This window comes from Ailuropoda melanoleuca, chromosome 6, assembly GCF_002007445.2.
Source record: "Ailuropoda melanoleuca isolate Jingjing chromosome 6, ASM200744v2, whole genome shotgun sequence".
Lineage (NCBI taxonomy): Eukaryota > Metazoa > Chordata > Mammalia > Carnivora > Ursidae > Ailuropoda > Ailuropoda melanoleuca.
The window spans coordinates 96,070,434-96,142,522 of NC_048223.1; the positions used below are offsets into that span (position 1 = coordinate 96,070,434).

At 42.5% G+C, this 72,089-nt stretch overlaps 1 long non-coding RNA gene across 1 annotated transcript; it reads left to right on the plus strand.

The window, feature by feature from the left end:
* The first annotated feature begins 11,626 nt into the window (after positions 1-11,626).
* LOC109489121 lies at positions 11,627-32,611 on the plus strand. Its single transcript, XR_002142067.2, has 4 exons — positions 11,627-11,710; positions 14,470-14,675; positions 26,535-26,630; positions 31,572-32,611. It is a non-coding gene; the product is annotated as an uncharacterized LOC109489121 (long non-coding RNA).
* Positions 32,612-72,089: the final 39,478 nt, after the last annotated feature.

The window sequence follows — 72,089 nt, forward strand, 5'->3', positions numbered from 1 at the left end:
AAGTGAAAAGGAAGACCTTAGCAGGGTGTCAGAAGTTTGAGCCTAGAAAAATACATCTCATGTTTTTCAGGGGAAGTATTAAACTGGACAAGCCGAGGGCCAGAAGGATAAGGTTGGATCCAGAAGCCACTTGGCCAAGAGACAACAAGGAATTAGAAGGGAGGAGAACAAAGGCAAGAGTATCAGTGAAGTTGGGAGGTTCTTCAAGTGGACAAAAGCAGTTAGTTTCTTTTAGGATTATAGATATGGGTGTTTAATGAATCTTTGTTGCTTCTAAGGGGATTCTTGAGAAAGCAGTGTGGTGTGGGGTTTAGAACAAATAATCTTCATTTTTAACTCTTTCTCCACCATGTCCCAGCTGTATTCTTTGGATGAGTTTCTTAATCTCTCCAGACCTCAGTCTCCTAATCTGTAAAATGAGGATAATGATGCCTCACATAATGATACAGGATTATTGTGAGAATTAGAAATAGTATGTGTGTAAGCATTTAGTAAAATGCCTAGAAATAATATAGGAATTGCTATTATTCTTAACTGGTATTAAAAGTTTTTTATTTTCTCAAGGGAAGATGTATTGAAGTCTCTTGTCTTTAGAGGATTGGCATGTCATTCACTTAGGAAAAGCTATTCCTTTGCCAGTCTGAATTTCCTCAAGTGGGTGGGTCATGGTTCTCATGCTACATCTTGTCTGTAGAAGATTCTGCTAGTGGCTCTGCTCCCCACTTGGGCTGCCTGGAGTGAGGAGGCCTCTGCGTGGTGTGGCTGTGGGAGTTCTGGCCTTTGGTTTTGTGAGCGCCCAGTGTCTGCTGAGGCTGCTCCTGTTTGTGGCTTGGCCTCTCTGCTTCCCACTCCGCCTATGAGGAGCCATGCTGTCTGTCCTAGGAGCCAAGCCCGTCTGCTACTGCTGGTTCCTGGGAATCAGCCACTTCCCTCTTCTGGGGAAGCACATCATCACAGCATGGATGACCGCCACTGGGAAACTCACCCTAGCCTGAAATAAGGCAATTTCAAAGCAGCAATGTAGGAAAGCAGATTATGAGTTTAATGTACTCTGGCGTGTCTACTGAGTGTCTTCCCATCTCAGCCATGGTGTATACCCACAGGTGGGGAGAGAGAGTAAGAGGACCTCAGATCATCATGAAGTTCTTCAAAGAGCCAGCTTATGGCCAGAACTCTTGACATGGAACAAGCCGCTGTAAAAAAGAGCTGGGTGAAAAATAAAATAACAGCAGGAAACAAAAATTTCCCTCAGGTTGGAAACAGTATTTTAGCCTGTCCAGGCAGAAGATAAGATTTTGAGAGTGTGGGTTAGCAAAATTAAGGGAATAAACATGAAAATCAACTTGATTAGCATTATAAAGGAATAGGCTGGGAGAGAAAAGAATGAAGAAGAGGGGGTGGCAACTGCAAAGCAACTGGGAGAAGCAGTAGAGCAGGGTGGCAGGAGACTTTTTAAGAATAGGAATGTCTAATATTGGATTTCAGGTTTGGGTAATAGTATTTGGTCTATGGTGGTGAATGGTCCATGTGCACTTGAAAAGAATGTGTTTTCTGCAGTTGTTCAGTGCTCTGTAAATGCTAATTAGACCAAGTTGTTTAATAATGTTGAAAACTATGCACTTACATTTTTGTCTTCTTGTGCTATCAATCACAGATGGAGGAGTGTTACAGTCTCTAACCATAATAGTGGATTTATCTACTTCTCCCTTTAACCCTGTTAATTTTTGCTTTGTGTATTTTGAAGCCCCGTTATTAGGTCCATATACAGTTAGTATGGTTATATTTTCTTCATTAATCACTGTGAAAATATCCCACTTTATCTCTGGCAATTCTTTTTGTCTTGAAGTATACTTTATCTGATGTCAGCATGTCAGTGTTTATATCGTTTTCCATCCTTCTTTCAACCTGTCTGTGCCTTTATATTTAGTGTGTGTCTCTTGTAAACAGCACAAAGTTGGGTCTGACAATCTCTGACTTTTAATTGGAGTGTTTAGTCCATTTATAGTTAATGTAATTAGTGATATGTAGTGTTAAAATCTATAATCTTGCTATTTGTTTTCTATTTGTCCCCTCTATTTTTTGTTTCTTGGTTTCTAATTTTCTGCCTTTTGGGTTAACTAAAAAAGTTCTTAGTATTCCATTCTGTTTCTTATATTGAATTTTTAGTTATATCTTTTTGTTTTATTCTTTTAATGGTTGTTCTAGGGACTATAATATGCATCTTTATCTTAATCTCAATCTTCCTTAAGTTAATATTCTACCCTTTGCATATAAGAAACTTGAAACACGACTTGATTTCATTTACCTTCTCCCGCAATTATTTTTTTTTCTTCTTCTTTTTTTTTTTAACATAAGCTGTAAACTGTACTTTAAATTCTTGTTATTTTTGCTTTAAATAGTCAATTATCTTTTAGGGAACTTAAGAAAGGAAGAAAAATAGTCTTTTCTCTTTACCTATGTATTTACCATTTCCAGTGCTTTTCATTATGTTGTATAGATCCATATTTACATTTCTTATCATTTTCCACCTCAGAGAATTCCTTTAGCATTTCTTATGTGCAGTTCTGCTGGTGATGAGTTCTCTCAGCTTTCCTTTATCTGAAAATGTCTTGATGTTACCATTATTTTTAAGGGGTGGTTTCCCTAGATACAGAATTTTAGATTGACAGTTTTTTTTTCCTCTCCAACATTTTAAAATTATATTTTACTGTCTTCTGAAATCCACTGTTTCCTATGAGCGATCTGCTACCATTTGTATGGATGTCTCCTTATATGTAATACATTTTTTTCTCTGACTGCTTTGCAGATATTACCATTATCTCTGGTTTTCAGCAATTTTACTTTGCTGTGCCTAAGTGTGGCTTTCTTTGGCTTTAGTCTCTCTGGGATTTCCTTAGTATCTTAGATCTGTGACTTGATCAAATAAAGAAAAATTTTTGCCAATATTTCTTGAAGTATTTTTTCTAGTTAGTTCTCTTTCTCCTTTTTTTGGGATTTCAGTTACATATTAGGCCAGTTTCTACTTTACCAGGGGTCATTAAGTCTCAATTTTTTTTTCCCAATCTTTTTTCTGTCAGTTACTCAGTTTGTGTAATTTCTATTAACCTGTCATCAAGTTCATAAATCCTTTTTCCTATATTGCCAAACTTACTTTTAATGCTCAATGAGTTTATTTCAAGTATTGTATTTTTCAGTTCTAGGAATTCCTTTTGATTTTTTTTTTTTTAGAGTTTCCATATCTTTCCTGAAATTCTCCATTTCTTCACACATTATTTTCATCTTTTCCAATAAATTCCATTCTGTCAGTTTTATTTATTTTTATCTGTTCATATTTATCACAGTTATTTTTAAATTGTCTGCTAATTTCAACATTTGGTCATCTCTGGATTTTTCTTTTGACTGTTTTTTTTTCTTTCCCTGTCTTAATCACATTTTCCTGCTTTTTTCACATATATAGTAATTTTTGTTTGACAAAATGCAAAAACCAGAAAATACATCACAGAGATTCTGGGTGTGTTTTTGTCTTACAAAGAGTATTGAATTTTTGTCTTACAAGAGTATTGGTTCTAATGGAGAACACCTTGATCCTGTAAGGGCTTGATTTATGCTTTGTTAGAGTGGATTTATTTGGGTTTTGCCCTTAGTTTTAAAGCATAACCTTTAGTATTGGGATGTGATCCTTACCCTAAGGTGTGGCCCTTTTGGGTTTCAATGGAAGGCTCAAGGTGTTTACTAACTCCCTGTAACTTGTTGTGACTTGAACTTCAAACTCTAGATCCCCCTACTGGATAGCTACTTAGTTTTTTCAGTCCTCCAGTTGTTACTTTCCACTGGGCTCCTGTAGATTTTCCCAGGCAGGCAGGATTGGTCAAAGATTTGAGGAGAATTTATATGGAAAGTTTGAGGGCCCTGCTTTGGACTCATGGTTCCCTTCAATTTGCAGTTGCTATGATAGCCCTGAATTCCAAACTGCGACTCCTCAGCCTGACAAAACTGACACTTTCTGCTTGAGCTCCATCTATCCTGCACCATGCAGACTGAGGAGTCCCCTCAGGTGAAAACCTATATAAAAGTAGATTATGTCCATTTCAGTTCCTATCTTTTAGAGTATCCCTTCCAGTTTCTGTTGGCTTTGGTTTGGTTGCTCTCTAGTGCCTCTGAGTGTTGTTATTTCTGTTTTGCCCAGGGTTCATAATTATTGATAAGAAGGATAGTCCAATATAAGGTACTCCATCCTTACTGGAAGCCAGAAGTTTCTGAGTGATTCTTTAAAAATTTAAGTTGGACTTCCTACAATGGCTTCCTATCTTGGTTTGAGTTCTCTCAGAAGCAGATTGTAAGATAAGGATTTTTAGTGTGATTCTTAGTGATTTTAGTTTGTTTTTTTGGGAGATGATCCCAGGAAACAACCTGTAAGGGAGTGGAGATGTGAAGCATAGAAGCCAGCAAAGGATGTGTTACTAAATGATGAGCAATGGCTGAAGCTCACATCTGCTGAGGAACACTGAGAGACAGTGAGGTCATGCCTCAGTTACCTGCTCCCCCCCGGTACATGATAGGGTGTTTATCCACCAACTCCCTGTATTTATCCTGCAATGGTGGTGGCACTTATCCACCAATGCCCTGCCAGAGAGAGCGTTCCAGGGGCATCGATCCCCAGAACTTTTGGCCTGCCCTACATGCAGTCCTCAGGCAGACAGCCACAATAAGCAGTCTTTTGTGTTTAGATGAGAATGCCGAGAAGATAAGGGTGGGACACCTACATGTCTACTACTCCATCCTATGAAAAAATCAAAACTTCCTGTCTTAAAAAGTACTGCCTACCATTTCTACTTCATTCCTCACCATTCTTCCTCTCATTCACTGGGACTGAAGCACAGGACTTTGTTTTTTTCTTGAGTTCACAAGCTTATTTTTTTCTTTAAGGTCTGTGTACTTGCTGTCTCTTTGCCTTGAGTACTCTTTAGACATTGGCTCCTGTTTTACATTCAGTGTTACCTTCTCAGAGATGTCTTTCGTGAGCACCCTGTTTAAAGTAGCCCCCAACTCCCTTCTATCACATCACCCTATCTTAATTCTGTGCATATCGCTTATCATACTCACTGACTTTTTTGGTTACTTATACATTTGTTTGTCTATCATCTCCTTTCCCCACCAGTATAAAAGTTGTGTAAGAGCAAGAACCTTGTTTATCTTGATGCACCTGTAAGCTCCCGAGCTTACAATAAGAACTACAAATATTTGTTGAATGAATGAATAAATACATGGATGGATGAAGGTTCTAAAGCTTGCAAATAAAATAAATTGCAAATAAAAAAATTAAGGTGGAAGCAACCCAAGTGTTCATCAGCTGGCAAATGGATGAACAAAATGTGGTATATACAAATAAGGGAATGTTAGCCTTAGGAAGGAAGGAAATTCTGACACATGCTATACCACGGATGAACCTTGAAGACATTATACTAATAAAAATAAGCCAATAACAAGATGACAAATATTGTATGATTCCACTTACATAACATACCTAGAGTAGTCAAATTTGTAGCAACAGAAAGTAGAATGGTGGTTGCCAAGGTCTGGAGGGAGATAAGAATGGAAAGTTAGTGTTTGATGGATAGAGTTTCCATTGGAGAAGAGGAAAAGTTCTGGTGATGAATAGTGGTGATGGTTGTACAACAGTGTGAATGTACTCAGTGGCACAGAACTTTACATTTAAACTGATAAATTTTATGTTATGTATATTTAATTATAATAAAGAATTTAAAAATTTTAAAATTACTCCTCAGTCTCCAGAGAAAGATTAAGACTGGATTTGAAATCTGACTCAGTTGTTGCTGACTGTACCATCTTTTTAAAAAATTTTTATTTTAAGATTTTATTTATTTATTAGAAAGCATGAGCCAGGGGGAAGGGGAGAGAGAGAAGCAGACTCCCCACTGAGCAGGGAGTCTGATGTGGGGCTTGATCCCAGGACACTGAGATCATGACCTGAGCCAAAGGCAGATGCTTAATTGACTGAGCCACCCAGGCACCCTCTGACTATACCATCCTGAGCAAATTATAGTATGAAATTTCTATGAACCAGTCTCTTCATTTATAAAATGGGAATAATGATAATATTTACCCTATAGGTTTGTTACAGTAATGCAGTGCTTCCTGGATTTACAAATCATTTTATGAATTATTAGAACTTCAAAATAATTTTGAAGTCTGATATTAGATTGATATTCTTTTTTTGTCAATAATATATTAAAAACAGAACACACCAAAACAAAACTTTCTTTCACTTTGATCATCACTTCATTAAAGGAAAAACACTTTAATGCAAAGAGTCTAGAGAGAGGGGGGTGCCTGGGTCACTCAGTCGTTAAGCTTCTGCCTTCGGCCCAGGGCATGATCCCAGGGTCCTGGGATCGAGTCCCGCATCAGGTTCCCTGCTCTGTTGGGAGCCTGCTTCTTCCTCTCCCACTCCCCCTGCTTGTGTTCCCTCTCTTGCTGGCTGTGTCTCTCTCTGTCAAATAAATAAATAAAATCTTAAAAAAAAAAAAAAGTCTAGAGAGAGAACGATCTCAAAGTAAAGAACATTTTTTTTTAAAGATTTATTTATTTATTTATTTGACAGAGATAGACAGCCAGTGAGAGAGGGAACACAAGCAGGGGGAGTGGGAGAGGAAGAAGCAGGCTCCCAGCGGAGGAGCCCGATGTGGGACTTGATCCTGGAACTCTGGGATCATGCCCTGAGCCGAAGGCAGACGCCTAATGACTCTGCTACCCAGGCGCCCCAAAGTAAAGAACATTTTTAAAAAAAATTTGAAAGTTTCAAATATCAATAATTATAGATGAGGTAATTTAGATCAATCCTTCTGCTGAGGATAACTAAGAAAGCTAAACAAAATACATTAAAAAAAATCATTTGGAAGCATCAAAGAGACAAAGAAAGTAAAGAACTACTGGTCCAAGATCCAAGAGAAGGAAATCCAGAAAGGTGATCCTGGAACTTGAGGTGTTTGTGGAATCTGGACAAGGTGATTGAGAGGCTGATCAGCACTTTTAACAGTCTGATGGGACTAAGGGAACAAAAATTGGAATTCAGCTATAAAAACGATTGGCTGCTCCCTCTCACCACTGCCCCTTGGGGTTGAAATCTTCAAAGGTTTTACATTTGGAGAAAAAGGGAACTTTGGGCTTTTTAAATCTAGCTTTGAATGGTATCAGTCCTTGAAATTGGATTAAGGTAAGTTGGGATTGCTAGTGCCCCTATGTAACAAGTAAATACAAATCCTCTTTAGAGGAAGATAATTTATGTCCTATGTTTCAAAATAATTCTACAGATAATTTTCCAGATACAACATGTAGCACACAGTAAAAAATAACAAGCATACATGAATGATACCAAGAGAAACAACAGATAATAGAACAGACCTATATGGACTCTAGATATTGGAATTCTCAAACACAGACTTTAAAATAACTATGCTTAATATTCAAAGGAATAAAGGACAAGATTGAACATTTTTAAAAAGACTTATTTATTAGAGAGCATGAGTAGGAGGGGCAGAAGGAGAGAGAATCTCAAGGAGACTCCATGCTGAGCGCAGGGCCCAATGTGGGGCTTGATTGTATGACCCTGAGATCGTGACCTGAGCTGAAACCAAGAGTTGGATGCTCAACAGACTGCACCACCCAGGTGCCCCTAGGTTGAAAATCTTGACAGAGATCTGGAAACTATAATATAATAAAGGACATAATAAATTTGAAAAAGAATCAAATAGATAGGGGCACCTGGGTGGTGGCTTAGTTAGTTAAGCATCTGCCTTCAGCTCAGGTCGTGATCCTAGGGTCTTGGGATCGAGCTCCTTGCTCAGCAGGGATCCTGCCTCTCCCTCTCCCTCTGACTACTGCTTCCCCTGCTTGTGCTCTCTCTCTCTCACTATCTCTCTCAAATAAATAAAATATTTTTTAAAAAGAACCAAATAGAAACTTTAGAACTAAAGAATACAGCACAAATTAAGAATACAGTTGATAGGCTCTATAGAATATTAGACACAGTTGAAGAGAGAACTTATGAAATGGAAGATATGTCAGTGGAAAAGATTCAGAATGAAGCATAAAAAGACAAAGGGGGGGTAGAAAATACAGATGAGAGGGTAAGAGAGATAAGAGACATAAAGGGTCCAGAAGAAGATCTAACACTTGAATTTTTTTGGAATCCCAGAAGTACAGAGGAGAGGAAATGCAGCAGAAGTAACATATGAAGAGATAAAGTCTGAAAAGTTTCCTAACTGATAAAATCATCAGGCCCCCGTTTTAAGAGCAAACAGGTTAAATATAAAGAAACACACACCTGGATACATCAGTAACTATTGAAAACCAAAGACAAGATGAATCTTAAATGCAGCCAGAGAAAGGGTATAGATTACCTAAAGGAGCAACAATTGGACTAACATCTAACTTCTCAAAGGCAACAATGTATGACTTTGCAATAAAACAATGGAAGTCAGAAAACAGTGAAATTATATCTTTGATGTGCTGAAAGAAAAGAGCTGCCAACCTACTATTCTAAACCTCAAAACATATCCTTTAAGAATGACAGACAAAAGTTAAGAAAATATATCATCAGCAGACTGCAAAAAAGGAAATATGAAATGGCGTTCTTTAGGCAGAGAAAAAAATTATCCCAGATGGAAGCTCAGAGATGCAGGAAGACATAAGAGCAACAAAAAGGCAAATATTTGGTAAATCTAAATTAATATTGACTATATAAACCATCGTAATATATAGAGTGGTTCAAATACAGTTGACCCTTGAACAATGCGGGAGTAGAGACAGGGACCTGCCCCCCACTAATAGTTGAAAATTTGCACATAACTTTTGACTCCCCCAAAACTTTACTAATGGCCTACCGTAGACTGGAAGCCTTTCTGATAACAGAAACAGTTGGTTAACACATATTTTGTATGCTATATGTATTAGATACTGTATTCTAGTAATAATAACTAACCTTCTTAAATTTTGTTGGTCTGTTTAGGCTATGTGGTTTGTCTGAATTTTTTCAAATTGTTGCAAATCTCCAAAAATTTTTCCAATATATATACTGAAAAAATCCATGTATAAGTGGACTAGTGCAGTTCAAACCTGTGTTATATAAGGGTCATCTATATAGATAAAGTTAAAATACATAATCATGGCATAACATGGTATAGGAGGGGTTAATAGGAAAGGAGTAAAAGTATCAAATAACACTAGTACTTGATAAGTCAAGGGTACATGTTATAATCTGTAGGGTAGCCCCTAAAAATTAGTCTAAGTGTCTATATTTCCAAGCAAAATGGTAGGACTGGTGTGGTAATAGTGTGGGATTAATTCAAAAGAAGACATGAAAGGAGGCAAAAAAAAAAAAAAAAAAGGAACATGGATCAGGCAGGACAACTTAGAAAGCAAATTGTAAAATGGTAGGCTTACACCCATATAAACCAGTAATTACATTAAATATTAATGGATGAAGCATTCAATTAAAAGCCAAACTTGTTTACAAGAGGCATATGTAGAACATAAGAGAGAAAGCCTGCTGGACCCCATGTGACTGGGGTGTGGAGTGGGGGTGCCGATGTTCTTATTTTCAGAGGCGGAATAATAAAAATATAATCATACGTAATTTTGTTAAGTGTTTACTAAAGGACTAGACTAAACATTTTATGCAGCTTATCTCAATGGTCGGTGTCCAGCAGACTTTCTTGGTTACCTCGTTCAGGGTGGTGGGCATGTACCGGTAACAGGAGTTTAGCACCATGCTGCGGGAGGGCTTTCTGGGCACATCTGCTCCCACATCCAGCAGGTGATGTTTTGGTTTTAAAATAAAAACTCTGCAGGAATCAATCAGACATTTAGTCAAGCAAAACAAACCTTCTTTCCCAGCCTCAGCCTGCCAACCCTTAACTCTCAAGCTCAATCAAAATTTGGGATGTGGAAGCAAGGAAACCTGAATGACATCACATTGACTTTGCCGTCAAGAGGTAGGAGGGAGAATAAGCTTTAGAGTCAGGGATTTTATCCTCACTGCTCTTGCCAGCTGTGGGATCTTGCGAATCAACTAGCCCACCGAAACTCAGTTCTTCAGTAGAGTGGGGGTCACCCTACCTGCCTCACTGGTTGTGAGAGAGTTAAATGAACCACCGTGAACAGAAGGTTCTCTGTCTTCTACATGGAACTTGCCCTTTGCACTTGTTCTATGTGCCTAATCCAGCACCCAGAACCCCAAATCTGAGGTCACTTTGTCCAACATTTTTGTTTTGCGGACGAGAAAACTGAGGCACAGAGAGGCCACATTCTGGCTGTGTAATCTTGGGCAGATTGCTTAACCTCTCCGGTACCGGTTACCTCATCTACAAAATAGAACCCGTAGTAGCAGCCTCATTCCGTTTTTGTGACAATTGAATGAAAGAAAATACGTGTAAAGGATCTGGCACTTGGTAGACATTTGATGTGTTGTAGTGGCTACTATTTCTTGCAATGATTTAAAAATGAATATTATTATCATTTCATGTAGCATTTTGAGAAGTCATTTGCTCTGAGGTATTGAGCAGTGGCAGGCTGCAGCCACTCAGTCGCAAACCCCGGAGTTGGTGGGTTATCCTGGGGAGACCTTCCTCATGGGGTCAGGTAGAGTTCAGTGAATTTGCAAAGAAGTGTGATTTTAGACGCTCCAAGATACATCCACTCCTCTCCTCTCCACTCCCTCTGCCTGTTATTAAACTGGTAGTTTTTACAACATCAATAAAGAACTTTCCTACCCAATTACCCCAGACAATAGGCTGAAAAGCAGTTTCGACTATGAAAACTTCGTGTTGGGTTCATTTAGATTGTTTTGCTGTGTCAAATCCTCACTTGAGTTCAAAAGTTCAGCTGAACCATGAACTTTGTAATTTCACAGCAGGCAGTTCTACAAATATAGTGGAAAGTGAAAAAACATACAATATTTAAGGTGGGCTTGTCCTATTGTATGTAATCTGGTTAGGAACGGGTGTACGTGAAACAGTCCTTAATTTACAGCATACAGTAACACATCAAAAAGAAAGGGAAACAAAATTAAACCAACTGTTCTTTGAATTACCTGACCTCCGAGGCTTCCAAGGGAACATTTGTGACTAATCATTAGCGGACAAACTAAGGCCAGCTAATCTTCTTAATAAATTGTGAAGTCTTGTATACCTCTTGGTTTTAGTGGTGGCTTTTCTGCCTGTCTGGAACCGGCAGCATATCAAAACAAAAGGGTCATGACTTTATGTATTTGTTAAAGTTAGAATCCATGTTCTCATTTAACTCAGGCTTGATTTGACCTGGTTACACAAGTGTAGGTGAAGCGAAAGTTTCACAGGAATGAGAATAATGTTGTGCTTTCACTTGCCTACAAATAAACACACACACATACACACGAAGTTCAAGAACCCCTCATTTTGTAAGCCTTGTGTTTGTGCAGTTTTGCCTTCAGGGGTAAAGCAAACAAGATAACAAACTCCCTTGGGTTAGGGTGTCCTTCAGCTTGTTCCCTGCGTGTCCTCAATACCACGGGGCGTTCCTTCATGGCGCATCAGTATTTTCTTCATTTGTTACGAGGAAACATGTTTTCCGTTGTTTTTTACAGTGCAGCGTGTACACGTGAAGGGACAGCTTGAGGCAGACAGTTTGGGGCAAGGGAGCCGGTCCGAGCAAGGTGAGTTTTCATACGGCAGCTGTTTATTCCCCTTTATTTACCAAGAGGTTGGTCTGTGGGCCAGGAGAGGAAAGCTGTGCTTGGTCATTTGTGGATGCAAAGAGGAAGAGAAGGGGTGAGAAGGTCAAGTCCTGTGACAGATGGCTCCTTGTGAGCTAAATGAGACTGGCTTTTTGAAAGCAGTTTCCCTCTTTTCTGACTTTTTTCTCTTAGTTGCCAGGATTTTTGCTCTAGCCAGCTCAGGATACGTCTTAGAAAAAACCCCCCAGTAGAGACAGTCAGATAATGATATCCTATTGTCCTTACCAGTGTGCTTTTCCACACGAAAAGGTCTCGTCCAGTTCAGTCAAGAATCGGTGAAACATTGTTTTATTTTCCAGACATAAATCATCACAATAAACTCAGTGCCTCCAACTGAGAACTGCAACAATAAAGGTGGAGAGGGTAGAGTGAAGACTGAATTTGGTTGACCTAGTTAAAGGTGGTCTGTCTTCCTGGGGTGTAAGGCTGGAAGGGGAAGCAGGGATCACTGCCTTTGTGGCTGGGTGAACTGGGCTGCATGGATTTGACAGCCTGGCTTCTGGTTGACCTGCCCTTCATAGTGGGGCTATGTGTCTCCTGATGAGGCCAGTACAGGAAGGGAGTTGGTGGCATTCTTTTAAGGACTTGTAAGATAGTGGATAATGACAGGAGTTTTTGTTCATTCAGAAAGCGTTTATGGAGAATGCGCTTGAGGGGAACGATGGGCATCCGTCAGCCCGATGTTGGTTGGGGAGAGAAAGAGACTGCTGTAGGGGAGACGCTAGGGGGTGAAGGAGGCAAATGGGGGCTGTGGTCTGGTCTGTGCCTCTTGGTCATGTCTGTAGAACAGAGGAGTGGGGGTGTGGGCTCTCAAGGGATAGAAGTGTGTATGGCAGTGACTCCAGAATCAAAGAGAGATGTGTGGGAAAGCAGGAAAGAAGTAAGACTTCTGAGGGGTCTGCACAGCCTTCGGAAAGGCTGAGTTTAGGGTGTTTGAGTGGAGGGAATAGAGGTGAGGGGCAGCATTTCAGATGCAGAAAGAGTCCAACTTTCACTCATTGTGGATTTCTGCTCTGTCCCTGTGACTTACCTGCCTATATGGATTTTACTCTCTGTTAGTTTTAGGACCAATCCCCAAAAGCTGTTCAGAGGTCACCATAACTAGCAGTAACTTGTCATCTTCTTTGCATCAGTATCTTCATATATACTATTTGTAATCCTTCAACAGTCCTGCTAGGTATGTGCTAGGATCTCTAGCTTGCAATTGAGGAGACAGAGGTCCAGAGGTTAAATGATGTAACTGGGTGCACCCAGCTATGAGGTGGCAGAGATGGTCTGGGAGCCTGCTCCCTTAATGTTGGGCCTCAAGGGGAGGGGGTCTTCACTTGAGTCCTTGGGTGGTGGGGACAGAAATGGCTGCCTTTGTGGACAGCCATGGGCTACCAGGAAGATAGCTTGGGTCTGTACTTTCATGCTCTGGAATGGATTTGAGAAGTTCCAGGCTGTCCTGAGGTGACATCGTTGGCCAGGTGGGTCCCAGGAGACTTTCTGCAGCCATGAGATGGCAAGGTTTTGAACCTGGATTCCCATCCAACAGGACTTTGCAAAAAAGAATAAAGTTCTTTTTTTAATGGACTGATTAAGTTCAGGATCATTTGTGAAACCTGTCAGTGATGAGAAAAGCAAATATGAAAAACAAACTCAATTTGCTATGCACCTCTCAACTTCTATTCCATTCTCAGGGACATGAGCCTGCTTGGTGGTGCTGAAGGCAGTGGCCCATGGTATCCGTGTCTGGATCCTGCAATCCATCCTTTACACCAGAGCTGATTGGCCGTGAGGGCTGCCAAACTCTGACCCAGGTTGAAAAAATCAGCTGTGCAGTTTGGGAGGATTTGACTTTGGGAATCTAAGCAACTGAGTGTAGGGGAAGTTGAAGCTAAAAAGGCAGGATATGGAGGTGTTGAAAGGGGAAGCCATTCTAGAAAGCGGGAACAGTATGATCAAATCACACAAGTGACAGGGCCTCTCCACCAGTGCAAAACCTTGCCCAGAGTGGAAGGTCAGTGCAGGGGCTGGGAAGGAGGGTTTGGTGCTCACACCGGGAGGGCTCAGGGAGGCCCTCAGATGCCAGGCTAAGGGCTTTGGTCTGTGGATTATAGGAAGCTATTGAAAATTAAGTATGGGGGAGGAGGCTGGAAGTATATTTCCAGAATATTAACCTGTGGCACAGTGCACAATGGATTGAAGGATATGAATCTGGCAACTAACTAATGTCAGACAATAATCAAATGTCATAATCACAGTTTGGGCTGCCTCTTAAGCTAACACAAAGATGATCATTATATGAATAACTTGTGTCCCTGCTGTCTCCTCTGTTCTCAACTGATTGCTGGTTTCTATTTATTCACCACGTATTATTTACTGCTTCTGTTTTAACTGTGTGCTTGTCCCTCTGTTCAGCACCAACAGCCTTCTGCTTCATATAGTTATTTATATGTTTGTCTCCACCACTGTAGCACCTCCCTGAGGAATCCGAATTTTCAATTTGAGTCTGTTTCCTAGAGCATGCCCGGACTAAGATTACTGGAGCCGAGGAGATCTCTATCAAAGAAATAGCAACCCTGCCTCCTAGTTCCTGAACTTGGCTTCCAGCGTGGAATCTATTGTTAAATAAATAAGGTATTAACCAAATCAAACAACTTTTAATGACCCAGAAAAAATAATTCAATTCACAGAAAAAAGTCAAGAGAAGAGCAGACATCTCAGCAACACGGCTTGCAGTGGAGCTGAAGAATGCTGGTAGCGATGTGTTTTCACAGCTCACCCTGCAAGACTCCCATGCAGTTTCCTGGAGAAGATGGACTCCTGCCCTCCAGAATTTTTTTCCATGTGCTCATGGATGAGCAAAAGAACTAGAGGTCATCCTTCCTTCCTTCACTCAGTATGTATAATTGAGCCTCACTGTGTCAGGGTGTGGGGGGCAAATGTGCCAACTAATCCAGTGTGAATAGGGGTCCTGCAAAGGCTCAGTCAGAGCGGAGTGTAGGAGAGAGCTGTCAGTTCTGCCTTGGGGGAGCGCAGGGGTCCTGGAGGTCTTCCTAGAGGAGATCAGTTTTGAACTTGGCCTTTGAGGATGAGAAAGTCCAATGGCATGGAGTGAAGGGAAGAACATTTTAGGCAGGGGACACCGCAGGGACAAAGACTCAGAGGGGCTCGTTTTTTTTGTTTTTTGTTTTTTTAGCAGGGCTGCTATTGGCATTTTGGCCGGGACTGTTAGAGGACACTGTCCACTCCTCAGTTACACTGCACGGGGTTTATGTCCCTTCCCTACTTAGCACCCCATGGTGACAACCAGAGACTTCCAGACATTTCCAGCAGCCCCAGAGCGAGAGGGGCTTGAGGGGAATCAGGGCCACCCTGCATGAGAACCACTGGAGGTAGTTCTTGAAACGACTGGGAGGGAATTACTAGTGTATAGGCCCTTGTTTAAGGAAGGTAGGACTTCTTCCTTAGAGTGTGGAGAACCAGTGCAAATTCTGGACCAGGGAAAAATCTGGTCAGAGGGGATCTGGGTTTATAAAGGTCTCTCTGACCTCATGGTGAGGGGCAGATTACAGGAGGCAGAGTCTGAAAAGTATGAAGTAGATCTCACCTTCCCTTCCTCCCTTTCTTCCTCCCTTCCCGTCTGTTTCTCCCAACACACAACTAGTAAGTTAACTGTTCCCTGCTTTTCTTGGGCCATTCACTTAGGTATTTCAAAGAATGGAACACCTTTCCCATGAACTGCTGTTCCTCCTGGAAAACTGCTTTTCTGAAGTGACTGTGAATGATCTCAGCTGCCACAGTCAGATCTTGTGCTTTGTTTAATCCTCACGTTATGAGGCAAGACTATAGCACCTATTATATGGATGGGGAAATTGAGGTTCAGAGGCCTGAATATAAATCTTAGGTTTGTAACCACTCTACTATAGTGGCTGGGGAGTTTTGGTTAGCATTTCACTATTAATTTTTCTGTTTCTAATCAGCAGTGTGGTACCCAAGGAGACATCTCTGAGAGATGGGGACTGGTTCTTTTGCCTTGCTTTTCTCTTTGCCATCAGCTTTCTGGGAGAGGAGAACTGTCCCAGTAAGCCTCAGCACCGGGCCACCGTGCTATGGTTAGAGCATTTGCCTGATGGAAGAGGCCCCAGGCTTTCAGTTCCCCTTTGGGGAAAAATTATTTTACTGAAAATCACTCACTGCCCCCAACATGTTTAGCCAAGATGTTCTCATTTTCTCGGAGCCAGAATAAACTGGCAGGGTGCTAGAGTCAATGCCGGCTGGGACCCACGTGTGCTTCCGCTGGCCGGGGAGTGATAGACGAGGCAGCAGCGTCCTTCAACTCAGACTTTCTCCCGGCCTGATTTATTGCTCCCGTCTCTTGTTCTGGCTTTTTGCTAAGATTTCCTTCCAACATCTTCACTGTGGATCCAGGATTGTCCATGTGTGTTTTTGCTTTGCCACTGTTGACGGAGAGCTTTGGGTGCGTGCCCTGGCACCACCCACTCCTGCCCTATCTGCAGGAGTCATCTTTAATCTGTCAAAACCCAGATCTGTTCACATGCTGTGAAGGGTGGCTCCTGTTCAAAGCCACTTCCACCCCTTCCCTGGCTCCTGCCACATGGTGGCTGAGTCACCGGCTTCAGAGCCTCGAGGCCATAGCCCAGTCTCTTTGACTCCGGACCCAGCGTCTCCTAGTACGCTGTCTGGTCCCTTACATCAGAGATCTCTTTGTGAAGTAATGCAATAGTGTTTTTTCAAGAGAACCAGAGTAGCCATTTATTTTGGCTTCACCATATTGATTCAAGGAAATCTCTTCCCTCTTCTTTAAATTGTTCCTGGAGTCAGCAGGGTTTTTGGGCTCAACCATTTGCCCAGGGCAAAACCCCTTCCATCCAGCCCCTCTGGATTGTATTTGCCAAAGTGGGAAAATACTCAAGCAAAATATCTTCCCCAGAATTAGTGAAAGACTCCTTTTAAGATAGTTAATAAAAATCAGGCATCTCTTTTGGTGTAATTTTTCATTTCAGAAGCCAAAGTATAGCCTGGCTTTTAAGACCTGCAAGCAGCACAAGGCCTTTGCAGGGGGGGTTGGCATCTCTTTGCAGACACCTGGAGCTCTGGAGTTCCCACTTTGAGAAGAGCTTGTCTGTGTGCATGTCTGACTCTCCCTCTCTCACATAGTTTACATTTTCCTGTCATTGCAATGTCACTCCAGCTGCACTGTGCGAAACTAGTATTTTTATTTTTGACCTTTGAGATTTTTTTTTTCTCTCCTAGCGCCTAGAGACAGTAAAGCTGGACTATGAGTCTTCATGACAAAAAATCTCATGTGTTTCCCTAAATTGCAAGCCATCTGAGACTGGTCTCAGGATATTCTTGTGTAGCCACTCAGTCCCTTCCCTTTGGGCTGGTAGTGAGGGCAGGTATGTGTGGTTTGAAAGAATTCGCAAGATCATTCTGATAAACACCATCCCACACCCATTGAGACTCTCAGGTCTAAATGGAGGCACAGTTATTTGGCCCCTTGACTAAACTCCCAGGAGTCTTGGTCAGGGTTTCAACTCCAAAATCGCAGTCAAACCATTTAATAGTTCTGATATGGTCAGAATGGTTGAATTGGTCATATATGGATGTCTAAATATGGCTATATTTCAAGTTCTTCTGTCCTGAGAAATCTCTAAACTTTGCAAAATTTCTCCAGTATCTGCTCCATTGGGCGTAGATTCCTTGGGATAACTTTGGCAGTTTGTTAGCCATTTGGAGTGTCAGATTCTTCATTTGTAAAATGGAAATGTTGTGAGAATCTGCAGTGTTGTGAGGATTAGAGGCAATGTATGTGAGTTGCCGAGTATGCTGCTGGGAATGCAGAAGGGCACAGAGAAAGGACTGCTATACCCAAGATGATGATAATGATATTTACAGGTGAGATTAAAACAGCTTGATTTTTTTCTTCTCCCCAACACATTCTGATCTCTGTGGGCATGGTAACCCGAGCGTCCCAAACTTGAAAACAGTGGTGAAAATCCACTGTATTTTGAGCTTCTACTATGTGCCTTGGTGTCAGGTTAGGTGCCTTCGTGTGCTCTTTCATTAGTCCTGATCTCAGTGCTCTGAAGTGGCACTGATAATCCCATTTTATAGGTGAGCACACCAAGCGTGAAGAGTCTATTAATATATCAGTCAAGGCTCTTGGTTACAAGCAACGGATTGATTTAAGCAGAAAAGGAATTTGTGGAAATGATATCAAAGAGCTGACAGAATCACTGGGAGGGTTAGGGGACAGGCCTAGAAAACAGGGCAGGAACAGGCTTGGAACAAATGCTCTAAGGTTTGTAGCCAAACCCACACCAGAGAACTGTTCCGAGGACTACCAGCCCTGGACCCTGGGAGCTGCTGCCATCACTGCGACCATTTGGAAACTGGTTGTTCCTGCCTCTTCTGCTATTGCAGAAAGAATGCTCTCTTTATCTTGCTTCAGGAGTCAGCAGCTCCCAATCTGAGTCTGGGGTGGGCATCTGCTTACCCCAGCTTGGATTACATGTCCCTGTCCTACTGCAAGTGATGCTGGGAAACGAAGTATCTGGCTTTCAGGTGAAGAAAATGCATGTTCCAAAGCTCATTTGGTGTAGAAATTTTCAAACATAGAAAGGGAATCAGAGGTTAGGGTAGCCCAGGGTGGGGGGATGGGGTAACTGGGTGATGGACATTCAAGAGGGCACATGAGGTAACGAGCATTATATAAGATTGGGTATTATATAAGATTGATGAATCACTGACCACTACCTCTGAAACTAACAATATGTTATATGTTAATTAATTGAATTTAAATTAAAAAAAAAAAGAAGTTAGGATAGCCCAAAGTCATTAAATAGCTTCCACATTGAGAAATCTGGATTCATTACCCAATCTGGACACACCCAAATGCTGTTACTGTGTGACCTTCCATGGGAAGTGTTTTTGCCTTCTCCAAGCACCAGACCTCAAGGCCTTTCCCTTGACATTATAAATACTGCTGTAAATACTGGTGCTTATAATAAATGAAATACATATTAATAGTGCCCCCTGCCAAAAATCCCTTGGTACCTGAATGACTGAGAGGGGCGGGAGACTGAGGACTCCTGCATACACAGACTTTGACTCTTGGGTGGAAACATTCCTGAGATGGTCTAACTCACCTCTTCACCTGTAGTGGAGAAAAGTCCGTGTAGGATGCCATCAGCTACCACAGATGGATCGTATCACTCAATAGCCTTACCCTGCCCTAGAATCTTAACACATAGAACACTCTGAGGGAAGAAAGCAAACTTCCTCCAAAAATAAAATCATACCACCAGATAAAGCAAAAACTGGTACAGCCATCCTGGAGGGCAATTTAACAATATGCAAGTATCAGGAGCCTCAAAAATGTGTCTGATTCACTAATTCCTTTTTTTAGAAATCAGGCCTGGGGAAATGTAGACAGAGGTGTAGAGAAAGTTTATGTTCCAGAATATTTATTTATAACAGGGTAATTTATGCTAGAAAAATATTGGTCCTGATTTAAAAAAATACACATTGTTCCCACACATACTCCTATAAAAAATCCAATAGGAAATATACCAAAATGTCAATTTTGTAATTGTGAGATTATCTCTTGGGTGGAGGGATTGCAGTTGATTTTTAGATGTTATTTTAAAAATATTTTCTTGGGACTTCCAGAACTTTCTACAATAAGTATGTACTTCTTTTATAATTAGAAAAATAGTATGTATTACATTTTAAAAGTTCCATCAGATAATACCACCTTCAAAGAAAACAGAGAGAAAAAAGTTAAACCAATTTTCAGGGGAGAAGGATGGTTCCGTCCATCCCTAGGGCCCATCTGGGTAAAGGGCAAATTAAAACCTAAAAGTTTAAAGTCAATCAGTTTGTCTTCATCAGCCCTAGATGGGGAAAACTTCAGTCATTTTCCTTGCCTGGCACTCTTGTGGTCAGAGGATGAAATCCAATCATGGGGTCAGTTGGGTTTATACATTCCATGGCAAACCAATTTGGCCATTTCTCTGCATTTCCCAAAAGTTCTCTGACTTCCTAGACAGGAATTGTGAGCACAGGGAGACCTTTATGCTGGTTCCTGCAGCACATCTGGTTAACAGCATGTGCCAGATGGGCTCCCTTTCATCTGGGGAGAGGGGCAGTAGGGGGCACACGAGCCCCTGTAGGGCCAAGGAACTTCCCCAGTGGAGGCTCCAGTTCTTGGTGAAGTATTTCAAGTTGGGGCATAAGCGTATCATGTTGGAGTCACAACGTTTTTAACTTTAGGGGAATATGCTTTTTATTAGAGTCTGCCCACCTGACTTTTAGGTTCATTGCTTAGCCCAGAGATGTTTTAGACAAACTATTGGTTGGTTTCTGACACCATGGTGCACTACATTAGTATTCATTGAAATCTATGTGCCCTGTACTATGCTCTGCGCTGGGGAGACAGCAATGAACAAGACAGATGTGGTCCCTGGACTCAGGAAGCTCGCTTGCACTAGTAAGAAGGCACATTGCCCTGGTGTGTCTTCCTGCACTTGGGCACAGACTGCTGACTTTCTGCACTGTTTGGTCTGTACCTAGCCTCTGATCATACCAACCTCCCCATCACCTTAGTCATGCTAATTTAGAAGGAAAACTCTAGAAAATACTCAAGTCTACAAATCCAGGAATAGTGAAAAAAGAGTATTGGTGAAAGAGGGTGACTGAGTTCATCCGGCAGCTAGAAAAAAAGAATGAGATAGTTGAGTGGAGACTAGGGGAGAGGAACAAAGGGAGAGAGGGGCTGAGAGGTGTCTTTGCAGCCAGGTCAGGCTTTCGCGAAGCTGCAGCTTAGGACTTGCTCAGTCTCTACCCAGGAGCTTCTCATAGCTGTGCCTCTGCCTTCCTTGCCTGCTATGCTGTCCTAAACGTTATCCCTTCATTCTCCATTCCTTGTGGAAACTCTGGGTCAAGGAAGCCAGACCCATTCCTTCTCCCCTTTCCCTACTCATCAAACTCCTCCTTCCTCCTGCCCTGAGGCCTGAATATTCCTACTGAAACACTTTCCAGACAACTATTCCAGTTTGGCCTTATCAACCCTCGTGTCTCGTGTCTCATCGGAGGACATTTCTCTTTATCTAGAAACCAACCAACCAGAAGCCTACCCACTGAAATGCTCACAGTTCTCTGTAAGACTAAACACTATTGACAAGGACTCTGAGACTTCTCAGGAGCTTAGAATGCCTCTTCATTTATTAAAGATAGGTGGAATGGTGCTTTGAAAAGTTGTTGGCTGATATATTTTGTGCCCTTCTTCAATTAAAAAAAAAAGCCAATCTTATATGCTTTAGGTATAGGACTTCTAAGAGCGCAGGCAGGAAACAGAATTGACCCCCTGTGTTTCAAATTAGGGGACTTTTGGGAAATGACCACTTCCTAGAGGGATAATCAGGCTGAGGGAATCGACAAGGGAAATTGAGACATCTAGAGACTAGCAACAGTGGGGATCCAGTACCACCTCCTAGCCTGGAGGGGTGAGAGGAGGAGCCAGTGTTACTGGAGAGCAGGTGAAGCTGGAGCCTGAGAGGGGGCTGGTGGGAACCACAACCTTGGAGGGATGCAGCCTCCACCAGAATCTGATGCTCAAGCAGAATAGGAGCAGAAGAAATACCCTGACCTCTTTCTCCTCCCACCTGCTGATCTCACCTGCTAATCTCCGTTCGCCAAACCCCACCAGAAGCCAGATGGCCAAGGGAGATAGAGGATGCAGTCCCTAAAGGGGTCTGTATCCCAGGACACAGAACAGGGCAGAAAAAGGTAGAAAATGGATTGGGCAGGGCAAGAGTGGGTAGAATTTAGAGAATAACCAGGACAGATACTCTCTCTCAGACCCAGAATATAGAATTACTCAGAGCATTGTTTTCCATTGACTCTTACTAAATGTCATTTTATCGGTCAAACCTCCCAAGAGTTGTGGGTTGGGTTTTTTTCCTCCCACAAATGCTTTCTGAAAGTCATGGCTGGTTATCCTTGTAACATTGTCATTTTCACTTATTTAAAAATATTTATTGGGTACTTACTATGTACCAGGCACTATTGGAAAAAGTACTATTTGCCCCCCACCCATCATTCCCATTTGTAGGGATCATTTCATCTTCCATCTTTAAATAAAATACCAAATAATCCTTTCCATTTGGACCAGTATTTTTATAACCACATCTGCTTTACTTTTTTGGTACATTTCAATTCTGTTTGACTTGATAGTCTGTCCTGGGCAACTGAACCCTGAAGACTCTGAATCTAACAAAGTTTACAGTTTTTTTTTTTTCTGGGCTAGAACTCAAATTGTTGATGTCTGTGTCTGTCCGTCTGTCTGTCTGTCTCTCTCGTGTGTGTGTGTGTGTGTGTGTGTGTGTGTGTGTTTGCAGGAGCAGTACTTTCTGGTTCTGTGAACTTTCAAAATAAATTGTATTTCAATTTATTGAAATTGGGAATTGAATTGCCCAGTATTATTCAATGTAGATAATACTTTAGCAAGAAAACAGTCCTTTTGAAGAATCTGTCCGTATCAGTGGCATTCAAATTTTTTTACTGCAGCCTTCAATAAAAAAATATATTTTATGTTTGAACCCGGTTTCGTGAAACTAGACTCAAAACTGCTACCTTGTTTGATGTATTCTATTTTTTATTCTATTCTATTTCTTTAAAAAAATGCTGATAGTAACTCCCTAAATTTATTTTATACTGTATTAATGGATTGTACTCTGCAGTTTGGAAAACACTGGTCTAGACAATATCTTGATACTATTTTTAAAATGGACCCAGCACCAGAATCTATCTTTAAAATGTGGTTAAGATGACCTAAATGTTTATTTTTTAGCCATCATCAAATGTGCCAATCTCAACATTTTTCTTTCTTTTGAGAAAGCCAAACTGATCTGACCAGCAGCTTTCTCCCTGTTCTCCCCCTACTCCACAGTCTGGTGAAGGGTCCTGCATTTACTGTCAGTTTGGCTTGTGGCTGGAACTGATTGGCAATAGGGATGGGCAGCTGTGGCTTACCAAACCGTCTTTGTAAACACAAGCAGTGTTTTTTGTTTGTTTATTTTAACCTGAAGAAATCTATGTTGGACTTGCAGTTGTTGGGGGAAGGTTCACTGCAAAGATAGTACAGGGGTCTGGGGTGGGCACCTGACTCATTGTGGAGGGACTGGAAGAATTTAGATGGGAATGAAGTCCTCTCCCACCACTGAGACTACGTGGGAGGGGACCAGGTGGATGAAAATCATTCCTGCTATTCATCGCGCACTTACATTGTGTTAAGGGCATTCTATACCTCATCTCACTTAATTCTTACAACAGTCAAGTGAATAGATATTACTATCTTCATTTTAGGGCAGAGGGAAGTATTAGGAGGAAACAGAAGTTCACAGTGGTTTTATAACTTTCCAAAGCTCCCACAGGTCGTGTGAAGCCAAACTAGACATTACTTTTATCTTTTACCCACGATACTATAATGTTTCCTCTTTTGTCTCTGATCTGGAAAGAGGAGCAGAGTTAGAAAAACTTCTTTTCGCTACTGGGGCATTGGGGGTGGGGTTTGGGGGTGGAGGCCCTCTTCTAGTTTTTGGGGTTGCCTTGGGAAAGATGTCATCCCTGTGTCTGAATTTCTCAGTTAAAATTTGGAATGCCAGGTGTAACACAAAGAAATAATTGGAAATTAGGGGCACCTGGCTGGCTTAGTTGGAAGAGCGGATCTCAGGTTGTGAGTTCGAGCCCCACGCGGGGTGTAGAGATTACTTAAATAAATAACAAACTTAAATAATTGGAAATTAGACAGCAACTTATATTATCATTAAGCTTGATAATAATAGCAGTGCATTTCTAAGAGCCATTTAGACTGTATTTGTCATTCATAACATGGTCTTTGAGGGAGGAAAAGCCTATGAAGTTACAAACAACACATTTTTTTAAAAAAGATTTTATTTATTTGACAGAGAGAGACAGCCAGTGAGAGAGGGAACACAAGCAGGGGGAATGGGAGAGGAAGAAGCAGGCTCCCAGCAGAGCAGGGAGCCCAATGTGGGACTCGATCCCAGAACCCTGGGATCATGCCCTGAGCTGAAGGCAAACATTTAATGACTGAGCCACGCAGGTGCCCCCAAACAACACATTTTTGAAATACATTTAATTTGTGAACTGGTGAATGGATGTGTTTAACACATGCAGATTATGATTCCATATCTGGTTGCAGTACACATCTCTGTAGCTAGAGGAAGAGAATCAGAAACTATGGAAATAAAATAATACTGTAGGCTTCTACTACAAAAGTTAGAGAAGAGGGGTGCCTGGCTGGCTCAGTTGGTTGAGCATCTGACTCTTGATTTCAACTCTCAAGATTGTGAGATTGGACTCTGTGCTCAGCACAGAGTCTGTTTGAGATTCTCTCTCTCCCTTTGCCCCGCCCCCACTCTCTCTCGCTCTCTCTCAAATAAATAAATAAATAAATAAGATCTTAAAAAAAAAGATCATCTATTAAAAAAAAAAGTTAGAGCAGCTGCAAAAAAAGATACAAAACTTTCCACAAAAGATTGGCGTTGAGTTTTAGAAAGAAGTTAGCAGAGACTTGATGTTCTGAGAACCAAGAAAGAATCAGCACGTGCCTTAAAGTCATTGTAACTTTTAGCCATCTTATAGGGTAAATAAGGTTAATATCTCATAGGCTAAATAGTGTATTAACATGGTCTGTGAAGACCTTTTCCTTTGAAACTTTGCTTAAAAGAGCCAAAGCAACAGGTTGATAGTCAAGATCGGAGACTAAATACACCTTTTTGGTACTTAGACTTTTTCCTTTTCTTTGTGATGTTGTTATAGTTATGTTTGTAACTTAATCCACTAGAGATTTTTAGGTCTAATAGATATTTGTCTGTCCTATGTAAACATTAGTGAAGTATCTCTCTGGGTTTTAGCTTTCCAGGACTTCAATTGCCCATGAAATAACTGTTTTGCTCATTACGTTAGTCAAAAAGAAAGCAAGGCAAATCAGTTAATGGTTATAACTTGAGATGGGGGTGGGGGTAGGGCTCCTTTGGAGATATTAACAATTTAATTATGGATGATAATATTACAAAAGAAAGAAGACAAGAAAAAATCATATACAATTATAGAATGCTTATATTACTTAAGTAATACAAGTTCAAGGTTGTGGACCCACAGAAGCAACTGCTTATAGTGCCTAGGAAATAATATGCATCCTCAAAAACTCAGTGGCTCTGGAAACTTCTTTTATGTTGCTACTCAGAGAGGTGTTCAAAGGATTTGTGATCAAAACAGTTGATGCCATGGTTCTGTGCAGTTGCTGCCTCTGAAAATCATTCATAATGACTTTCTGCTTGTTTTTTAGCTTTGAAAACAAAGATGTTTCCATTAGATTTGACCCACTGAGGAGAAAGAGAGATGCTAAGCTTCCTATATAACATCCTTCCAGGGTTCAGCCATTTTGTCTTGGGGAGTGGACCATCATGGATGGCTCTTTCTGAAAGCTACTTCTTGGAAGCCAGGGACCAAAGACCCAATATTTATGTTCTCACCGAATTTAATATTAAGGATTAGGTACCAATTCCTGGGCAAGCCACACTGTCTTAAATGTGGGCTCTGGATTCTCCTGATCAGCTCCATTTTCTTCCTTGTCTTGGTGTATGTGTAAGGAAAGGGACAGAAAACTAGGTTTGGGCCAACACACAGAAATGCTATGTAGATACAAATGTAGGGGCGATTAGAAGAGCCGGCTCTCATTAAATGGGATTTGCTCTCTTCCAGCTGGACATGCACAGGAGTTGGTTTTTAAAAAAGTATTAACTTATTTTTTTTTCCCTTCAAGCTTAGCCAGAGACCTCATGGAGGTCTAGCTCCAAGCCAAGCTTGATCTGTTTTAATTCAACCACTGTTGATTTATGGCTTAGCAAAAAATGTCTGAGAATTTTTTTAAGCTAAAAAAAAATTTTTTTTACCCTAACTTGACTCTCTCACATCTCAAATACAACTGAAGGGATATTTCTCAGACTTTCAAAAGACAAAGCCATCTTTGGAATGGAAGGGAGCTCTGAAAGCTTCAAATCCCAGTGAGAAACCCTTGATAGTTTATATACAAGTAAAAACAAATATATTGGAAGGCTATGTGACACTTTAAATATGTTCATTTGATTCTCTTTGAATAGAGACTAGAGTAGAATCAACCCAAAGTCAAAAGGGAGGTGAGGTGGGGGCATTCTGAGTTTGCGCCAGAAAGGGGGACACAAAAGTCCTCTCTCTCCTTTCTTTTACTACCCATCTCCCTCTTCTTACCAACCCCCATTCCAAAAACAAAACAAAACAAAAATACCCCCAAACAAAAAAATCCCTCTCATTGTCCAGTCAGAAAACAACCTGCAGTGAATTTTCATCTCTTTCTACCTGGCTCTGGAATGTATGTTTTTATGGAATATGCGTAGGAATTGGACTAATTAGCAGTTACTAACCATGGGAAGAAAGCCAATACCAAGTCCATCATCCCTTCTAGCACTAACAATTGATGGTTCTAACCCAGCTCCCAAGGAGAAATCCTTTCTCTGCCTCCAGCTGCACTGAGCCTGGGCTGTGTATTTTAACCGTTCATTAGCTGTGTGTGCTTCTTTTGTTTTTTCCCCGTGTGAGCATCCAGTAAGATTGTAAGCTCAGTGAGGGCAGGAACTAATCATATATTTTGTCTCATTTCCCACAGCTGAGACCTCCAGCCGCTTCCGAAGCTTTCACACATTAGCCCACTGACTGTTGGAGGAAGTCCCAGGCCTCAAAAGAGTGTGCAGAAGGAAAAAAGGTAGGGCTCCTTTGGAGATATTAACAATTTAATTATGGATGATAATATTACATATTATGTACATGTATATTGCATATACAAATAATATATTTCTTCCTGATGCTGAGAAAGAACCAAGCATATAATTCCTGATAATTGCATTGTGCCGTTTTTCTCGAGGGGTCTTTGAGAAGCAGAGGGGGCATTCTCCGCCATCGTGTATTCGCGTAGTGTGTGTTTCTCTTCGAAGTGCATCTTGTCATGGAGAAACTACTGCTTATACAACAGCTCTGTTCAAAAATATTGATACATGTCCGATACTTAGACTCCCTTGGCCCAGGCCTAGAATAATTGATTTTACTTCTAATGCTTTAAATTTCTTTCATGGTTTTGGTTTTTTAATTTTACAACTATACTGAACTCCTCAGAAACTGAGGCCACATCCGTGCTGTGCAGTAGCTTTCTTGCCTTAGATGTCCTCCCGCTTGCCTATCAGGTAACGGATTAATGGTCAGGAAATAGACCTGCACCTGAAAACAAATGGAATAATGAACCAGAATTGCATTTAGCTACAAAAAACAGTTTGGTGTATACATTTTTTTGCCTGAATGTGATCCAGTGTTTATAAGTTAATTTATAAGAAAAAACGGCCGATTTTTCTCAAGCATTTACATTATTTTCATGCACTGGGTTAAAGCACTTCATAGGTATGATTTCATTTAAGCCCCACAGCAATTCTAGGAGTCGTTACCATTTACAGGTAGGTGTTACTGCTGTTGAAAGTACCACCAGTGTTCTGTAGGACTCATTTAGTCCTTGCATGGGTTTATGATGTCTTTTGTGTATTTATTTTATGTACTATGTGAAGATTTTCTAGTGTTTATTATCTATCTCATCTGTGTTCATTATATTAGTTGCTGTAAGAAAAAGGTCCATAGGACCAGTTGCTTAAAAGAACAAAAACATTTAACTCTCTCTCATGTGAAAGTCTAGGACAGGTTTCAGGTTGGCTGGTGGCTATACACCACATGGTTGTTCAGGGACCTTGGTTCCTTCCATATTTTTCTCCGTCATCTCCTAGGTATAGCCTAGTGTTAAAGCATTTAGGCTAGAAGTGGCATATATTATTTCTACTTTGGAGAAAACATAGTCACATGGCCATACCTAAGATCAAAGGAGAGTAGGAAATGTATCTGCTGGCAGCTGTGTGTCTAGCTACAGTTCCATCACTGTGTAAGAAGGGATGAATGGAATTCAGTGAGTAGTTCACAATACTCATTAGAGTCCTTAATAAATAGACTGTAAACAGTTGGAGAGCTGGGCCTGTGCCATATTCACATTTGTCCCTATCACAAGGTTGAACACATGCCACAGAAGTAACAAACACTTGACTCACACACCAGCACTCTCTGCTTTGATGTTTATGGCAGACATCGCTAATCAACCATGGCAATCTTTCCTACTGGACCTGAGTAAGACCTCAGAACTCTTTGCAACATAATGCCCCTGGAAGCTACTAGCAATATGTGAGAATTGGTACAGGATTTGAATCCTGTTGCTTTCCCTGATTATAGGTATTCAATATTGAATAAAGAGGAGTAGGAACTATAGTCTTTCCCCCCTTATTTCCATGGAAATATTTGGTGGTTCTGGTAATTTTAAGATATGTCTGCAAATTCTTTGATGTGCCTTTCTTCAAAAGGTAGAGTTTAATTCCCCTCCCCTTGAATGTGGGCTGTTGGTAACTCAATTCTAACAAATTGAATGTGGCAGAAGTAATGCTGTGTGGCTTCTGAGACTGTCAAAGATACAGCTTCTCCCTGGTACTCTCTCACCTTTGAAATGCTCACTGGGGGAGAAAGCCAGCTTCCATGTCACAAGGACGCTCAAGCAGTGCTGTAGAGAGGCCCATGTAGAGAGGAACAAAGTCTCTAACCAATAACCAGCATCAACTTGCCAATCATGAGAGCAAGCTACCTGGGAATTGGATCCTCCAGCCCTAGCTGAGCCTTCAGACAGTGCAGCCCCAGCCAATATCTGACCGCAACCTCATGAAGGACTCTAAGCCAGAATTGCCCAACTGAGCCACTCCCAAATTGCCAACCAATATAAACCATAAGAGATGATCAGTGGCTATTGCTGTTTCAAGCCACAAATTTTGGGGATGATTTATTATGCAACAAGTAATTTAGACTAAAGATAAATGAACGAATAAATGAATGAAGAAGTAAAAGAATTGCCTTCTCAGAATGGGAACTCGTGGAATTTCAGGAACACTAAGACCAAGAAGGGTGGGGCCTGAAAATTAGATCATGAGAGGGATGAAGGAGGGAGTTGGCAGAAGACCCAGTTGCTGGTACTTGACAGAAGCCAAGGCAGGAAGATAGAGCACCACCATCTACTTCTAAGTTGGAAGGCAGGGGCGTTTGGGTCATCTGACCAAGGGTAAGAGTTCATCTTCAAGGAGGCCTGGACATGGATGGGTGACAAAATATAAAGAGCTATTTAAACAGTATCCATAATATCCGATGGTGTTGAAAGGGGGAGCAGAAGGATAAAGATTTTATAATTACGTTTTGGTTGTTGGACTGTTGTTTCAGTGACAGCAACTCCTGGCTTGGGCTAGATCAGGAAGGAGCTCATCTCTATTAGGTCACACAAAGCTGACTTGATGTTTGAGGAAGAATCAAAAAGTTCACAAGAAATAGAAGCTAATAGTTATTTTGTGGTTTTCCCAGCCAGCTAGATCATGGGAGCTGCAGTAGCTCAAAATTTCTCATTTTCATCCATAAGGAGAGTTACAGACACCTCCTAAGTCATAATCCTACCCACGTTCCCACCTGGCCTTGTCACAGTCACCCTTAGGTGCCCCCCCCTCCCCAGGTATCTGGTCTCCCCAGTGCTATTCTAAGAGCCTATCCATCCACATAATGCTGATTCAAAATGTTTCCCTCCTCTCTATTCTGCATGGTTTTGTTTTCCAGTCTAATCATGTCTTATATTCCAACTGGGTAAATGGGGGTAAACCTGGTGTAATGCCTACACTGTGCCCTCCCTTGTACTCGTGCAGGAGTTCTGCACATGAGACTGTGTTACATTTGATTGTGTATTCGTTTGTGCTCTTTTGGAGGCAAGTAAGAGAAATACACTTGAACTTTAAAAGCAAAGACAGATAATTTATTATTGAGATTCAAGAATATCTTACTAAATTAAAGAGCAGAAATGTACCAAGGGTCAAGGCAGGGTGGATTTGGGAAGTGGAAAATGTGCATAAACCTAGGGAATTCTTGCTCTGCCTTAGTCTGGGCTTCTGTGACAGTTACACTGCACACCGGCTCCTTCTATATTTGGCCTGTGGGGCAGAAACAAAGTTACCCAGTGTATCAAAGTTCATATACAGCAGTTCTAGACAGTCAGAGACTGTAACTCTCCTTCCATCCCAATTCCAAATTCTTAGGGTAAGGACTTTGGTGGCTTCCAGGGCCCCATCCTAATGGGTAGATGGGAGGCAATTAAAGGGATCACTTTCGTCTCTCATGCCCATAGGCCCCCCACGTACCTGCTTTACCAGTCCCAGATAGGACCACGTCTGTATAACATGGGTGGGGGACACAGGTTGGATCCTTGCTCGGGAGCCTCTGTTTCTGGTATATATTCGTCAGGACTTGTTTGGTTGAAAGTGACAGAAATCCAACTCCAGCTCACTTTGGAAAAAATGATTCCTCATTGTCTCCCGTAAGCACATCACAGAAAGTCAGGATGGAGTTAACTCTGGCACAATCAAATTTATTTAGACTGAAATCAAAATAAGAGCAATGCTCAGAGCTACCATTATCTAGGACTTACTATGTTGCTGACTCTGTGGTAGATGCTTTATTTATACCAGTGGTTCTCAAACTTCAGTGGGCAGGAGATCACCTGGAGGGCCTTTCAGGACACTGATTGCTGGGCTAAGCCCTGGAGTTTCTGGATCAGTGGGCCTGGGCTAAGGCCTGAAAATGTGCATTTCTAACAGATCGGCAGGTGATGCTGCTGCTGCTGATCTGGGGCCCCCACTTTGAAGACCACTGACTTACATTAATTCATTTAAGACGTACTGAAACCCTCTATGATAATATATTCCTAGTTGTTTAAATGGGGAAACTGATGCTCAAGAGGTCACACAGGTAGTGTCAGAGCTATGATTTGAACCCAAGACTGTTCAAACCCAAGTTCTTGGAATGACCACTAACATACTGATTTCTTCTGAGGTTCCCACCCAACCTCAGCTTCCTGTTTCTAGTTTACAAACAACAAAACTTACACATCGAAGACCAAACCAAAGCTCTCCAGAAAATACTAAGAAAATCCTGAGCACAGGCACCTTCCGCCTGTGGTGGTCAGTGGGCACTGAACCCAGAGCAGCCGCGAGAGGGGGGCATGGCGGGAGCGGGGCTCCCAAAGACATTGCAGCCTCGTTATGGCAACCCCACACCCTCCCTGTAACTGACTTGAACTTTTCTTTCCCTTTTCCTACACTTTATTTGGCATTATCTGGGTCCTCAATCCACAGTCATTTGGGTGGGAAAAAAAAAAGGTGGAAATGAGCTTTCTGCAAGGTTGATTTTTCTTTCAAATTCATGACGATGTGGTGTCCCCAGGAATGGTTATTTTCTTCCCTTTCTCCCTAGCGTGAATTCTCAAGTAAGTAGCAAATGATTTCAAATGCATGCTGACTGCAGTGGACAGCTGCCAGGAGAGAAGTGAAAATAAACTGGTGACAGGAAGTGTCACAGTTCACAGAAAGGGCAGCGAGGATATAGTGGCGCAAGCCCATGACACTTCTGAGTCCACATGCTGAAAGACTTACCCAAACGGGCTGGGCAGCCACAAATCTAGTAATTCATTAAGTGGGGGGAAATGCTTCCAGAAACATTGCTGTCCTCTCCTAACACCCTTTGTCTTTTAATTTCCAAACTCTAGGTTCATTCCTATGTCAAGCAAGCTGGGTGAGTCTCTCCAAACAACTCCTTCATTCGTGATGGAGCACACTGCAGCCGACTAATGCTTTGACTCTAAGTGTTTTAACAGGCTGAGAAGGTTTCCAAGTTTTAGGATCACAAGGTGGATATATGATCAGTGTGAACTACAGAATAGCATCAAAAACAGCATGAAGGGTGGTGGAAACAAAAGGGAACCATGTGAAACTTCACCCAGGAAAGGGATGACAAACTTAGCAGGAAAGTTACAGGGATAAAAAATTGTATTAAAAGTTAGTCACAAGATAAAGGTGACAGAGTTGAGGTCAAACATACCAATCATATCAAAATACTTACATAAAAGAAAGATTTTCAGTTTTGCTTACAAAGCAAAATCCAACATTCTGCTGTGTGCAAGAGATACCCCTAAAACAAGAGGTCCCGAGGTTAAAAATAAAAGGATGGACAGAAATATTAAATGCAGATTAAAACCTCGAAGTAGAGTTGCAGTCTTGATATCTGACAAGGTGGAATTCAAACCACAAAGCATTATGGAGCCAAAGAAAGGTTAGAGGCAACAGTTCACAAGGAAGCCTATCAATTGTTAATATTTATGCAACTAACAATTGGAGATGCAGGGATGCAGGGGATATAGAAAGCCACTAATAGGTGATTTAAATACATATCTCTCATCCCAGCAAGATCAAGTAAACAGTAAAGATATCAGAGATTGACACTCATAACCAGTAAGGTAGCTCTTAGAGGTCTGTGTGGAAATCTAAACCTCAGTAGTAGAGAAAACAGCCTCTTCTCAAGTGACCATACCTTGGGCCACAAAGAAAACCTCAGTAAATTCCAAATAACAGAAAGAATAGTCTTTGATTAAATACAACTGAAACTAATAATTATTAGCAAATAGAAAAACAAAGACCACTTCAGCTGAAAATTAAAAACCAATCATGTTAATAAACAGCTGTTGGTCAGAGGTAGAAGGATCACATGCAATTATAGAATTTCTTGAAAATGATAATGAAAATACAAATAATCGGGTCTATGGTATTCAGCTGAAGCAATCAATAGAGGAAAAGTTTAGCATTAAATACCTCTATCAACACAAATGAAAACAAATGGATCCAGCACCCCACTCAAAAAGTTAGAAAAGAACAATGAAGTAAGCCAAATGGATGTAGAAGAAAGAAATCAAAAAAGATAAAACAGAAATTAATGAGTTAGAAAATAGAAAAAGAGTAGAACTAATAAATAAGCTCAGGGCTGAAAAAACCAATACAAAATGCATACCACCAGCTAAACTAATTTAAAAAAAGTGGTAGAAAGCATAGACATACTAAATTAGAAATGGTAGCAGTGGGTGGTTGGGGAAAACCGTCAAAGCAGAGGAAATCTAAAATGAAAACATAAGAGACTTTTTTTTCTTAAAATTCTATACAAAAATATTTGAAAATCTAGGTGAAATGGGTAATTTTCTAGAAAAACAATAACTTATGTAAAGTGATCCCAGTAGAGACAGTCTTAACAGACCAGTTACCATAGAAGAAATAGAAAAAATAGTTAAAGAGTTTGCCAGTAAAAAAGCACCAGGCGCAAATGGTTTCACAGGGAAACTCTACCAAACCTTTATAGATCAGGTAATATCAATACTACTTAAGAGCAAAGAAAAAGAAGAAAAACTTCAGATAATGTAAGCATTTGTGAGAATAATAACTGTAATGACTGAAACAATGTAAAATATGCTCATTTCCATGAGTTGATAAATAAAGATACCAACCAGTAATGACACTGAAACAAAACCACAGCAACAGAACTTGCTTGTCACCTTCGGAGGATATTAGAGATCTTTGTTTTGAAAGCTAGCCATCACAGGGAAAGAGTCAAGCATTTATCTTTCCCTTCCTACGTAGACTGTGCATTGTGATGAAGATAAGTTTCTTTTTACAAAAACATTCCAGCTGAAAAATACAAAGTAACGATGGTTTAGAATACCACTGTTTTGTAACCTCTAACAAAATTCGTGGATCTGGGCTGTGCTCATTAAAGGCTGCTCACTTCTCAAAAGGTCGGATCAAGAGACATTACGTGTTTTCCAGTGGAAGTCCACTCCACCATCCGTAACACACTCTTGGCATAAAATTAAACCCAAATTTGACCAAGCCTCTAGAACTACTAATTTACAAGGAACACACGGTCCAGAGGAACATGTGAAGTAATACCGCAGGGATACAATCAGCAAAACGCAAACTGTGGAGACTCTACAGGACAAATGACTCAATTTCCTAAACAAACAAATTGCAAGGGGAAGAAGAGACGGCAAGGAAATCTATAGATTAAAAGAAATTGAAGAAACATTAACCAATCCAACATGTGCATGTAATTTGGATCCTGATTCAAATAAACTATGTAAAATTTATGTGACAACTGGGGGAAATTTGGCCACGGACTGGTAATATGATGATATTAAATATTTATTGTTAGTTTTTTAAGGTGTGATATTGATAATACAACTTAAAAAATTCATCTATTTCAGAGATGCATTCTGAAATGTTTAAAGATGAAGTTATATCATGTGCTAGTTGCTGTAAGAGATTGAAAGTGAAAGGGGAGAAAATTAGATGAGGCTTTAAATAAAATAAGATTGGCCAGGAGCTGGTATATAAGAAAACTGGATGAATGGACACAGAGGTTCACTATACTATTCTTTATACTTTTGTGTATGTTTGAAATTTCCCAAAGTGAAAAAGGTTTTTGTTGTTGTTTTTAATTAGTCACCATTCTGGATGATTGCTATATTACCCTTACATGTTTCTCTTTTTTTCCAAAATTTTCACAATGATAGTGATTTACTTTAAGTAGTGGGAAGAATGTTTTTTGGCAAGGAATAAAACTAAAAATTTAGTCACTGAGTGATTTATTAGTAGTTCGTTGTGCATAGTTTGGTAACACCCAGTGTTTGTTGAGAGTTCATTATGTCTCATGTATAGTCCAAGTGTGTATGTGGGTTAACTTATTTATTCTTAAATACATTTTTATTTTCCTCTTAAGAGATGAGGAAATGGGAACCCAGAGGCTTTAAGTAACTTACCCAGTGTTTCTTCAATACAGCTCAGGGGTGCCTGGCTGGCTCAGTTGGAAGAGCATGTGACTCTTGATCTCTGGGTGGTGGGTTTGAGCCCCATGTTGGGTGTAGAGATTACTAAAAATAAACTTTTTAAAAAGATAATATAACTGATAAGAGCTAGATCTAGGATTTGAACTCAGGCTGTCTGACTCCAGGTCTTACTTTGTAAACCATGATTTTATCCTTGCCTTGTGACTTCATTAATTGCTTAGTAAAATGTTGGCATCTCCATCTTCCTCCTACTCCTGTAGGAACTGCCCATGTGTATTCTGTGAACTATTACACTGCCACTAAGAATCTGTCTCTTGTTCGCAGCATCGTGGGTGAGCTTGGGCACAAAGTCATTTCATTCTCTGAGCTTCCATTTTATCACCTGTAAAATGAGGGGGTTGGACTATGTGATGCTGACTACTGCTGCTTACCAGCTGTGTAGGCTTGGAGAAGTTACGTAACCTGAGCTGGGTGCCCCATTGCTGAAAAGGGGATCATTATTCCTGCCTTATATGGTGGTCAAGGGAAAGATGAGAGGCGATGTGTGAGAAGTGGGGGGCACAGTGCCTGCCACAATACTAATGATAGCGATGACTGCCATTCTACCCTTCCTAAGAGTCCTGGGTCTGGAAGGGTTGGAAAGAAGGGCTCCCTTGCCCAGGGAGATTCTGCTGGGCCTTGCAAGGACATGCTGGTGACTCTCTCTATTGAGAGGATTCCACACTAGCACAGGCAGAGAAAGAGGTGTTAAGGTCTTCAAGTTGAAAGGGAGTCTAAAAATTGTGCAAGTGCCATTTATTAAATCCCTACCATTCTCTAGATGCTTTACAAATATTCCCACATTCAGGCTTGGCTCAGCCTAGCAGGGTAAATATTAACAGTAGCCCCATGGCTAGTGAGTGAGTGGGAGTTACCGAAAACCATGCTCTTTCTCCTTTATCATCTTGCTCTGGTTATCTTAATTAGGTTTTTTGTTTTTTTTTTTTTAAATCATGTGTGCATAGGGTTTTACTATTGTATTTAACGTGAAAATGCCCAAGTCACCAAATAGGGTTTTTTTTTTTTTTCAAGTATAGAGTGAATGAATACACGCTCAGTATACCAAATACAAGAAAAATCCAGAAAAGTAGAAAGAAAAGACAATCCACTGGCAAATCTACTACCTGGCATTTAGAGACAACAATGATTAACATTTTCTTCTAGTCATTTTTTTTTCTTTGTGTGTTTTTCTTATATAACTGAGATTAGGTAAATAGGTTTTTAAAACCTAAGATCATTGAAATAATAAAATTGCCTCAGATTGCAAGGACCTAGATTATGAGGACCTTAGATTAGAGAGTATCAAGATTGGCCCATCCCAGGGAGTCTCAATTTTGGGTGATTTTGCACCCCAGGGGACATTTGGCAACATCTGGTGCTATGGTCTGAATGTTTCTTCCCTTCCTCTGCCCCTTCCTGCAATTTGTATCTCGAAATCCCAATGCCCAATGTGACGGTGTTAAAGGAGGGGCCTTAGGGACATGCTTAGGTCATGAGGGTGGAGCTCTCATGAATGGGATTAGTGCCCTTAAGAGAGGCCCCAGAGAGCTTGCTAGTGCCTTCTGCCTCGTGAGGACATAGCAAGAAGGTGCCAGCTATGAATAGGAAGAGGGCCCTCTTCGGAACGTGACCTTGTTGGTGCCTTGATCTTTGATTTCTTAGCCTCCACAACTGTGAGAAATTTCTGTATTTTATAAGGTACCTACCTAGTCTGTGGTATTTTGTCATAACAGCCTGAACAGACTAAGACATCTGGAGACATTTTTGGTTGTCACAACTTGGGGAGTGGGGCTAACGGCATTTAGTGTGGAGGCCACTCGCTGTTGAACATCCTCCATGCGTAGGACAGCCCCGCAACAAAGAAGTATCCTGCCTAGATGTCTGTCGTGCCGAGATTGAGAAACCCGGTCTATCTGATGCCGCCAGTACAGCGGCTCTGTCTCTTAGAAACAGGCAGCTTGTTCTGCTCATCTCCATGGCAATACCCCCAAGGCAGAGATCCAGCCTGATGAAGTGCTAAGGGAAGGCCAGTAGCTTTAGCTGCCTCTTGGAGGGGGTCAGGAACCTTGTCCCTGGGGTTGGCCTTCAGCACATACCTCTCAGTGATGCTTTTCCAGCCAGGCAGCGCTGCCACCACCTTCATGGCTCCTTGTCAGGGTCTGTGGTGAGCCCAGAGGACTGGGAGGGAAGCTGAGGGGACCATTCCTGCTCATCATGAGAGCCTGGGATATGACAGGGCAGAGGGCAGAGACACAGTGGAAGTCAGGAGGACATAAACAGCCAGCCAGAGGAGGATCCTGAATCTATCTGCATAGCTGCCAGGGCTGTCTTTTACCTCCCCCCCAACCCCTCCCCACAGGGGTTGGGTCAGGAACAGGTGAATAGGGAATGGGAGGTTAGGAGGAGATTTCTTCCCCATGTGTTAGTTTTCTGGGGCCGCCATAACAAAGTACCACAGATGGAGTAGCTTCAACAACACAGTTTACTGTCTCACATTCTGGAGGCTGGAAGTCTACAATCAAGGTGTCTGCAGGCTATGCTCCCTCTGAAGGTGCTAAGGGAAGAGCTGGTCCAGGCCTCTCTCCTGGCTTCTGGCCGTTCCTTGGCTTGTGGCTGCAGAGCTCTAATCTTCACATGGTGATCTCCCTGTGTGCAGTCCTGTCTCCGAATTTCCCCTTTTTATAAGGTCACCAATCTTATTGGATTAAGGACCCTCTGTACTCAGTATGACCTCAGCTGTTTATATTTGCAATGACCCTATTTCCCAGTAAGGTCACATTCTGAGATACTGGGGTTAGGACTTCAACCTGTGAATTGGGGTGGGGGACATAATTCAACCCATGACAGACCCTGTGTTTGGAAAGTGGTTTCTGTGTCCCTAGTGAAGCAGGAGGATGTGAATCATGCTGACTGCTTGTGGATGCTCACAGATGCTCATTGGCAGTGGAGTCCTTCCTGTGTAGATGTCTATCCCCTGGAGGCTCCCCTGCCCCGTTCTCCTGGAAGAGCTAGGAATGAAGTGGCCGCTCAGAAGCTCAGCTCAGTTTAACCATGGGAGACTTAGGCAAGAGGATATGTCAGGCGCATGATGGTGGGGGCTTTAGCCCGTGGTCAGGAATCCATGTGACCAAAGCGAAAATGGAGAAAGGAACAAAAAGGAAGAAAGGAGGTTGGAGATTGGGATGGGTTAAGATGTAGACAAAAAAGGACAGTTTTACCCTGGAGCACTCTGCAGTAGGAGTCCTGTGGGCTGGAGTAGACATTTTGGCACACATACTGGTCAAACAGATTGGGATTTCCCAAAGTGCATCCTCTGGAATATTGGCTCTATAGGATATAAAATAGATAGTACATGATGGGAAGTTTTCATAGCAGAATAAGTTTGGGGAGCAATATTAACCTGAATTTTATTTCCAAAAGCAAGATTTTAGAAAATTTAATATACTCATATGGACTGTGCATTGTTAGGAAGAGTAAATAGCAGTCAGCATACATCAATTTGATTGGGCCAGGGAAACTTTTTTCCTCAGGAAAATCTTGTAGAATGCATTTTGAAAAATGTTGGACCAGGGATGGATGAGCCCATTGTGAACAAAACCGTAGACTTGATGGATGCAATAGATATTGCATGGAATGTTGCTTGGAAAATTCCTAATTTACATTATTACCATTGTATATTCTTCCTTTCCTATATTTTCCCTCTGTTGCTAGTATATTGGATTTCCTTGGTTTATAAAACATTTCTTGATGCTGATACCATTTCTTGGGCATGACTGATAAAATTCTCAACATTGATTATAAAACTGTTAGCAAAATCATTTTACATGATGCCACCATCTTTTTTTTTTTTTAAGGTTTAGTTATTTATTTTAGGGAGAGAGAGTGCATGCAGGGGGAGAGGGAGAGAGACTCCTTGAGTAGACTCCCCACTGAGCACAGAGCCAGACATGGGACTGAATCCCAGGACTCCAAGATTATGACCAGAGATGAAACCAAGAGTTAGCTGCCTGACTGAGCCACCATCTTTGGACGTGTATCTCATGTCTCCCAACCCCAGTCCTTCCCACAGGGGGTCCTTTACAAAGTGTTTACGGGCCCCAGACGTCTGCTTAAATCAGTGTGGAACAGAAAGCAGTCATCTTATGATCCTTGAAAAGTCTACTGGCTGCCTGAGTGAGGCAGAGCCTACTGGAAAGACTTAGGGCCCGAGGTTCATTTTCTTTTTACACTTAACCTAAAGTAAGTCAATCACTTGGATTTTCCGTAAAACAAACCTGGAGACAGGTAGTTCCTCTGAGAGGTGACCCCAAAAACCCAAATGAAGAAGTGGGGAAAGTGAGACAGAAATGAGAAAAGTCAATAATGGGGACATTAATGAGAGGGTTCTTGTGAGAAACGGAGACTCATTCTCTCTGGGAAACCATATGGAGCACATATCAGAATTGTGCCACCAAAGTATGGGGCGGCTGGAGTATTCACTCACCTACTCACCTCCCCCATTGGTTGAAGTTTGGCCCCTGAAATGGGTTGAAGAGTGTTCCCCCCCAAAATTAATGTTCTTCCCAGATCCTCAGAATGTGACTTGATTTGGAAATAAGGTTGTTGCAGATGTCGTTAGTTAAGATGAGGTCGTATGCAGTAGTGTGAGCCTGTAATATGACTGGTGTTCTTAGAAGAAGGGGAGAAGAGCCACAAAGACACACAGGGAAGATGGCTGTGTGAGGACAGAAACAGAGATTGGAGTTATGCTGCCACAAACCAAGGAAACTCCAGGATTGCAGGCACCCACCAGAAGCTAGCAAGAGGCAAGGAAAGACCCTCCCCTTTTATTTGTAAAATGGGCATGAGATCCTCCTTCAGAGAGAAGTTGTGAATATGAGTTCACTTTTCCAAAGCATCTGTCATGGCTCCAGGCACATGACACCACTCGCTAAACGTCACCTACTATTATTAGGTATTATTAGTAGAAAGAGTGCCGGCTTTGGAGTCAAACAGACTTGAATTTGAGTTTTAGCTTTGTAGTTGCATGACCTTGGGCAAGTTATTTAACTTATTTGAGTTTCAGTTTTTCCATGAAGATAACAACACTATGTGTGAAGGCCCTGCTAAGTTAAGCTTTTCCCACAGCTCTAGGATGCATAAAAGGATCATTCTGCAAGTGTCTTTGGAGGCTTCTCCCTCAGGGCTGTGATTTTCAAGGCGGTGTCTCTGAAATCCAGAGACTTTCGCTGAATCCAGGGTAGAATGCAGAGCCTGAAGTGGTTGTGTCCTCTTGACCTTGCTTTCTGATGCTAATGCCTTACCTGCCTTCCACCCCAGGCCCCCACCATCCTGCATCTGAATTGTGCTAATAAAGGCCAAATCCCCGATGTGACACGTAGAGTCTGGGCTGCCGCCCTGGGCGGCTGCCCGGCGGGCATTCCTTTGAGTGAGGAAAGGAAGTTCAGACGCCTGCCTGTGCCTTTGCGTCTGCTGGAAATGTTGGCAACAGTTCCCTGGAAAGGAGCTGGAGACTGTTTCCGAGGGCGAGGTGGGTCAGCCCCTGTTCTGGCTTCTTGGCGTGTGCCAGCGAGGTGGTGGGGCAGGTGTTGATGGAATGACATTGGCTTGGGCTCCTTTCCATTCCCTGTTACTCTCAACTAGTAGTGTGTCCAGTGCTCCAGGGGGAGGGTGAGCAGAGATGAGTATACGCTCCACCCCCCTCACTGGGCCCCCTTGCACACCCCCATGCACTAGTCCCCATTGCCCAGCTGTGTGCTGTGGTAGCCACCAGCCAGCCGCATGCTGCCAGGTTACCCTTGAAAGGTGGCTAGTGCCACTGAAGACTGAAACCTTCCATTTCATTTACTTTTAATTAAAAAACAGATGCTTGACTCAGGTATTGGAAATATTTAAAAAATATGTTTAGAACAGCTTAGGTATTTGAATCATACCTTTTACTTTTACAACTGTACATTTTTTTGAAATCTAAAAACAGATTGTTTCCAGTGAAAATTTAGCATCTGAATGGAGATGTGCTGTGAATGTAAAATACATACCAGATTTTGGAGATTTAGCATGAAAAAAAGAATGTAAAAGAAATTAATATAATTATTTGTTGATTACTGGATAGATGTTTATCATTTGGATATTTTGGGTTAAATATAAAATACATTATGAAAATATTTTTACCTACTTTTTGGACCTTTTAAATGTGGTGACTAGGAAATTTTAAATTGTGTGTATAGCTTGCGTGACATTTCTGTTGGGCACCGATGCTCTAGAGGTGTAGAGGCATAAAACATTAAATCTGGAAGGGGCCTCAGCATGGTCTGGAGCGTTCCCTCATTTTCGAGGTGAGGAATCTGACAGTCCAGGACTTTAAATGGGCTTCCCAAGAACTGGAACCCAGACTTCTTTTTTCCTGGCCAAGAGTGCACAGAAGCTGGGACATTGCGAATAAAATAGGTTGTATAAAATGAAGTAATGGATTGGGAGCTCCATGGTTATAATAACATGACGACAATATCAATAAGGTGTTTCGCATGTGAAATGGTATTTCTTATTATTTTTGCCCTGCTCTGAGGAGCTTAATGGAACCAGGAAATATCCCTTGAGGTTACTGAGAGGCAGATTTTTTTTTTTTTTTTTTTTTTTTTTTCCANTTTTTTTTTTTTTTTGCTCCAGACATCTACCTTATTCTAGAACCTGGACACCTAAGACTGTGTCCAAGAGCCAGATGCCTGCTTTTTAAGAATGTTCTCCTCTTCGCAGGGGTGATGTAAGACTCAGGCTCAGGGCAGAGAGGCCATCCTGTTGCTTCGGTTGAGTATCTCTTCTGTTTCTTTGTCTCTCCCTTTCTTCCTTTCCAGTTATCACACACACACACACACACACACACACACTCTTTTGAGGGGCAAAGACAACTTTAATGGAGGGCAGGAATGCCTGTCACAAAGTCTAGCCCTGGTCTCCACCTGACACTCTGGAACTAGAGACAGGGATATGGTCCCTGCCAGCCAGTCTAGTCCCAGCTACTGGATTTAGCTGTAAATTTGGCCAAAGCAGAGACCATCAGTGTGGATTCTGGGTGGAAAGAGAGGGTGGCTGTGAATGTGGTTACAGAGAGGGATGGGGACATTGGTTGTCTGGTCTGAGGGTCATCCCATGTTTGACTTTGATTGCACATTGGGTTGTGTGCATGGCTGTATCCCTGGGGATGTGGTTGTGTGTTTGAAGGTGTGACTTGAGTGTGGTATGGTGGTGGCAAGTGGGGATGGTCCATCCCAGTGCCTGGGTGAGTGACAAATGGAGAAGTGATGTTGAACGAGTCCTTGTAGACCTATGGGGAATTTGGGGGGTTGAGACTATAGACTGAGGTCAGGAGTCTGCCTAGGTGGATGTGGCTTTGGGTAGTGTGGGTGTGGCTCTGTGCCTGAGGGTTGGGTGGTTCCCTAGGGTGCAGTGTTCTGTGGCCTTTTGATACCAGAACTCAGAGCATATCCTGTTGGCATCGAAGCATTATAAGCAATTGTAGTAAGGTCACTGTTTTCTAGTATCTTCCTCCTCCTCCCTCTCTTTTTCCCTCCCCCCTTCCCTTTTCTTCCTTCCCTTTCTCTCCCTCCCCCCCTTCCTTCTTTTCTTGTCTGTATTTCATTTCTATACAGAGCTCTTGCTTTGTGGCAAGTACTGTCCGGATTGTCACTTTTTTTTTTCTCCCCATCAACTAACCCCTCAAAGTGCTATGGTGACTAACCTCCTCTTCAGCAACTTCATTATGAAAGCCTCTTTGTGGCAAGGATTAGGTCTCCCTTGGCCCTTTGTCCCCCTCAGTAAGTCATTGTTGATGACGACATGCCATAGTGTCTTCCCTCCAAGAACAAGGGGAATGTGGGAAAGGGTTGGGGAGGGGTTGCTGTGACTGAGTGGCTTGTTTTTGATGGGGCAGGGCATGCAGGGGATTTGAACCTGATGACCTGTGTCTCTCCTGTTTGTTCTCCTGCAGGCCCATCACAGGCCCTGGAGATGCCGAGCCAGGTCTGCAGTGTCTCGTAACGATCCGTGCCGTGTGTAGTCCAGTTGAGCCCCAAGGCTTTGGGGCGTAACTTGGTTGTCTCCATCAGCAGCCTTTCCCTCTGGCACAGACGTGGATGGCCTGACTGCCTGCAGGCTCTCACACGGGTCTCAGGATCTACCTGCAGGGCCTGGCTCCAGAGAAAATCACAGGACCTGGCAGAGGCCCCATCCTCCCTCAGGGCCAGCAGCCATGGGACCATTTCTTCTCCCACAGGCTGGGCTGTGGTTTAGCCCATTTTCACCTGGCACTGGCTCCCTGGAAGGGGCTTCTGGGCACACATGGGTCTTAGAACTTAGTGGTGCCTGCCATATGACACACCGAACCCTGGCTATCCCTGCCCTCCAGGCTGGGCCCAGCTGGGCTCGGTGTCTCTACCCAGGAGCTGATTGGCACAGCTGCCATAGGGCTCATGAATGGGTTTGAAAAGCAAGAGGAATTGCTGTCTTCAAAAAAAAATCCTTTTGCAGGTCTAGAGCCCAGCCCCCATTCGCTTTATCTTTTTGCTTAACTCCATTCTCACACAGCAAATTGGGGAGAGGTAAGGGAATGTCATGGAATTTGAAAGGTCTAAGAGACACAGGGCACATTGGAGGACCCTGGGAAATCTGCGATGCCACCCTAACCCCAGTGTGAACTCCTTTGTGAACTGTTTCTGAACCTCTCTGGGCCTCAGGTTTCCAAATTTCTCAAATGAGAACATCCTCTTAATCGCTGTGTAGGGCTGTTCTTTGGGGGAGATGAGCTAGGCAATGCGAAAGTAGTGTGCAAAAGAACAAAAGGGAGGAAGGTGACAAATGGTTATTTGGAGCTTATTGTATACCAGGAACTTCACAAGTGCATCTCATTCTGGAGCTAGGCTCTGGAGACTGATGAGCTCCATGATTTCCATGAATGTCCTCTATGTCTCATCTTTCCTCCTCCCTGGGCTTGAGCTCAGTGATTCCCAAGGGGGTGCTCTAACCATCCAGTAAGCACTTGTGCTAAAGTACTAACAGTGTGTAGACCCCTCCTAGGGGTCAGGAGTCCTGGGCTCCAGTTCTAGCCCTGCTGCTCCCTGTGTGATTTGGGCAGGCCACCCAAGCCCTCTGGGCTTTCTGATCACAAGCATGTCCCTGGCTCTGCATGGCCTCTGAGACACCTCTCAGTGTTCTTAAAGTGAGCCTTCCTAGGAACCTCTGAGGGTTCCTAAAGTGGCTTCAGTTTATCTTTTCCATCCTTGAATTCGTCCTCCTGCCTGCCACAGATTCCCTTTGTGTTCCCAAAGCCCTGCATTTTCCCCTGCACACTCCCCCATCACCCTCTGTGCATGGAGGACGCCTGAAACGCTCCTAGCAGTGCCGGCTGCAGAGCAGGTGCTCCGAGCGGCGACTTTTATCACTTCGGTCTGGAATGCCCACTGCTCATTTTCAGTAGCACTTCATCCCATGGCATAGCCCATGCAGTGCCCAAGCCCCAAAAGTAAAGCATACTCTAACAATCAAACAAATTGGTACGGGAGGACACTGTACAAGATTTAATTGTCTTGGATTCTTCCAAGATGTCAATGACAGGACAGACAAGAAAGAAAAAGGCAGAAAACCTGGTTCTAGATGTATGGAGACACTCTAAGCTGTGCTAGACTAGACTGACCACCAAATGCAACATGTGATCCTTGAGTGGTTCCTGGATTTAAAAAAAAAAATAGATATAAAGAATATTATGGAGACAATTAGAAAAATTTGATTACGGTCTGTGTAGTAGTCCGCTAGGGCTGCCATAATAAAATACTGCGGCCTGGGTGGCTTAATGATGGACATTTATTTTCCTTAGTTCTGGAAGCTGGAAGTCCAGGATCGAAGTGTCTGCAGATTTGATTTTTTTCTTCTCCTTGGCATGCAGATGGCTTCCTTTTCACTGTGTCCTCACATGGCCTTTCCTCTGTATGCACACATCTGTGTCCTAATCTCTTCTTATAAGAACATGGTCATATTGGACTAGGGCCCATGCATGTGAACTCATTTTACCTTAAGTACCTCTCTTTAAGTTTGGCCCTGTCTCTGCATAATAGTCACATTTGAGGTCCCGGGGGGTTAGGACTTTAACGTGTGAATTTTAGGGAGATGCAGTTCAGCTCATAACAGCCTGAATATTGATGCTACTAATCTTAAAATTACTGAGTGAGACAAGACATTGTGGTTATTTAGAATATCTTTGTTCTTAGAATATATATGCTGTAATGTTTAGGGGTAAAGAGTCATGATATCTACAACTTTCTCTCAAATGGTGCAGCAAAAAAAGGTGTATGTAAAGAGAGCAAATGTTTGGACAAAATGTTAACAGTTGGTGAATCTAAATAAAGGATAAAAGGTATTCCTTGTAATATTCTTGTAAGTCTTCTATAGGTTTGAATTTTTCAAAATAAAAACTTGGGAGGAAGGCCATCCTCCAGGCCCTGGGACTCCAAAATATGATGTCTGTTTCCCCCATTATGTGTTCAGAGAGTGGCTATTCTTTTCCCTCTTAGGGCTTGTTAGGACTTTTTATTTTGTATTTGTATTTTGTTTATTTATTTGACTGTTGTCTGTCTGTCTGGGCTCCACAAAGGCAGGCATTGGCCTGCTTGGCTCATGTCTGTGCACCAACACTCCTCACAAAGCCTGGCATTCAGTAATACTGATGAGTGAATGAATGAATGAATGGATGAAAATAGATGGGGTCGAACAGACATAGACCAGAAATGTGGATGGGGAGGTGAGGAGGAGTCTGGATCCCAGACAGTGTCGTAAGGTTAATGAGCCTGAAGCCAACCTTGTTCTCCTGTCTGCTTTCCCTCTTTTTCCCCTTTATGTCTCCTCTGATTCTCCCCTCTTTCCTTCTTTCTCTCTCTCCCTTCCCTCCCACTCCCACTTTCTTTCCCTTCTGCTTGTTGCTATGGATTCCTGGGTGCCGTGCCTCCCTCCCCAGCTGTCACTGTGTGTTGGGCTTCCTGAGAATTGCAGGATCCTGGGGTGGGGTGGGGGGGGCGGGCAGCTGGGCCAGGAGTCTCGGGGCAGGCGCACAGCCAAGGGACATCTCACAGCCAGTCCTAACTTTCATTTTCTGGGAAGGAAATCTCCTCTTCAAAAGGCTACTAATTCCTCTCCTGCAAAAGTCAGAAATTCTCCTCCCGGAGGTACTTGAGCATTCCCTCCAGGCACAGACCGAAATCCTCTGTCCCATGGTGCTTCTGACCAAGCGGTGGATCAAGGACACCCAGATGGGCTGGGAGGCCAGGCTGTCCCTGGAGGCCGAGGATGGCAGTAGACTGAGGCTGACCAGGTGCGCTTGGGTTCCTGGAGCCTGGGGAGGCAAAGCAACTTAGATCTTTGCATTGCCTCTTCATTTCACAGCTATGGCCTTGGGTCAGCAGTAGACCCCTACCTGGGCCTCAGTTTTCCCATTCCTAAAAGGAAACAGTTGGATTGGATGAGGGACTGAAGCTGGCAGTGCTGCTGATGGGGGTGCTGTCACCCTTTGACAGAATGCTAAATGGTGTGTGTGTGTGTGTGTGTGTGTGTGTGTATTAGAGTACTTTTTGGTTCCAGAACATCCCTAGCTTCATTAGGATTTTCAGAGAGGTCTCTAACCACACCCTCCTCTTTCCCTTTTCCTAGCACTGTCATCCTCTCGGTCTGAAAAGTCTCTGTTTTAGCTTTTAAGGTCAGACCATTCTTGCCTGGAGGACAGAGCTGCCATAGACCATTCGGGCAGTCAGTGCACTGCCGCCTCAAAATTCACATCATCCTCACGGGCCAGACTGCCAGCCTGGTGTAGCTCTGCCTTTGCCTGGTGAAAAGGTTGCCTTTTTAAAAAGTGAACAAAGGCTCTATCTGGGTCTGCGGTTTCCTTAGGAGTCACCACCGTTCAGTCGCTGCTTATGGCTTGGTGGCCCCAGTGCTTCTAAGGCGAGATGAGGAAACTCTTCTTGAGCCCAGTTGAAGGTGGTGATGGATTCACTCCAGCTGGAAGAAACTGCAGAAGTATTTCAGGCCCCTGAATTACGTGACAAATCTATCCTCTCCTCTCCAGCCACCCTCATACTTGCCTGGATGGCAGCACCAGCCTTCATGGGGTCTCCCCACTTCACCCCTGCAGTCGTCCCACAGCAGCCGGGAAATGCTTTTAAATCCACAAAGCAGCCCAGATCACACTGCTCCCTCTTGAAACCCTCTCATGGTCCTTTACATCCCCTCTCCTCGCAGCATTTTGGATAAAACCCAGATTGCTTTTTCTCATCACTCAAACCTCCGCTCAGAAATCATCTCCTCAAAGAGGCCTTCCCTGACACATCCCATGTAATAAGTACCCCACACCGTACCTGCCACCATTTTTTATCCCAACAATTTGAATTATATATTTGCCTGCTCCCTGGTTTCTTGCCTCCCCCACTAGACTGTAAACCCCTTGAGGGCAGAGCATTTGAGAGTCTGGTTCATAGCTTAACTCCTGTGACCAGTAAGGATAAGAGGTAATCAATAAACTTCTATGATCGAATGACATGGTAGTTAAGTGTCTTGTGCCTTTCCCTGCCCTAGCAGTTTTAACAGTGAGCAAACTGGAGCCCAGGGTGAAGGGTGGGGAGGAATGAGCTGTTCACCCCACACTGTCAACCTGCACTAGAACCCCTCTACTGCCTCTCAGCCTCTGGGCTGTCCTGCCAGGGGAATTTCAGGCTCACAAGAATGCCTCATGCTTTCAGGGCGCCCTGAGCTGTGGGTGACTTTTGGATGTTCCCACCGCCTCAAGGAGACATGATCTGATGTCACATTCCAAGGCCTTGACTTCCCTCTGAACTTGAACCTTTTAGAAAAAAGAGGTAAGAGAACAAAACCACTGGATGTCAACATCTAACTTCCTGCCAAATGCCACACGGAAATCAGGTCCGATATACTTACTCTAACAAATTTAAGACGATTTTAAAGTCACTAAAAGGTTTTCAAATTAGCTTTTATCAAAATAATACTTGAACACAGTTTAAAAAGTCAAATTATGCTAACAAGCTTATAACTTAAAAAAAAACCCAACACCGTTAGTCTTGTTTAATGCTGAGCCAAGTGGTGTACTATTATGACATTTATTTTCTTGTATAAATTTTTAGTTTCCTGGGGCTAATTACTGCTCATTTCTTTTCATTGTTTAGATTTCTTTGAACCTTTGGCTCAGTCTCCACATATCCTCCAGTGCACCAACAGTGTTTCTCAGAACAGCTTTTCCCATTAGTAAACCTGTCAGCTCGTCTCCCAGTTTCACATTTTTCCAGAGATGGTGCTTCTGGAGGCTTCCTTCCTCTCATTCTTCTCGAGGACCTCTGGCTCTCTAGATCTCCTGGCCAGGGTTAAGGAAACCAGGAAAGCTCAGAGGATAGTGACAGCAGCATCTCCTCTCCACCTTAGGTCTGGGTCCATACCATGTCTGGCCATCTTCTCTTACTTATCTCCAATAAAGAACAATGCCAACGTTTCACTCTGTATCAAAGATCAAGCATAGGTTGGATGGAGGGGGTATAACACTCTACTTTGTCTGGGTCCTATCAATGCTATGATTTCATGCTGCGATTGGATGGAATATCTTAGGCAGACTTGTGTGAGATTTTCGCTGGTTGTTGCTGAAGTAAATTTTATGGGGCCCCTTGAATTTACTCAGACCCTCAAGCTTTATGGTAACTCAAAAGATTAATTATGAAGAAATAGAATTCTCCAAGTATCCCCCAAATCTTGTTTTTCCATTGAGAGGCAGCTTCGTAAGTGGTCGATGTCATGATTTGAAGGGAGACCAAGAAGCTCCTGTCCTGAATGTCCACTTTACTTGGAAAAGCCTGTCTGACTTCCCACCATTATTGCTCTAGCCTCTACTACCTAACGATCTGTTGTTGAAACTCACATTTCTCTTGGAGGAATCACATTTTAAACCACATCTGGGTTTTTACTTACCAAGGGAATATATTAACTGCTTTCCAGAGGGCAGGTAGAGTGGAGGAGCAGAGGGGAGAACTCTTCCACAGGGCTACAGCCCTCCGGCCCCGCACAATGGGCCCTCCATGCGCAGGCTGGCCAGTGGAGAGCAGGGCCAAGGAGGGTGGGGAAGCCCATATGCAGGAATGGCAGACCCTCCGCAATTCTTCATCTTCGTCCCTCACCCAGATTTCTCATTCCCAAATCAGATGTGGAATTTTCTGGCTTCCTTTTGTGCCATGACAGCATAAAGTAGACATCAGAAGGGTGGACTTAGGGGCACCTGGGTGGCTCAGTCGGTTAAGCTCAGATCTTGATCTCAGGGTCATGAGTTTAAACCCAGCATTGTGCTCCACACTTAAAAAAAAAAAAAAAAGAAAAAGAAAGAAAGGTTGGACTCAACTCTTCTCCTTCTTCCCTGACCATGGCATGGCCCCGGAAGTGAAGGTCCCTAGTTTGAGCTGACTCACACCCAGAAAACTAGGAAGACAGTCTTACAAGGACGCCAGCACCCCCCTGTGGCACCCTGATAACAGGCATCTGCCCTGCCGCCCGCAGCGGTGGCTTGAGTCTCTCTGGTTCTCTCTGGCTGGACCAGAGGCTTAGCCCACGTCTGCAGCTGTGGAGCACCAGAGCTGGCTGCAGTTCTCCCAACTTCAGATTAGCCCTGACAGGAAGGCCAGTCCTCCACCTCAAACTCACCCCCTCTGTAAAGAGGAGACTTCAGGGAAGGTTCATTCAGGTCCAGTGCAGTTTGGGCTTTGCAGGACGCTACACAGCCTTGGTTCCACGTTGGTGCCACCCTCCCTGTCTCTGTTTGCCCCTCTCTCTTCTCGGCTTTCTCTCCCCCTCTCTCTTTCAGTCCCTTCCCTGTCTCCCTTGTTTGTCTGTCTCACGTGTTCTCCATACACAGCTTTCCATTCTCCAAATCAAGGAAGCGTCAGAACTATGAGACAAACCTCAGTGCTGAAAGGTCTGTGCTGGGGAACTTGGCAGTAGCTCTGTGGATGTGTGCTTGTTCATTTGCTGATTCTTTCATGTCATGTGGAGGAGCTTCAAGAGTCCTGGTCCATTATCCTATAAGGATGTGGAGCCTGGCACCCCTCTGCCCGCCCCCCCCCCATGACTGAATGCATGAATTTTCTCTGAATTAGCTCCATGGGTCTTTGCTTTGTAGGTTCTGTCTGTGAGTATAACCTTGAGCTTTTCTTAATACTCATTAAAAGCTTAGTTGTGCCTAACTGTAAATCAAAGTGACAATATAACCATGCAGAGGAAAACAAAGAACCCGTCCAAGGAACTTGTGAATACAGTGCTCTTACTGCACACCCTTGGTGGGATGTAAGCCAAGGATTACTGAACTGCAAAAATCTTCCCCTTAACTTAGGCAGTTTGTGGTCAGTAGAGATTGTGGTGAAGTAATCCTAAGCTATTTTGAGTATATTGTAGTAAATGAGTGAATGGATTGGTATTCGGGTGAGTTAGGATTTTATTGTTGGGGAAGGAGATAGGATTATGGAATGGGGGAAGGAGAGGAAGTACCTTTGGTGTTAGATTAGAATCGGAAGTAATAGTACATTAAAAATAGTTCTAAAAATAATACAAAAATACATTAAAAGTAGTACATTAAAAATGTATTTCCTAGTTCTTTTCACTCCAAAGGCATCAAAGCAATGATGCTCCAGTTGTAATGAGTTCGAAAGCTACCAGAACTCCTTAGAGAGATGGCTAATTCCGGGGCTAGAGAAGGGAGAATATAAGGTGCGTCTGGAATGTCTTGTCATGCCAGCATGGAAGTGTTCAAAACCTTGAGGAGATGTCAAAAAAACATAGGAGCCATCTCGAAGGAGCTCATATTGGTCAAGTTTGGGTCAATTGGAGCATCAAAAAGAATAGTGAAAGACATAAATAATGACATCAAATAAAAGATGAATCCATTGAGCTACTCAAATAATAATAATAACAATAATAAAAATGTGGGGTGAGATGGGAAAGCTCTTCATAGAATAACGCCACCAAAAAAATGTAAAAGGAATAACAAAATAGGAAGTGGTCATTTCCCAATCGCCATTCAATAGCTGAAGCAATAGAGTTTCATCAGTGGGCACTCAACCACTGGATAAAACCATTAGGGCACAGGATTTTCACACGGTCTCAAAATATCACTCTGTAAATGTCTACTCATTAGAGGAAAAAAAGTACTTTTGTGTCAAATGGTCAAACTTATCATCTAAAAGGAGACAAACTGACCATGTGTGTATTCTGATATAAGGACACAAGGCCACCTCTGTAGTATTTTTGCCAAACATTTAACTTGAACCTATTCATTAAGAGACAGTCACATTTGGAAAGAAACCCAAATTTGAGGCCCATTCTGCAAAATAACTTGCCTGCATGTTTAAAAAATATCACTATCGTGGAAGACAGAAAAAGCTGTTATCACAACTAAATGCAATGTGTGATCATAGGTGGGATCATTAATATTTTTAAAAAGTTATAAAAGGCACTTGGGGGATAATTTGGGACCTCTGAATATGGACCCTAGATTAGATAACAGTACTATATTGATATGAAATTTCCTGAGTGTGATATTGTGTTTATGTAGCACAACGTTCATGTTTTTTGGAAATAAATACAAAAGTACTTGGCTATTAAGTATTGTGATGCGTGCAGCGTACTGCCAAATGATTTGGAAGGGGAGAAAAGTATGTATATGAAGAGAATGGAGGAAGAAAGAAACAGTCGGGCACGAATATGATAAAATGTTAACTGAGAAGATAAAGAATATATAGATGTGTGTTGAATTATTTTCTTCACCTTTTCTATAGACTTGAGGATTTTCAGGAAAAGAAGTTTAGGGGGGAAGCAAGCTTAGGGCTACAAACAAGCGCATGGAAACCTGTTTGACGCCGTCCACTTGATCCAGCCGAGCTCATAGTCGAGGCTTGGTCAGCATTGTTGCCTCAGACAGGCACACTTTCTGGGAACAGAAAAAGGAAAAGGATTCAAACCTTCCAGGAGATCAGTTCCCGACTGCCTCTGATGGACTCATCTCACCTGTCTGGGACCTGGTGGGGTGAGGTGTCTCACCCTGGATGACTGAGCCCCAGTCTCAGCCTTGGAATGCTATTTTTTTTAAAGATTTTTATTTATTTATTGGAGAGAGAGAGAGAGACAGAGATAGTGAGAGAGAGCAGGAGCAGGGAGGAGAGGGAGAAGCAGGCTCCCCACTAAGCAGGGAGCCCAATGTGGGACTAGATTCCAGGACCCTGATCACGACCTGAGCTGAAGGCAGGTGCTTAACCCACTGAGCCACCCAGGCGCCCTGGAATGGCTATTTCTGAGGAAATCTGAAATGTCTGAAACCTCTAAAACAAGTTCCCATAGATCAGCTCTCCAGAGCGTTGCATTTCCACAGGAATATTCCAGAATTCTAAGCTGAGATTCATGGCATTGTGTCCTAAACCCAGCTGCTTCTCATAAGCACCTGCGGGGTTGTTAAATCGCCAATTTCTGGGCTCTTCCCTCCATGTTCCTGACTCAGTCAATCTGAAGGACGCCCCAGAATCTGTATTTTTAGGAATATGCCCAGGTACCTCGAATCTGGAAATGGGGGTTGAAATCAGGACAGGTGACCTCTGAGGAACTTTCCCACTCTAGGTGTATCTCCACCTAAAAATGGAGAATGAAAGTAAAAACACACTTCAGAAATTTATCCTTGATCGATCTTGTCATCTGATGGTAAAAATCCCTACTGTCTGATTTAAAAGTCTGCAGTGTTAAGTAATGCGCCATGCATTGGAGTAGATTAAATAGTCGACCCACAGCCTGGGTCTCGAAGTTGGAAAGGTACTTTCAAATGTCACAGACGCCGAGTGTTTGGATCAGGAATGTGGTCTGGGTGACTTCCAGGCAGAGCCTGCCTCTGCCAGGCTGGCAAGTTCTCAGCAGGACCCAGCCCCTGTCTCCCCTGGCTTCTGAGAGCTTTTTCTCTGCCATGTGGGAAGGAAACTGTCTCGGTCTAGAAATACAGCAAAGTACTGAATATATCTGTGAAAGTGAGCAGTCTGGAATCAGGGACGATTAGGGCTCAAAGAAATGGGAGATTGTCCTGTTCCCTTTTCTGTCCGCTTTGGAGGTGAGAGAGCTGAGGTCCAAGCTCTTGTCACATGGCTGTTTCAGAGATGGGTCTCTAATCATGACTCAGAGTGCAGGGGACTGCAGTGTACCCCACAGTCTCTCCAGCTTATCTCGGTTTGCCCCCCCCCCATTTTTAGGCATATATGCAGATAATAAAAGTCAAGCATTGGATGAAGTGGAAAATACTGAGAGGGCCATTTAGGCCAATTTCTCTATGGGAAAAATGTGCCTAATAAGTCAGGGAATTTTCTCCCTTTATTTCTTCCTTGGAGCTTTCCCCACAAATTAACACTTTCAGTGTCTGCTTGTCTTTAAAAGACAGCAGTATTTAGGACCTTGTGATAACGGGGATGATTTCTTTTGCTATCAGGTTTTGCCTGACTTGAGCGAACTAAAAATTAAAAAAAAAAAAAACTCATCTAGAAAAATCCTTTTAAATTATTACCTTGTAACTCAATTTAAAAATGGATATTTAGGGACACGTGGGTGCTCAGTTGGCTACACATCTGCCTTTGACTGAGGTCATGATCCCAGGGTCCTGGGATCGAGTCCTACATCGGGCTCCCTGCTCAATGAGGAGCTTGCTTCACCCTCTGCCTTCTACTCACCCTGCTTGGGCTCTCTCTCTGACAAATAAGTAAAATCTTTTAAATAAAGGCTATTTAAAATTCATTCATCAATTATTTATGTGCTAGGTACTGGGAATAGGGATATAGCAGTGAACAAACATACTGAAAATCTAAAATCTAAAAATCATACGGGAAATCTGAATTTCCCTCTTGGAAATTATAATTTAGGGGATAAAATATTAAAGGCAATTCGTAGTTATTGTCTAAATAAATATAACTTTCAGTGTTTAACCATCAAACACAGTCATGTTATATGAAAATAATGTTATGTTTAATATGTTTTCTTGTTCTTTAACAAGACTGTGGAATTATAAGATACTATATAAAATCATTGTGTATATTTGCATGTCTGTGTTGCCTTTTAAAAGCTAAAAACAGAAAAAAATGAAGTCTTAAAAATGTAAGTCTTAAGTGTCCTAGCAATTTCCTTTCTCTTCACTGGGGCTTCCAGGATTTAAATGGATTAGGTGTGTTCGCTTTGGGCCAAACTGGTGGGGCAGTAGACCCTTGTCCTTAGAGTTTGGGGGATTCTACTCAGAATCCTTTTGGTTTTCAAGAACATAGACCCGCGTGAATATGTTCCAGAAAAGGGGCCTTCATTATGAGAACCCAAAAGAAAACACAATAAAATCTGTGGTAGAGAGCCCAACGCAACCACATTTCACTAGGACTAGGATGGGAAACCCCGGAGCCATTAGGAAGAAGGGCTTGTCTCTGCAAGGGTCTGTCTCTTTTCACCCTCTCTAATGGCTTCCTGGCTTTTCTCAGCACATCTACTTTCCCTTTCTTCTCTCCTTGGCTTTCCTGTGTGGTTTCAGTTTCTCCTTTCTCCCAAATCTCTCCTTGCACATAACCATAAATGGCTAGCCCTGTGTCCATTCTCCTGGCTTTTCAATGGTAGTGCCACCACTGCAGACACCTGACCATTTCCTTTGGAGGCTCTTCATTTAAATTCTCGAGAGAGGAACCTCATTCTCTTGAGCTGGGCCCTACAAGGTGTGGCTAATTTATGGACGGTTGCTGGCTGGTTTATGGACGGTCCCCTTATTGAGTCAGATGTCATTCCTGGTCCTATTTGTCATGGCCAAAGTCAGATGGCATAGAAATGACTGTTGAGGGCCATTTTGGAGTCTATGGAGGCCTGCTGGGAACAGGACTCCTAAAATGACAAAAATATTTTGAAGGCTGTGGTATAAGGCCATTTTTGCTGTCTATAATTGGCGGGGGGGGGGGCGCTCTCTGGAACCAGAGGGAGCACACGGCTCTTCTTAAAGTTGGAGGTGTTTATGCTTGAGATGAAACAGTTCTGTCGTGGCAAGAGATGTGCTTACGTGTACAAAGCAAAGAACAACACAGTGACTCCTGGTGGCAAGCCGAACAAAACCAAAGTAATCCGGGGAAAAGTAATTCGTGGTTATGGAAACAGTGGCATGGCTCATGCCAAATTCCAAAGCAACCTTCCTGCTAAAGCCATTGGCCACAGAATCCATGTGATGCCATACCTTCAAGGATTTAAACTTAGTGAAAAGTAAATAAATAAAAGTGTAGATTTGCTCTCTTGTATTTTTGTTAAAAAGAAAGAGAAATGACCATTGAGGACAGCAGCACTTGTGAATGAGGCAGATTTATCCAGAAGGCAGTGTTTGGGAACAGACGCTCTGAAACTGTTTTAGTACTATAGTAGTGTTTCTTCTCACATTGGAATTTTGGGGACACACATGGTTGTTCCTGAACCCCATGGGTGTTGTGACATGGGCAAAGTCAGGGATGGAGGTTCGAGAAGCCAGAACTGGATCCAGGAACCCAGTCTGTTTTTTTTAATGCTAGGTGTCTGTGAACACAAATGAAAGCAAAACCAAGAGGGGAGAGCTCCTCCTTTGGATTCCCTGGCATTCTTGATGCTCTGAAATCTATGTCTAACCCCAGATAACTGGGTTCAGGGTAAGCTCGGGCCAGAGTGAACCCTCGGTGGTGATTAAAAGGAAAAGTGCTCTATATGGGTAATTTTCAGGCTGAACGTCATGGTGGAACATCAGTCTCTGGGAAGACTTGTTGGTGGATTTCTGTTGAGAATGGAATCATGATCTGGATCCACGAAGAGCAGACAGATTTGGTTTAATCCTTCTAGAGAAGATGGCTGGGGTCATAGAAAAATTTAAGAGGCCCAAAATTAAGCCCAGAGTGTTCTTCTTGTCAGAGAGAGGTTAGCTGAGAATTACGTCTTAGAAGCCCAAGTGGGTTTATAAGGAGATGGAACATTTAGTATTCCAGGAAAACCAGGAAGGCCATTGAAAGCTGTTTTGCTTTTGATCAGGCGAAGTCACAGATGGCAGGTTTCATAAGGCCAGTAACTGACAAGGCCTGTGCTGGCTGTGAAGGTGGGTGAACAAGGAGTTGAGTGTGCAGATTTTGGGGTCAGACAGAAACTTCTGGAACAGACATTCAGTTTCTTCATCTGTAACATGAAGATAATATCTAGTTCTCAGGGTTGTTAGGGGGCTAATATCATGTTATCTGTAAGGTAGAAATGTTCATTATTATCATCACAGTCCTTATCAGAATATTTGTCCATGACCATTGATAAAACACTATGTGCTATGCACTATTTCACTTGGCTTTTGCCACTTGGAACTGCATTTTCTGACCACAGCAATGAGCAGAGTTAGGAGAAAAGGAAAACGCTTTCTGTACTTCCTTTGAAGTTACCTCTTCTTTTTGGAATTCACTTTAATCCAGGCTCAAAGCCTCTTTGCTGGAGTTGAGGGCTAAAACCCCTGGGGAAGACAAGACTAGAATAAAAGTTCACATTACAGCTCTGAATCTCTGATATGAAATTTTTTCTTGTGAGAAATGTTTTTGGTGGAAAGGTCGGGGGTTGGGGGGAGGAAGACAAAAGCCTAAAGGAAACAAAGTAAATAAAAAGAAGTCAAGAGAACCACAGACCCAAGTTCCCACTTTGTCTTAAGACCAGCTTGGCCTAAGCATTTCTCAGAAGGTTCTCAGTTAAATTCTAGGACCTCTCTCAGAAATTTATAATGTGAACTTGTTCTGAGAAGTCCTGCAGCCAAGAAAATGCCCTCACTGGTGTTAGCCCAGCATTTCTGAGTTCACTGTCCACCGAGCTCCTTTTTATTTTTTTAAAGATTTTATTTATTTATTTGAGAGAGGGAGAGCACGAATGGGGGTGAGGGGCAGAGGGAGAGGGAGAAGCAGACTCCCTGCTGAGCAGGGAGCCCGACCTGGGACTCAATCCCAGGATCCTGGGATCATGACCTGAGCCGAAGGCAGACGCTTAACCGACTGAGCCACCTAGGAGCCCCTCACAGAGCTCCTTTTTAGACAAAGATCCTATCAGCCTTCTAAGAAACTAGGGAATTCTGCTCCACATCTAGTCAAGGAAGGGTATATCCAATCCTAACTTCTGTTTTCTCCCCTTGACTTACCTAGATACCTTAGAGAGACTGGATTAGACAAATAAGGTAATTGTTTTCAAACGTGTAGAAGGTTGGCACTTCAGACAGTGGGATTTATATTTGCTGTGTATAGCTCCAAAGAATAGAGCAGGGGTCAGTGGCTAGATTCTAGGACAGCAGACTTGACTTCTGAATGAGAGAGGGGATTTTTAAAAATTGCCTTATTTTTTTTAAGAGATTTTATTTTTAAGTAATCTCCACACCCAATGTGGGGCCCGAATTAAAACCCCAAGATCAAGAGTTGCATGCTGTATTGACCAAGCCAGCCAGGCGCCCTGAAAAAAATTGCTTTATTTTTTGAAAAGGCATTGTAAGCACATGGTACAAAATTTAGAAGTGTTAATGCCAAATAAGGATGTGGGTCAATAGAAATGGTTACACATTGCTGGTGATATAACCTCTTGGAAAAAGTGACCATTTCTATACTCCATGACCTAGCCATCCACCTTGTAGGATTTACCCCAGAGAAATTCTTGCACACATGCACCAGGAGATGCATATAAGAACGTTCTGGGAAAGACTGTGAGAGCATCGAACTGGAAACAACCAAATGTCCACCAACAGGAGAATGGATAAATAAATTATAGCATTTCCATACAATGGAATAGCATATAGTGATGGAAGTGGAAAACCTACAGATAAATGCAACAATATGGAAAAATCTTAGAGCTTAATGTTGACATGAAAAGAATAAGTTGTAGAAGACTACATATAGCATGATGCAGTTTTTATAAACCCAAATTCAAGCCAAATGAAACAATATATTGCTTAAAGCTATATCTGTATGATAAAATTATTTTTAAAAGATAGTAAGAGCCAGCATTATTCATAATGGCCAAAAGATGGAAACAACCCAACTGTCTTTCAGCTGATAAGTGGATAAATAAAATGTGGTATATCAATACAATGGAATATTATTTGGTAATGAAAGGAAGCAAAGTACTGATACATGCAGTAACATGGATGAATTTTGAAAACATAATGCTAAGTAAAGGAAGCCAGTTGCAGTGATTCCATTTTTATGAAATTAATAAATAAGTCCAGGGAGACAGAAAGGAGACTGCTGGTTGCCTGAGGGCTGGGGTGGGGGGTTCTTGGAGGGAATAGGGAGTGACTGTCAATGGGTGTAGAGCTTTTCTGGGGAGTAATGAAAATGTTTCAAAATCGTGGTGATGGTTGAACAAGTCTAGAAATATAACAAAAACTGTCAACTTGTACACTTTAAATGGGTGAGTAATACGGTGTATGAATTATATCTCAGTAAAGTTATAAGAAGTAGCAAGAGAATAATAGACATGAAATTCAGGAAGATGTTACTTGTGAGGGAAAAGGAGGGGTACACAAGAATGGGGTAGAGGAAGAGCCCACAGGCAGCCTTTATGGCGCTGAAAATGTTCTAGTGGCGAGGTACACTCTCTGGGGGGATTTGTCTGCATTTTTTATTTTAAAAAACTGTACTACATAACCTGCATATATGTTGCACATATTCTTTTGTAGATGTCAAATGACCCATAATAAAATTTTAATCCAAGATATACAAGAAGGCATATAGTTAAAGTAGGTCTTACTTCCCTTGCTAGTTTGGAGGCAGCCACTGTCGTCTGTTTCTTCTGTCCTTCCAGAAAATAGGTGTGTATATAAACGTGACACATGTGTATGTCTCCAGAAGTGACCACAGGCTCTTCCCACTGCTCACATATGGTTTCAGGGAAAAACTTGCAGAACTTTCGAAACCTACACACAGAGTGGCCTTTGTTGTGTGACTGTCTGAGAGATGTTCAGTCCTACTGGGGAAACACTCAACATTCTGAAGTCAAACTGGCCCTGGTTAGCGTTGCAGCTCCTTTGCTGCATTCCGGTCTGTGAAACAAGAAGGCCACGTCGTCAGAGTGGCACCCTCCATCATCCTGTATCCCCTACCTTCCATTACTTTTCTTCCTAGCACAGCGTGGCATGATATGTATGCATTCGTTTTACTGTCGTTCATCTCCCCCATTAGAAACCAAGCTCTATGACAGAAGGGACTTTGTTCCAATGCCATGCGGGGTGTGTTGCATGAGGTATGCAATAAATATTTACTGTATGGTTGAATGAATGAATGAATGAATGAATGAATGTCTGGTTTGAAATTCTAGCCTCACCATGGACTAGCTATAAAATCTTAGGCAAGTTACTACACCTCACTTTGCTTTAGGTTTCTCATTAGCACAATAGTATGATAAAATTGTATTTAAAAAGATGAAATTAACTTATACATTCAAAGCACTTAGAACAAGGCCTGGCACAGAGTAACATTTGGGGTTGATCTGCCATACTTTATGTAACTGGTCTATTTAGGATGTTTCTGAATAGAGCTGCATTGCAGAACTTCATATGTAACGCCATTTTGCATCTGGGCAAGTCTAGTTGTTGGATGAATTTCTACAAGTGGAATTTCCAGCTCCCAGGGTCCATACATTTTTGACTTGGAGAGATAATGCCAACCTGAAGGCAGATGAGCAGAACTGAGGACAGTGGAAGAGGCTGTTCCCCGACACTAGTCATGCCTATTCAGTCACTAGGCTTGTGTCTGGCTGTCAGGGACGTGGCGGCTGTTCCTTCTGCAGGTGGCAGTCTGGGCTGTGTGACCCGCCAGGTCCTCGCAGATTCAGAACATAACAGTATGTGCCCTACTGATCTTGGCTAAATGCCAGACATGTTTGCAACATGAAAATGTAAACCTTAAAATGTTCCATTTTAGGCCTTTTCAATGAAGAGCCATTTAAAAAATTCACATTATAGTGTTTGGGGGAGACAGGAGGGAGGGTTCGCTTTATTTTTTGGAACTTTTTGAAGGTATGTGGTATAAAAATTTTTTAAAAATGTTCAGTTGTACCTTCATAAAAAATGTGTGGTCAATTATTCAAACTTAATCTATACAAATGAAATTTTTATATAATGATTAGGGTGTGGGGGGTGGGTCAAGAAATATTGTATAACTTATTTTTTTAAACTTTATTGGCTTCTTTTTTCCCCTTGTTGAGTCTAGTCAATAATCCACATTCTACAGCCACTCAAATGTCAAAATGTTTCAAAAACATTAAAAAAAATCAAGAAATGAATAGAAGCGTCCTTGTTCTTTAAATTATTTCTGTGTTACCCTGAACTGTAAGTGAACCCTCCTTGCTTATAAAAGAAGCAGCTGTTCATGCAATTGAAACCATGGTTCATTACCAGCTGACCTCGGATTCAGGAGTAAAACTTCCTCTATTTTACTACGACTATTCAGACAGGGACTGGAGATAAACAGTAATCAAAATCAGGATGGAACTTGACTGGGAAACCCTCTATGTTCTTTGGCAGAATTATAGCAGCTCTTGGATTGCCAGGAGTGAGGCAATGTGAAATGACCCTCAAGCATTCCCTTCTGAAATGCATTGGGTCCAGGCTGCCAGCTCCGAGCAGACAAAGGCTGATTGTAATGACTTCTTAAGCATATACTTATAGAAACATTAATTATCACCAACCCTATTTTAAACATTTATAGAAAGTCAAGATGAAAGGGCCCTTTTATATCCATTTTTATATTCCCGCTTGTGAGAAAGTATGATTACAGAGTGTTGGGGTTTTTTTTTTTCTTTCTTTCTTGGAATTCTTATTTCTAGGTCTTATTCTTAAAATACCAAGTTTGATTTGAGGCTTATGTGCTCATCAAGTTAGACAGGAGGAGATAGGAAGGAAAAGCAGTGGGTAGGTGGGTGTGATGATGGAGGGGACTTGCTGTGGGGTTGGAGGTGTGGGCCCCTGGCACGTGGGAATTACCCAGTTTTGAAAGGTGGAATGCCAATCTAGGCTGAAGTGGCTAAGGTCCAAAGCAGTGGTTCTCAAATGTTAGAGCTCATCAGAGCTGGAGTAGGGCTGCTTTGACAATGAACCTTAAGGGGTCCCACCCCCAGAGAATTTGATTCAGTGTAACACTGAGTAGAGTGTTAACCAACACTCCCGCTGATTTGGATGCAAGTGACTTGTGACCACACTTGGAGAGGAAACTGGCTTGAAGGTTAATTTTTCCCCGCATGTCCCTCAGAAGACCTTCAGTCGTGGGTCTACTCAACCTACATTTATATGCTCTCTCTCTGGAATCCAGCCCTACTGTTTTCCTCCCCTTTCCTCCCTCCATGGCATACTGCATCATATGCTAAAAAGTCGGCTCCAAAAATGGTCTGTGGCAGGCTATGTGCAAGGGGGTTCTTGGCTGAGGCCATCCATAAAGAATGCTTTGACCTCTTGAAGCCAATCGTAATTCTTTATCATCATTAAAAAAAAAAAAGAAGAAGAAGAAAGAGAAAAGGAGATTTCAGGCTTAACTATTCACTGACAGGGAGTAGATATCCTTGGCACGTGGACGGCTGAACTGAGCATGGTGGGGTAGTGGAAGGACTGGACTTGCCTGGCTGGGCTTGCAGTTCAATGGGCACAGCGTAGAGAGGGGAGCCTATATAAAGAGCCAGGTTGTTTGTTTGAAGACATCAGGAGGCTGCCCAAATTCCACTGAGCCTACAGAACGAGACTTGACTTGGCTCTGATTTCCCAGTGCCCACTCTCTCCTCTAACCCTCTTCCTCCTCTACTCCCATCACCAGGCCAGGAGAGCACACGCTATCCGTACTTCACTTTCTCATCCTCTGCTCTATGCACGTGAACACAGACAACTTGAAATCCCAAACAGGGTGTCAAGATCCCGGGAATTAGTCATCCATTGGGTCCAGCCTCTCTTCTGTTCAGTTGCATAGCATCTCAAAAGAGCCACTGGACCCAGGCCAGCAGAGACTTGCTCTTCTCCCTCTTTCTGCCTCCAGCTTCCTGCTGCTGATGGGGATGTTCCATCAGATAGGAACATGTGCTGTTCTCTCTGAAACAGAGTTCTCTCCTGAGATTGCCAAAGCCAGGGGGCTCCAGTCAAGGGTTGAGAGAGGGGACTATTGTTTATTCTGTACCTACTGTACGCCAGGCGTGTTGCATCTGTACCGCATTGACTCCTACCACTAACCCTGCAGGGTAAGCAGCATTATCTTGAGTTACAAGTGGGGACCTAGAGGCTGAGGATTCTGTGGCTTGCCCAAGATTATACACAAAGGGCTCGAATGTGTGAGGTAGAGAGAGGGCTTTATGCTCTTTCTTGTTGCTCGAATGACTTGTCTAACTCTGTAGTATTTACTGTAGCTGCATTTTGTGTCCATTTAGGAAGCAATGTAGTGGAGAGGCTAAGAACTGGGCTCTGGAGACAGGCCGCTGAGGGATCTGCCATTCATTAGCTGTGTTCTGTTTCTCTGTGTACTTGGAATAATGAGAATAATGATAATATGCTACTTACCTCTTAGAGTTTCTGACCCTCCAGTAGGGGAATCCTAATACTGCTTAGCTCACCTCATAGGGTGTGAAGTCCAGGAGTAATATCTTTGGACAAATAATTTATAAACGATGTTTCTCTATCCTCATCTATGTATCCAATATTTATTATGAGTCTGTGAGGCTGTTCAATCATTATTACCATGTCTAAGGTTCTGCGAGGGTACACACTTTTGAAATCTATGCCCTGAAGGTATTTATTGTCCAAGAATAATAAGAATAATATTACTTAATATCTGCTCTGTACCAGGCATTTTATGTTCATTATCTCACTGGATTGGTACAATAGTTGTAATGAAGTGACTATTATCAACATATTTCATATTCTTTAAATAGCTTGCTCTAAAGTAGCTTGCTCTCCATCCAGGACAGACAGCTGTGGGTCAGTGCCAAAGCCAGAGGTCACACCCAGACTCTAACGCCAAAGCCATTGCTCTTGATTGCTGGTCAAGGAGAGGAATATATTTATCTGTGAATGATCACCCACTAATTAATGGTGAATGTGGAGCCATTACTTCCGCCAGAATTGTCAAAGATGACTTCGTGGGGATGCCTGGGTGGCTCAGTCGGTGAAGCGTCTGCCTTTGGCCCAGGTCATGATCCCAGGGTCCTAGAATCGAACCCCGTGTTGTAGGGCTCCCTGCTGAGCGGGGAGCCTGCTCCTCTCTCTCCCTCTGCCCCCCGCCCCCCACCCCCGACTCGTGCTCGCTCGCACGCACTCTGTCTCTCTCTCAAATAAATAAAATCTTTTTTTTTTTAAAAAACAATGACTCTGTGGGGCAGGATGCAGGAAGGTTCTGCAGGCTGAGGGGAGGGGAAAGCAGTTCATGGTGGATGAGGGGGATCAGTGAGGAAGGTCAAGGACAAGGTAGACAGTGAAGACGGTCACAGATGCCGCCGCCTTGCCGATCTTCCCCACAGCTCCATGAAGGAGGAGAGACAAGGATGATCTTTTCCATTTGGAAACAAAGGAAGCTGAGAGAGGTTACGTGACTTGCTCACAGTTGCCCACTTACTAAGTGATAGAAATAGGTCCTCAGGCTCCTGGACTCCTTGCATTTTATAAGCAGCAGGGGAGTACCGAAGTTTTACCGGTAGAGCATGGCAGATGGGGCACAGTCCCTCTTGTATCACAGAATGCGTCATTTTCATTATTGTTTAAGAGCAGCATTCTTAATCTTTTCACATGCCACACACTCTTTTGGCAGTCTGGTGACATCTGTGGATTGCTTTACCAGCCATTTTTAAAAATGTTAATTGTGATAAATACACATAAGATAAAGGTTACCACCTTAACCATTTATAAGGGCCCAGTACAGTGGGATTTCGTGTGTTCACAGGGTTGTGCAGCTCTCCACAGAACTCTCTTTATCTTGCAAAACTGAAACTCTGTATCCATTAAACACTAACTCCCCATCCCCTCCTTTCCCAGCCCCTCCTTTCCCAGCCCCTGGTCCCACTCTGCTTTCTGTCTCCATGAATTTGTCTACTCTCGGTACCTCATATATGTGGCAACATACAGTATTTGTCCTTTTGTGACTGGTTTTTTCACTTCGCATAATGTCTCTGGGTTCATCCATGATGTAGCATGTGTCAGACATTCTTTCCTTTTCAAGGTTGAATAATATTCTGTTGTATGTATATACCATGTTGTGTTTATTCATCTGTCAGTGGACACTTGAGCTGCCTCTACCTTTTGGCTATTGCAAATAATGTGCCAAATAATGCTTTAAAATGCATAAAATTATATACATATGTGTGTGTATTAGATATGATCACAAAGGAAACCAACTGTATTGATATATGATTATCAATATATATATATATTTTAAAGATTTTATTTATTTATTTGACAGAGATAGAGACAGCCAGTGAGAGAGGGAACACAAGCAGGGGGAGTGGGAGAGGAAGAAGCAGGCTCCCAGCAGAGGAGCCTGATGTGGGGCTCGATCCCCATAACGCCGGGATCACGCCCTGAGCCGAAGGCAGACGCTTAACCGCTGTGCCACCCAGGCACCCCCAATATATATTTAAAAGCAAATTGTGACGTAGAAATACATGAGCTCCCTTACGGAGCAGGCCTGATAACTGCCTTAATTTTGAAACAGTTATGAGTGTAAACAATATTTTGATATATGTATAGTAACTAGAATATGATATGACGATATCTGTGATTTCAGTTACAAAGTCCCAGGTTCTGCTAACATTGATGGATCGAAGGAAATGCTAAATTGCAGTTAGAGATTTGTGAAAAGGAAGAAGTGATTATTTCCTGTATAGGTCCGGGACCCCTGGAGTTCTCCTCACAAGTCCTGGGAAGTGGCAGTAGCCTGGGGCCGAGAAGAGGGCACCACTTTCGGAGTTGGAGTTAAAGTTCTTTTGCCATCCTGGTCTGAAATGAGGGCTTCAACTCTAACTTCTTGGTCTGGGGCTTGGCCGAGCTGTGCGAAGTTGGGCAGGTTATTTAGCCTCTCTGAGCCTCAGTTTCCCCACTTGTGATTAGGTACCAACATGTACCCCTCAGAAATGGAGGCTTGCTTTGTGTCCTGGGGCTCCTTTAAAAAGGTGGATAGAACCGGGAGAGCATCTTGGCCCAAGTTTATCTAAATCTCAAAATCCCTTCCTCCATGCATAATGGATGGCAGGATGGCAGGCTCTTTACATCCATGTTTTCCAGAACCTCATTTTTTTCCTGCTGGCCAAGGTAAACAACACAACTAGGCCAGACCCTGACTTTTCCTACCATCCTAGCCTTTTGGGAGCCAAGATTGGCATCTGTTTTCACAGACCCTAAGTTGTCTAAAACTTTTACATACCAAGGGGTGGTCTGGGATCCTATCAGGGGTCATAAAAGACCATAGCCGACAAAGATAGGGGATCAGCAGGGCTATCCTTGAACAATTAACCAGAAAAAGGGAGCCTCAAAGGGAAGTTTATATGCAGGTGTCCAGGCATTCCAGCAATGTGCCTTAAGATAACCAAATCCCTGGGATGATGGATGGGGTTTCACTGAATTTGTGGCTTGATGCATTGGCCTGGCCTGTTTGATAGTGAACATCTCTTACTATGATACTTTTCCACAATCTATGAAATGGAATAAACTTAGCTAGTTCATAAGACTGTGGATTGATTGAGACTGTTGGTGAAAGCTGCTGTCCATGCTGAGCTGGAGCCGAGGTGTCACTGGGACGGGACGGGCTGGCCCTGCACCCCAAGGCCTACTTGATGTGCACAGCAATTTGGTTCTTGGTTGAGCGAAGAGGGTGCAGGGTTTCCTTGTCATTGTTATTTCTCTCAGTAGTGCCTGGGGGAAGGAGGAAGAACGGAGGAAGTGGTCACTGTTTTTGTGTGCCTGTCATAGAGATGGCCCTCTGCCAGAGAGATTTTTTGAGATTGTGCCCAAGAGCTGTTGGTTCAGAGCCCAAGGGACAAAACATCACACTGAGCAGGGAGAGGGCTAGTTGCCCTCTCTCCCCTTCCATTCTGCTGAGACTGAAGGATAGCTCTGCATGTCCAGGGGGACCACCGGCAGAGTCCCTGCAGAGGGCACTGGTGTGGTGGGGACAGGGGATGGTGCTTTGCAGAGGCAGAAGACCATGAGCAGAGTCCTTTGGGAATTCTGGAAAAGAAGTGTTGGGGGAGAGGGGACACGTTAAACAAGGCCTAATTTGATGAGGAGGTGAGGCTGGGAGCTGGTAAGAGTCAACTATTTACTCAAAATTACCTCATTTGCACCACTTTTTTTTTAAAATTTTATTATTATATTATGTTAGTCACCATACAGTACATCCCCGGATTCCTATGCATCATTTGCACCACTTCTGCTTGGAGCCTGGGGCATATTAAGTAAAGCCTTGGCCTCATTTAAAAAAAGAGAGAGAAATTCCTCTTCTTTTCTGAGTCTGGGACATAATGAAGTATTACACACATAACTGCTTACTAGTAGTGCTGTGATTGTTGAGGTGTTGCTCTTCCACCAACTGTGTAGGAGAAAGGTTAACAGGGCAACTGGCTGCTTGTCAAAGAGCTGAGATTCAGTCAGGTTTCTCTGGTCCCAAAGCTCATCTTCTTTATTCTAAGATAGCTTTTCCCTAGATTTGTCTTTGATAAGAAGAAAACATCTTTAATAAATTAAACAGAACTACTGTATGCCACAGAGCTTCTACTCCTGGGTATATACCAAAAAGAATCAAAGACCAATGATCAACCAAAATGTGCACACAAACGTTCATAGCAGCAGTGTTCACAATAGCCAGAATGTGGAAATAACCCAGATATCCACAGACCGATGAATGGATAAGCAAAATGTGGTCTATCCACACAATGGAATATTATTCAGTCATTAAAAGGGATGAAGTACTGATACATGGTACAACGTGGATGAACCTTGAAAATATGATGCTCAATTAAAGAAGTCTATCACAAAAGACCCCATGTTATATAATTCCAAATATATGCTATGTCCAGAATAGGGAAATCCATAGAGACAAAAAGCAGGTTAGTGGCATGATAACCCTCTATGGCCATCCATATGATCACAAATGGCACAATCTCATTCTTTTTTATGGCTGTGTAATATTCCATTGCATACATATACCACATATTCCTTTCCATTTGTCTACTGATGAACTCTTAGGTTGCTTCCATATCTTGGCTATTGGAAGTAATGCCGTAAGAAACATAGAAGTGCGTGTATCTTTTTGAATTACTGTTTTCATTTTCTTTGGGTAAATACCCTGTAGTGGAATTATGGGCTCATATGCAAACAAAAAGCAGAATCAGACCTATAAATGCATAGAACGAGCTGATGGTTTTCAGAGGGGAGGAGGGAGGATGGGCAAAATGAGTAAAGAGGAGTGGGAGACACAGGCTTCCGGTTATGGGATGAGTAAGTCATGGGAAGAAAAATAATGGCGTAAGGAATATAGTCGACGGTATTGTAGTAGCATTTGGTGACAGATAGTGAGTACGCTTGTGAGCATAGCATAATACATAGACTTGTAAAACCACTATGTCGTGTACCCAAAACTAATGTAACATTGTGCGTTAACTATAGTAAAACAAAACAAAACAAAAACCCACAAAAAAACAGATTAGTTGTTGCCAGTGGCTGGGAGGTGGCAGATGGGAAGTGACTGCTAACGGGTATGGGTTTCTTTTGGGCGTGATGAAAATAGTCCAGATTAGACAGCAGTGATAGCTGCACAGCATTGTGAGTGTACTAAATGCCATGGGATCGCATGCTTTAAAATGGTTAAAGTGCTATGTTATGTTTATTTTACCATGATTAGGAAAAAAACAATTTATATATATATATATGAAATATCCATTCTAATAGGTGTGAGGTGATGCCTCATTGTGGTTTTGACTTGCATTCCCTGGTGATTAGTGACGTTGAGCATCTTTTCACGTACCTGTTGGTCATCTGTATGTTTTCTTGAGAAAAATGTCTATTCGAACCTTCAGTCCATTTCCTAATCATATTTTTTTATGTTCTTTATATGTTTTGGATATTAGTCCCTTATTAGACATGATTTGCAAATATTTTCTCCCATTCAGTAGGTTGCCTTTTCTTGTTGTTGATGATTTCTTTTGCTGTGCAGAAGCTTTTTAGTTTGACGTAGTCCCACTTGTTTATTTTTGCTTTTGTTGCTTAGAAGCTATGGTCAATGCCATTTCACAGATGTGGAAACTGAGTTCAAGTCTCACAATTAACACTGAACACCTAGCCACACTGTCCTGGGAGTATCAGAATGAGAAGCACAGAGGAACCAGCTGGAACAGGCTAGGTGCCTCTTGCTGAGCTGAAAGAGAAAAGGGGAAGGAGGAAGTCACAGAGAGAGAAGTCTTCTGCAGACTTACAGAATGTAAGGTGAAGCAGTTTGTGCACCAGCTGCCAATTATGTGTGATCCCAGAAAGACCAGTCTCTCTAAGTGGCCTGAGCTCTGGGCCATCCTTCGGGAAACCTTTCTTCACTGCTCCTACTGTCCCCACCTCTACCTCTCATCCCCACTGTCCCCTGCCAGCCTGGATTAGGTTGCCCCCCCCACCTCAAATCTCACATTCCCACTGCTTCATAAGGCTATCCCTTTCATAGTAGGCACACACACTGTACTATCATTTTCTGTTTTGGTCTCTATGGCCTTTGGAGGCCAGGAATCCAGTCATTTCTTTAGCCCCAGCGCCCAGCACTCCTAGTAAGGGTGCAGTAGATGTCAGTTAGTCTGGACAGAAGATGCATTGGGGAAGAGGGTGAAAGTCTGATCTTTCACCTGTAAGAGAAGTTTATAGGCATACACACTTACTTACCAAAGGGAGTAGTGCATTGTGGCCTTTCCCTACTAATATCTAAATGATAATAAGATATTAGATACTAATATCTAAATGATATTAAAGCTCATGTTTCTGCATCATACAAAGAAAATTGTTATAGAGTTTAGGTCCTTTAATGGGACCTTTGAACAAGGTGTCCAAGTTGCTCAGTGTCCTGGAAACATCATGGAGCCCAAGTGGACCACCTGTTGCCTGATGTACCATGATTTTTCTAACCTTCGCAGAGCACTTACATTGTTCCCATTTTGACCCTTCCAATGCCCCAGAGGTCATTTCTGAACCTATAGCCTTGCACTCTGGTGAAGTGCATTCCTAGAGGGGAATTTCGGGGTCAAAAGCATTCTCATGAAGGTTCTATTTTAAAAACTCAAATATTAGAAAGTGCTTATGTGAAACCTTGGCTAATGACAGTTACCTCAGAGGCAAATACCTTTCCCCTGGATGTGCTATTTATCTGTTCCGACTCAACATAGGGGTTCACAGCTCTTTCCCCCAGTTTTCTCTGAGATTGACATTGCAGCAAGCTGCAGGAATGCCCAGGAGAACGTGTCAAGAGAAAGGAAAGACAAAGTCAATGGCAGCAAGAACAATAACACGGAAGAAGCTGAAAGAGCAAAGGTGGCTTGGGGCTGAAAGGAAGGTATGGCCGAGCCAGAGGAAGAGGGAAAATTCAGCTAGTTTCTACCCGAAATAAGGATCTTATAAGAGTTTTCCTCTGAAAAAGCCACAATGCTAGTAAACAGCAAGAATATAGTGGGAAAAGCAAGATTCTAAAGTAGGAAGAGGTCCTGGGGATCCATCCCCTTCTGTTGTAGGTGAAGAGGCGAGGACGGAGCAGTTCACGGCCCTGCTGGAGGCCATAGGGCCAGCGGGCCGTGTGGGGAGGCTCAGCGGCACCGTGAGCATTTGTTTGCCATCGAGCTGCATCACGGCCTCTAGCCTTCCTTCCATTGCTCTCCACTTATCCCTTTATAATTACTCTACTTAGGCAATATGGATTATTCATTCAGAGCTGGAACTTCGTTTTCTCATTTCACTGAGTTTAAATAGAGATGACAGGGCCTATTCTTCATGTTTAACAATCAGAACCAATTATGACTCTTTCTTTCCTTCATGCAAAAAAACACACCGTCCTTTTCAGAATCGAGTGTTTTCATTCTATGGCATAAACAGGCCAGTGAGAACAATAATATGGCAATAAAACCTCCAGAGAAGACATACGCTGAATGTAATCAAGTAAGCCCAGTTATTCAGGGTTGGAGAAATAATGCTATGGATACAAAATAAAGAATAAAAGTAGCTCAGAGGACACTGAACTCATGGGTATGAGTCAGGTCACACTCATGTTTTCAGCCCAGTGGTATGATCAGCTCCAACAAACTCGATTTCTGTCTTTGGAGGTCCAGATAGCAAGTGCCTAGGTACTTCCTTGAGATTGAATCCGCATTTACAAAACTGCCCAAATTATGCCTGACCAGACCAGAAAATCTTCCCACTTTTTCTCTGTAGCAGAGAAAAACTGAGTCAAGAGCCACTATAAGCGTTAGTTCAGTTAATTACCCACCTCTCCCTTCATCCATCTGTTGAGTTTCCACCACGTAGGAGTTCAGTTGCTGAGTTTGGAAATAGTTTCTTTCTTTTTTTTTTTTAGATTATTTATTTATTTATTCGACAGAGATAAGAGACAGCCAGCGAGAGAGGGAACACAAGCAGGGGGAGTGGGAGAGGAAGAAGCAGGCTCATAGCAGAAGAGCCCGATGTGGGGCTCAATCCCATAACGCTGGAATCACGCCCTGAGCTGAAGGCAGACGCTTAACCGCTGTGCCACCCAGGCGCCCCTGGAAATAGTTTCTTAATTGGAAATAACGGCCCAGTCTTGACTTCTGTCTTTACAATATCGCTGTGTATTTGTTCCTTGTTTATAGAGGAGAGCCAATCCTCTGAGGTTTTTGTCCATCTGTGGAATTAAATGGGTGTGATTTTTCTTCTCTTGCTATCGTAAGTAGTAGAGCTAGAGGAATGAAGAAAAATAATTGAATATAGACGGGAATCCCATTCTTGTACTGCATCTTTAAAGAGCATTTTTTTTTTTAAATCCAAGGAAGAGTATTTGCCAGTGAGCCCTTCAGTGAAGCAGAAAGAATTCCAATGGACTACCCAGGAAGACAGTCCTTATTTAGGAAAAAAATAATCTTGGAGGTCCATTTCTCATGTATTGATGATCCTGGCTTAATTCAATACTGGAGGCATTTGACACCAGTGTCTTTGGGAAACAACATCCTCAGGCATCTAGGGGGCTCTGGCCATGCCCTTGTGCTTCCTTGGCAAAACTGCCTGTGTTTCAGGTTTCAGAGACTAAGGAACCCAAACAGAGTGTAAACGTGAAATTCTGGAATAAGTTTATAGCATGTGACTATCTGAAACTGAAAGAGAAATGACACCAAATGGATAAGGTAAGCTACCTCCTTGGCTGTGAGGTCTGTGAGGACAGGGATTGTATCCATTGCTTTAGCTCTAGTGACTACCAATATGATGTTTAGTGCCAAACACCTATTTGTTTAATTAATAAATATCACTGTTGCAGTCTTCTCAGGAAATGACCCTAGCACCTAAACTGCAAAGCAATGGTAAGCACAGCAGACTTGGAGTAAGAAAGTCGAAGTCTGATTTCTGGCATTTCTACTTACAAGCTGTGAGCATCAGTTTTCACATCTTTAAAATGGGGTCAGTAGCATGTAGCTCACAGAGCAAACGGGAGGGTTAAATTGTATAGCATATTCAAAAGCCTGAGCACAATGCCAGGCACGGTGATGTGTGCTTCATAAATGTGGGGTCTGCTAAATAAAATTAGAGGACTGCATAAAGCTTAGCAAGAGGCTATAGTGATTCTGAAAAGGGATCACCAATTTAAAATGTAACCAATGAGAGGCGCCTGGGTGGCTCAGTCAGTTAAGCATACAACTTTTTGTTTCTGCTCAGCTCATAATCTTAGGGTCGTGAGATCAGGCCCTTCTTGAGCTCCACGCTCAGCAGTGAGTCTGCTTGAGATTCTCTCCCTGTGCCCCTCTCTCTGCTTGTGCTCACACATGCTCTCTCTAAAATAATAAATAAATAAATTCTTTAAAAAATAAAATAAAATGCAACCAATGAAAGAGAAGCTAAAATTCCAGCCTTTCCTAAGGAAGCATAATGGCAGGCACGTTTGGTAAGGATACAAAGACTATTTTAAGAAGAGAATCAGTGGATGAAGTTTTGTTAGTATTCATTTGTCAATTTTCAGTGTTAACTTTTATTTTCATATGAACAAAACAGCTTTTCTGAGTTATCAAGTGGTGGCTCGTTAAGATTTTCTTTCGAAGTTCTTGTTAAGA